At 40.4% G+C, this 72,089-nt stretch overlaps 1 protein-coding gene across 3 annotated transcripts; it reads right to left on the bottom strand.

The window, feature by feature from the left end:
- Positions 1-12,112: 12,112 nt before the first annotated feature.
- On the bottom strand, positions 12,113-66,158 carry BOD1L1 (biorientation of chromosomes in cell division 1 like 1). 3 transcript variants are annotated; one of them, XM_014851825.3, is made up of 27 exons: positions 65,785-66,158; positions 58,968-59,092; positions 54,788-54,978; positions 53,667-54,281; positions 52,905-53,054; positions 50,656-50,822; positions 49,433-49,544; positions 48,627-48,765; positions 47,320-47,392; positions 39,311-45,455; positions 37,064-37,128; positions 35,835-35,919; positions 31,764-31,807; positions 30,232-30,292; positions 28,580-28,650; positions 27,892-27,964; positions 26,585-26,664; positions 24,888-24,972; positions 24,463-24,536; positions 23,086-23,161; positions 22,967-23,001; positions 21,879-21,924; positions 19,947-19,996; positions 19,764-19,848; positions 19,204-19,357; positions 16,361-16,501; positions 12,284-13,680 (listed from the first exon to the last, which is right to left on the bottom strand). In XM_014851825.3, exons 1-27 carry the CDS (start codon positions 66,019-66,021, stop codon positions 13,563-13,565), a joined length of 9,297 nt encoding a protein of 3,098 aa, XP_014707311.3. In that variant the 5' UTR covers positions 66,022-66,158; the 3' UTR covers positions 12,284-13,562. The 3 variants fall into 3 exon arrangements, 2 of the variants coding, with proteins under 2 accessions (XP_070362320.1, XP_014707311.3); XM_070506219.1 differs by lacking the exon at positions 16,361-16,501 and having other exon boundaries at positions 12,113-13,680; XR_011502352.1 differs by lacking the exons at positions 12,284-13,680; positions 16,361-16,501; positions 19,204-19,357; ... (3 more) ...; positions 22,967-23,001; positions 26,585-26,664.
- Between the last annotated feature and the right edge of the window lie 5,931 nt (positions 66,159-72,089).

Raw genomic sequence — 72,089 nt, 5'->3', positions numbered from 1 at the left:
TAACAGAGAGGGGCAGTTGATAAAGCAGGAGAGAAGAGAAAACCGCAGAAGCAGAGTCCTTGAGAAAGTGAGAGGGGCTGATCTCTGGTAATGATATAGATGAGAGAATGATATAGATCTGAGCATGATGTAGATGCTTATAGGCTCGTTATCCAGGTGACTGACAATGGAGTGATAATAATCATGGCTGGCATCTACTGAGATATACTGTGAGCCAGATACTGTGCAAGCGCTTTATGCTTATTACTTTATTTAATTCTCTCAACTAGTATGAGGCATGCTGAGCATGGAGAGTGGGGCAAGGAGGATTGGGGGGTAGTGAGAAGGTGAGAAATATTTGGACAAAAAAGTCAGGGCAGGAAGATAGAACAGCTGAACAGTAGTGAAGGCATATTTGAGATTCACATCATGAACTTAGAGTGTGACCGGTTAACAGAAGTGTGTGCTCTTCTCTGGCAACATTCCCCTGCTCAGAGTAAAAAAAAAAAAAAAAAAAAAAAAGGCAAACAAAAGACCCAGCATAGAGTGGGGTAGACGGTTGGGGCCTTGCTGGGCTGTTCACGGAGCAACCAGGGAGCAGAGGATGTTTGCAAGTGAGAGTTTATACTCATGGAGATGTGGAATCTAAACTGGATCAGGGCGAAAATAATGATAGGAGGAGAGTTTGATAGACTTGGGATCAGTGGAGTAGGAGTCCTGGAGGAGTAAACGCTTGCTGGAGTCTCAGTACAAGTATTAGGGACATGAGTTGGAAAGAGGAGTGGGTGTAGATTTGGGTACTTAGGATTTCAGAGGTGCTCAGTTATCAGTGTCACCATGATCAAGTGTGACAGTGATGGGTGGGGGCACTGATTACTGGAGGTGCTCTGCTACTTATTTCCCCCACTTCCTAACAGCCAGTGACCGCCTGATGTCCCAAGAAAACCCTTCAAAACCTTTGCTCCTGTTTCTCCCACCGACATGCCGTCTGCCCCACTCCTCACTGTGGAGGTGCCACTGACCCACCAGGTCTGGCAAAGAACACAGAAACAGGAAAATGTACTATTTCTTAAAAAGATGCTGTTCTCCACCTGCCAGGTTCAGTTCACATATTACTTTAGTTCCAAGTCCTTCCGGGAGCCTCCCAACCTACCTGCTGTGACGTTTTCCTCCTGGAAACGAGGAAACCCAGTGTGTTAGAATGATTCGCCAGCGCACCCAATCTGAGCACTTAGTCTTTAATTAAACCAACGCCTCTCTGGGCAAAATGCTATCCAGTGATGATAAGCAAGGATACATAACTCGAAAGCCCGGTATTTGCAGAGTAGCATTTCCTACATTATAGTCTTTCACATACCCCTTTGCACATTTTTGCCAGCTGTATCCACCATAATCACTATTTACTTAACACCTTTACTTAAATGATGACTTTTTAAACTTGAGAAAAACTTATTTTCAAAAAAACCCCTTGTATAAATAACATACAAATAATATAAATAAATTTATATATGAATAAATGGAGCACTAGTAATTTTTTACCAAATAAAATCTTAAAAAAATCTATATATATATACACATATATAATGCTGATAAAACAATGTTAGTAGACTAGCTGGTTATAATAGGATGCTGAAGGCTCTGAGCCTGAGGTTGGTGCTCTGTTATAAGGACAGATTGACAAGAGCTGGAGAGATGTCAGAGCATGCTAGCACCAGCCTGAGACTTTCTGACCTAATTAGAAAGACTAAAAGGGAATTGACCCAAAGGAAATGGGTACCTAAGTTCACCAAAAGACGTATGCCAGAATGTTCATAGCCTCATTTTCCAGTTTCCAAAAACCTGGAAACTACTTAAATGCTCACTAAGAGTCAGATGGCTAAATCAAGCGTGATACATTCACCGAACAGGATACTATATAGCAATGAGGATGGCCAGTCTACAGCTACATGCAGCCATATGGCTGAATCTCATCAACACAACGTTTTAAATGACTCACTGTTGTGTCCCCAGTTCCTAGAACGGGCCTGGCACATGGTAGACTCTTAGCAAATATTTACTGCATGAATGGTCTCGTTTTATCCTCACCCAACCTTGTGAGGTCAGCGGGACGGGTATCAGAATTTCTATTTACAGGTGAGGAACCTGAGATGTAGAGAGGCCCAGTGATTTCTTCGAGGTCACGCGGAACACGGCTGCTACATTAGGATGCCTGCTCAAACGGCCGCTCGGCGAAACGGGTTAGCTCACTGTCCCCCCAGGGTTATGTAGCTGTTCCCTTAGCCTTTTAGCACAAATAACATATTTCAGTTTCTTTTGTTGTTGTTAAATCATCTTCTGAGGCCTAACTTGGAGATGTTTATTTCCATTATGGGATGTTTTGGACTGGGATTTGAAGGAGAAAAGGCCTGAAGGCTGTCCTTTCAGAGAAAGGGGCTTAGGACAGGGGGAGAAAGCTGACTGGAGAGATTTATGGCAAGGAATTATAGCAAACTCTGTCATTCTGTCTGAGTAAGTGTGGCGAGAAACAGGAAGGGGAAAACAGGATACAGTGGTAGCACACAGACTTAATGGAATGTCAGATGAACAGATGGGACCGAGCTGTCCTGGGAACTGTCACAGGAAGAAGCTTGAGGAGGCTTTGGAGAAATCCCTACACAATGCAGGTGAACTGGGGCCTAGGACATGTGCTTCCTCTAGATTCCAAAGGAGTAAGTGATATATCAAAAGGAAAAGCAAGGTGTCCCAGCCGTCGCTCTAGAATAATCCATGCTCAGGTCAGAAGGAAGTAGGGGTGCAGGGGCTGAGGGTGGACAAACTTACCGAGACATGGATTTAATTTAAAGGTCAGATTCACTTTTTAATTTTAAGAATCCGAAATGACCAACGACATCCTTTTAAATTCCTGGGGAAAGAATCTCTTTTTGAAGGACCAGAGGACCCTAAAATGACAGGCGTGAAATTAACCACAATGTTTGAAGGTAAACAGGGACAGACAAGCCAAAAATAGGACAAGGCAAGTTCTTGTTGAATACTTCTTTTCTGTGGAGAAAATGTTAGCTTGACCATTTCAAGTAAGACTTGCTGAAAACTGACAAATTGGTTTCTGCAAATGAAAAAGGCTCTGAGTTTTGATGATAAATTCATTTTGAGAAGATGACATTTTTAAAAAAGCTGGAACAGATTCTACTAGTGGACACAGGACACATTTATCAAAAGCTAATGGAGATGCTGATCCTTCAGGAGATAGAAAGCGAGCGAATGAGGACACAAACCATTTCAGCAGAGGATTTGAAAACTGTACTTGGAGTTTCCCCTTTAGAAAGCATGGCATAGGAGGTATTTGTCCAGGCCCTGCTACAGCACACCCCTGGATGCTAGATCAATGACACACTCAAACTGAATACTTAAAGCGCATTGCTGAGCTCACGAGAGAATAAGGGAAATCCACAAGCCGGAAGTTGTTCTTGTGCGGAAATTTCAGTATATGCAGAAGCGTGGGGTGTATGTGAGTGATCAGAAGGGTGCCTTGTGCCGATTACTAAGTTATTGTCTCTTAACTCCAAACCCGCTCTTCTATATTCTGCTTTGTGGTGCCAGGACGGGGACTCTGCAAACCTGATTCCTCCTTGGCCAGCTGGCTCTCCAAGTTCTGTCATTTAGGGGCACTGGAAAGAGACTAGGAGGCTGAAGCTGGAGAAGGGACTTGCTGCATTCCTTTTGGTCACTCTTTTGTTAGCATCCCCGAGTGATGGCTCTTCACCTCGGCAGTGGCAGCTGATCACAGTCGCAGTTGGTCCCCCACTCTCCTAGGACAAGCCACCTTGTCCTGTCTCAGAGGTCCCAGCGCCCACGGGCAGCACTCCCTCTGCGTCTGACTCCAGCTCTGCAGGGCTTCTCCTTCAATCTCCTGCCAACCTCAGCCTTTTCTTTTTGTTCTCCAATCGAGCAGTGGTGATGGTTGCTTTCTGAAGTTTGCTTTTTAGTCCTCTAATAGCTGTTGAAGCCAGTTTCCAATATTAAATTATTTATTCAAATAACTGATGTGGTTTCTTACAGCTGACTGGACCATGACTGAATCAGGGTTTAAAAGGATTTCCTATAATGTAGTAGGAAGAGCACGGTTAGCATCAGGCCGTCAATCCAATACTGAGAGGTGCCCCTGGGAAAGAAGAAGGTGACCTGTAATTAAAAATTCTTGTAAACTTGCCGATGACTGGCCTCCAGGCAAACAGGTACTGATGTTTGCTAGTGGGAGAGTTAGTACTTATGGAATGCTTTTGGCAGGATGTACCTGGTCTCTCCAGGATTGCTATGGCAACAACACAGCAAACAAAAAACCCCATGGAATCTTTTCATTTATAGGGTATGGCTCCCTGGAAGATGTCACGCACAAGCCATGTAACCGTCTGAGTAGAGATATTCCACGACTGAAATGGTTCCTTCCATGGAAGTAACGGAGCTGCAGGTATTTCCTAGAGACCTCGTGTGTTAATCTAGACACGTGTGTGTCCTGATGAGCAAGGGCTGGGGAAGCAGCTGAGCTGTCCCAGACTTCTCTGCTGCACTTGTTCCTAGCAACTACTTATTTTCTTGAAATTATTAGTAAAACTTGATGCGGGGTAGGATATCTGATTCACGTGAGTCTGAATGAACAATTCGTCTTTTATGTTATTGTAGAGGCCATTTCTCAGGATGCTCCTGGTGCTTCATCCAAACGTGGGAGTAAACCAGCAAGGGGAAGATGTGGGACACAAGATTTAGGGGATCCAAAAGACGAGAGAAATGAAGGGCACCCTCAGGGCAGTGGTGAGAAGAGACCCCAGGATGGATGGCAGTCAGTCCAGCCTGGATCAGTATGATTCAAGAAAAGGAGAGGTCGAGGGCCATTTTCAGCAAGAGGCCCTCTTGCCTTGGCCCATCTTTTAAAATTTAGTGGTGCCTGGGAGGGTTTAGCCTAGATTCCTTTGTGTCCCTGGCTTGCCCGGACCATGCACTAATATAGCTCTTGCTTTCCCCACCACACCCTAAACACGAGAGGCAAAACATCACAACTTTTAGGATTGTATCTATTTGATCTTGATTGTTAAGACAACAAGAGCTAATTGCAAAATGATATTTATATTCAATTCATTAAAATTAAAAACTGTTCACCAAAAAAGTCTGTAAAGAAAGTGAAAAGATAAACCAAACATTGTGTGTGTGTAGGAAGGGGTGAGTATTTGCACCTATCCCACACAAACACAAAGGTTTGTATATAAAAATATGTAAAATATATAGATATATAAAGAACTCCTACACATAAATAAGAAAAACACAAAGAACCAAATGGGAAAATGGACAAAAGACATGAACAGCCATTTCACAGAAGAAGAAATAGGATGGAAAATAAACACACGAAAAGATATCAACCTTGTTGTAACTGATGCAGATAAAGACCACAATGAGATATTTTACCCCCACTAGAGAGGCAAAAATCAAGAAGTCTTATGCTACTAAATCTCAAGGGAGAGAAATACACTGTTGGCAGGTGTACAACATGGTAAAAGAATTTGGGAAACAATTTCACATTATCTTGCAAAACTGAAAATATGCTTACCCTAGGAATTAGCAGTTGTATCCTGGAGCAGAAAGCTGGGTGCGTCTTGGTGCAGGGAGTGGGGATATATTAATCCCCTAGCCTTCAAAGTGGCTGGGTGGACTTGTCCTCTGGTTCACAGACTAATGGTCTCCTGAGGTGGCAAATAGCCTTGTCCTTCCACTTCCTCAATGTGCCTACAAGTATTATTTTCTATATGTACAATGATATTAATAAGTTTGAGAAGGTCTATCCACAAAGTATCCATAAAAAATTCATAGAAGCGTTGTTTAACCTGGGAACAACACAATGACCAGTAAACAGGCAAATAAATGGCTTAGTATATTGTGATATAGTCTTTTAATGGAATACTATACAACAATGAAAATGAACTAACTAGAGCTACATACATTACCATAGATGAATTTCAAAATACAGTGTGGAAGGAAAAAGCAAGTCTCAAATGATCCTTAAAATATGATTCTATTTATATAAAGTGAAAAAACATTCAAAACTTGGGGTCAGCCCCATGGCATAGTGGTTCAGTTCAGCATGCTCCCCTTTGGTGGCCTGGGTTCACAGGCTTGGATCCTGGGCACAGACCTACACCACTCATCAGCCATGCTGTGGCAGTGACTCACATACAAATAAATAGAGGAAGATTGGCACAGATGTTAGCTCAGGGCCAATCTTCCTCAAGGAAGAAGAGGAAGATTGGCAATGGATGTTAGCTAAGGGCCAATCTTCCTCACCAAAAAAAAAAAACACAAAAAATAATATATCTACATATTTTATTAATTCAAAGGCACCCCCCCCCCATTTCAACATCTCTGAAATTCAGAGGTATCTTAAAATTGTTACTGAGTAAGGGGAAGTTTTACTATCGTTGTCATTGTCATGTGTGAACTTGTTCATAACTATTCATATTATTGTCACAACCTAATTATGTGCATCTTTGGTTCTATGTGCTTTGATTTTAAACACTATGTAAAATGTCTTTTAAATATTGCATTATGATCTGGCATCAAGAAAGAGTTACTGTGTACTCAGATAGTTACAGAAACCTGGCAACAAGAAATACATTTTATATCGGTGAGGCAGATATTTAGTGTTGGAGAAATACCCGTGATTTTATATTTTCTTGCAAAGCAACAACCCAATGTTTGTTTGTTTGTTTTTAAGATTGGCCCTGAGCTACCATCTGTTGCCAATCTTCCTCTTTTTTTTTCTCCCCAGTACACAGTTGCATATGCTAGTTGTAAGTCCTTCCAGTTCTTCTATGTGGGATGCCGCCACAGCATGGCTTGATGAGTGGTGTGTAGGTCTGTGCCCAGGATCCAAACTGGTGAACCTCGGGCCACTGAAGTAGAGCATGTGAACTTAATCACTTGGCCACGCTGGGCCCCCCAATGCTTTCTGAGACCTAAGAACGGCAAATATCCACAAGGAGGTAATGCTGTTGCATTCTGTTCCTGAGACATGTGCAAAGGATTATTTAATATGTGCCGGGTCCCACAGCTAAAGGTGGGCAGAATCATCAAATCCCTTGGAACTGAGGAAAGACATTTCAAAGCAACAGCAAGCTGAGATGATGGATTCATGCATCTGCTAAGACTATTGCTAATTTGTGTCATAATTTTATTTTTTTTCTTAGTATATAAAGTAATGATGTATTTTATAGTTGATAGTATCTTAGATTTGGTGAAATGTAATACATGAGTTTTGCATATATTTAAGTAGAAAAACTTTTGGGGGAATTATGCATCAAAGTGGTAATATATTTGACTTGTAGGATTACACGTGATGTTTCTTCCTCTTTGCTTACCTTCTATTTTTCTAAAATCAAGATATTACTTGTAGAACAAAAATATTCTTACTTAGAAAAGTTGAGATTTTAATTAAAAAAATGAAGCATACAACTAAGAGAATATGGAGAGAGCCTGTTGTCCATTTCCATCCACAGCGCACATGGATCCTGCCACTGCGGGCACTATCAAGGCCACCCTTGTGAACTGTGGCATTGAAGTGGAAAAAACCCTCCAACAGCCTCACGGGATCTTGGTTCCAGTCCTAGTAATGCGAAATACGTGTGTTTTTAAGTCAGTTATGTCACCACTCTGAGCTTCAATTTTCCCAACAATCAAATGGGGAGTCTGAGTCTTCTCAGAGCTGTTAGGAAACTGAGTGAGTGATACGTTTTTGAAGTTTCCTGCACCATCAATTTCCATGGATGTTAGATTAAGTTTGTGTGTGTGTGCGCGTATGTGTGTGTGTGTTGTGGCGGGAGGAAGCAGGGATTCTGAGGTTTAATAACCGTGGAAAATTCTAGGTTAATCAAAGTCAACCAGATTTCTCCCAGGATTTCTTGGAAATTTAAGTGTGCTAATGTGCTCAGAGAATTTCCAAGAAGGGCTGCGGTGTGAGGAAGCATCTGTTGGAGCTAGTGAGTGTTTCGTGTGGTGTCAAGCTGTAATAAGAAGTAGTTATTATTATCTGCAGGGTCTCCTCCAGGAAGTTTCTGAAAGGTTGGCGTGGTGGTGAGCATGGCATCCGTCCTGGCCTGCAGCGCTACTGCTCCCTGATCCTAAGCTTCCAAAATGCCCTCTTGTCTAGGTTCTAACCTTGCTTGAAACTCCATTTTATATTTTTTAAACATCAAGTCTTTCTCTTGTCTGCCAGCAGTTAGTCCTTTGTCCGGCTTCTCTCAGGAAGGTAATTCTCCCCCTCTGTTGTGTCCTGAGACCGGACACCAATCTCAGTGCAACACAGCTGTTTGCTTCATGTGTCGTCACCCCTTGAGACCTGGGTTCTTACTTGCATCCCTGGTGTTGGGCATGAAGTTGTATTTTCCCATCACAGCCGTTTCAGTGGAACGTGCTGGCTGGAAAACTGTTTTCTTCCCCCGAGAACAGTGTCTCTGTCAGTGTATTATGAAAAACATCTTGTTCTTCATTTAATCACACAAAGATAGCCAAGCAGCAATTTTAGGAAATGTAAGGTGCTCTTGCACATAGGATGAACATAAGTAAAAAACAAATGAAAGTCAAAAGGAACCAAAAATAAGAAAGCAACTTTTTTTCAGCATTTCTTCGATTTTCGAATTATCTCCCCCCGATCTCAGATTGTTAGGTTTTATCAGTTGTAGAGACGTTTGGAGAAAATCTCCACTATATTATGGTCCTGAGGTCAGTGAGCCTGCCATTGAGGTGGAGTGATCAATGCCTCCCTCCATGGGGTTCAGCAGAAAGAACCCTGCCCTGGGGGTTAGAAGACAATTCAGTCTTAACCTTGCCACCAACTCACCGTGAGATCTTGTCGGGAGGAGGAGTGCCATCTGATGGCCATTCCTTAATTGGGGTGGTTATGGCAAGTCACAGTTGGTAGGTTCCAGGCTTTAAGAAGTCTAGGTGGTAGGGGTCAAGTGGCAGAACCCTGAGGAAAAAAATTTGCAGTAGGGAGGGAAGGACTGTTGTCATGGATTACCAGCTTCAACTGAAGAGGAATTCGCCACATCACTTTCTTTCAGGGGCCACTCGACCCCTTCAGCAAGTCTTGCTGGATTGTCCCAGCCTTGACTCGACTCCACAATGGGGAAAGCAGATGCGCCATGTTCAGGGCGTTCATGGAGGAGCAGTGAGGTGGTGGCAGTGGTAACTAAGCCAAGACCAGGGCAATGGTATATTTGGAGATGGTCTGCAATTGTTTCTTGGTGGGTTCAGAGAAGCTACTGGCATTTCAGGCTAGACCTTTCTGTGGAGTTGAGGGCTGCCCTGTGCATTGTAGGATGTTTAACATTCCCAAACTCCTTCCTTCTACTACATACTAGTACTACCAAACATCGTGAGGACCAAGGACTGCTCCCATGTATTTCCAGTGCCCCATAGAGTGGTTTCTCCTCCCTACCTGGGTTTCAGAACCACTGGAAGCCAAGGGGTCTAGCTGACTTCCCCCAGAAAATTCATTATGCAGTTTCAATATTCATTTCCAACTTTATTAAGAGGCAGCATTTCCTCACATCCCAACTACTTAGTCTCTATAAGATTATGCCCAGAGCAGGCATTACTAACCTGAATAACACCAATTTGACATTGACAGTACATTTTCAGGTGTGCACTTCTGTGAGCCAGTCTAAAACTGACAATGCGGATTGTTAGTCAAAGAATTTGGAGCCTTGGAACCTAGTCTGGCTTCTACCCTTGACTCATTTAAGACAGATCATTTTAGATTTTTAAGCTTTGGTTAAACTCATATATAAATGAAAGTGAGGAACTCTCATATTTCTCATCTCCAAGGTCCCTTCTAGCTCTAATGTTCAACTCTACTGAGAGCCCAGCATTGACTCAAATTTGAATATGAAAATGGAACATATCAGGCATACCTCATATTATTGCACTTCGCTTTATTGTGCTTCCTGCATATTGTGTTTTTTACAAATTGAGAGTTTGTGGCAACCCTGTGTCGAGCAAGTCTATAGGTGCCATTGTTCCAACAGCATTTGCTCACTTCATGTCTGTGTATCACATTTTGGTAATTCTCTCAATATTTCAAACTTTCTCATTATTGTTGTATTTGTTTGGGTGATCAGTGGTCTTTGATGTTCCTATTGTAATTGTTTTGGGGTGCCATGAACCATGCCCATATAAGACGGTGAACTTAATTAATAAATGTTGTGCTCAGACTGCTCCATCAACTGGCCATTCCTGTCTCACTCCCAATCCTCGGGCCTCTATATGCCGAGACACAATATTGAAATTAGGCCAATTAATAACCCTACAATGGCCTCTAAGCATTCAAGTGAAAGGAAGTCACACGTCTTTCTTTTAAATCAAAAGCTAGAAATGATTAAGCTTAGTAAGGCATTTCAAAAGCGAAGATAGGTTAAAGCTAGGCATCTTGTGCCTAACAGCCAAACTGAATGCAAAGGAGAAATTCTTGAAAGAAATTAAAAGTGCTACTCCAGTGAACACTCAAATGTAAGAAAGCAAAACAATCTTATTGCTGATACAGAGAAAGTTTTAGTAGTCTGGATAGACCAGCCACAACATTCCCTTAAGCCAAAGCCTAAGCCAGAGCAAGGCCCTAACTCTTCTCAATTCTCTGAAGGCTGAGAGAGGTGAGGAAGCTGCAAAAGAAAAGTCTGAAGCTAGCAGAGGTTGGTTCATGAGGTTTAAGGAAAGAAGTCATCTCCATAACATGAAAGTGTAAGGGGAAGCAGCAAGTGCTGATGCAGAAGCTGCAGCAAGTTACCCAGATCTAGCTAAGATAGTTAATGAAGGTGGCTGCAATAAACAAGTTTTCAGTGTAGGTGGGACAGTCTTATATTGGAAGATGACATCTAGGACTTTTACAGCTAGAGGTCACTGCCTGGCTTCAAAGCTTCAAAGGATAGGCTGATTCTCATTAGAGGCAAATGCAGCTGGGGACTGCAAAAATGCTCATTTACCATTCCAAAAATCCTAGGGTCCTTAAGAATTATGCTAAATCTACTCTGCCTACGCTTTATAAATGGAACAACAAAGCCTGGATGACAGCACATCTGTTTACAACATGCTTACTAAATATTTTAAGCCCACTGTTGAGACCTATTACTCAGAAAAAAAGATTCCTTTCAAAATATTACTGCTCACTGACAATGCTCTGGGTCACCCAATAGCTCTCATGGAGATGTACAAGATGAATGTTCTCATGCCTGCTAACACAACATCCATTCTGCAGCCCACACATCAAGGAGTAATTTTGACTTTCAAGTCTTATTAAGAAATACATTTTGTAAGTCTATAGCTGCCAGAGATAGTGATTCCTCTAATGGATCTGGGAAAAGTGAATAGAAAATCTACTAGAAAGAATTCACCACTTTAGGTGCCATTAAAAACATTCATGATTCATGGGAAGAGGTCAAAATATCAACATTAACAGGAGTTTGGAAGAAGCTGATTCCAACCCTCACGGATGACTTTCAGGAGTTCAAGACTTCAGTGGAGGAAGTAACTGCAGATGTGGTGGAAATAGCAAGAGAACTAGAATTAGAAGGGGAGCCAGAAGATTTGATTGAATTTATCTCATGATAAAACTTTTAACGGATGACGAGCTGCTTCCTAATGATGAGCAAAGAAGGTGGTTTCTTGAGATAGAATCTACTCCTGGTGAAGACTGTTGAAATGACAACACAGGATTTAGAATATTACACCAACTTAGTTGATAAAACAGTGGCAGGGTTTCAGAGGATTGATTCCGATTTTGAAAGAAGTTCTACTGTGGGTAAAATGCTGTCAAAGAGCATCGCATGCTACGGAGAAATTGTTCATGAAAGGAAGAGTCAATCAATGTAGCAAACTTCACTGTTGTCTTATTTTAAGAAATTGACACAGCCACCCCAACCTTTAGCAACCACCACCCTGATCAGTCAGCAGCCATCAACATTGAGGCAAGATGACGGTTAGCAATTTTTGGCAATATTTTTAAATTAGGGTATCTACATTTGTTTTAGACATATATTGCACACTTAATACACTATAGTGTAAACATAACTTTCATATGCACTGGAAAATCAAAAAATTCATGTGACTTGCTTTATTGTGACATTCGCTTTATTTTGGTGGTCTGGAACCAAACCCGCAATATCCCCCAGGTGTGCCTGTATATTTAAGACCAATTATTTAAAGAGAAGAAATGGTTTTCACAGAGAGAAATTTTAAAGTTCAAAAAAAAAAATTCTTACCACTCAAGTTTTGGGAAACATTTTATAATTTATATATAAAATCTCAGTAAGAAACCATGTAAAATGACAGAAATATCCACCTTACATTAAGTCCAAAAAAAAAATTCACACACACTGAATGTAAATTTTAATTACAAAACAAGAATATGAACAAAACATTTTAAAATAATCTCAATTATTTGGCAACTCATCACATCATTGCTAGAGACAAATTTGATCTTAAGAAAAGTTTAATCTTATGAAAAACTTAAGTTGGACAGTTTGCTCATATGTGAGTTAAAACATGTTTAAAAAAGAATCTGGCAGTAAAGCCAGTTTCTATCCTGAAATAATTGTGTATAAAACAACATAAAATCCTGAAGCTTGATAGATAGAAGTGACCTAATGTCAATGCATTTGTCTTCACTGAAAAGACGACATGGAAAGAACAGGGGAGACGCCTCAGAGGAGTACAGAGGAGAGGTACAAACACGGGTGGAGGGGCTGCTGCCGCAGGTAAAGGGTCAGGATGTGACTTTCCCTGAACCGGGACCTCCTACGCCAGAGGGGATGGTAGAAAAGTCACTGATGCGGGTATAATCTAAAAACAAGTACATTCTTAAAAAACAGTCACACCTGTGAACAGAAAAGCAATGGAGATCCTTTCTTGAGCTAAACACTACTTTACTTGGATACATGCGAGAAGATTTTGTATTTCCTGCCAGATCATATTCAGATAGTTACAGGGCAGGCAGAGTCCTAAAACATTTCTACTAATGACTGCATAGCATTTAAAACCCTTTTTTTATTAAAAAAAATAATAAAATAAAATAAACAGATATATAGTAAAGTTCACAGATAAGTTTTCTCTGTAAAATAAATAAAGTGTTCATTGATTAGCATCATACATAGAGTAAAATACAACCTATTTTTACATGTTTATATACTGTACACAGATCACCAGGACGCAGCCTGGTGTCTGATGGGCTGGGAGGGTTGCATTAGTGATGTGTCGCATAGGGAAATCCCAATTTCAAATGTTAAAATATACAACTACTTTGTTTTGAGTCTAGATACAAAGTAAACTTATTTTCCTTTATCTGAAATAAATGTACATAATATCTTCTATGAACAATAGTTTATAAAGCTGTTTAAAACATAACAAGAAAAAGCTTGCACCTAGGAACTTAGAGCACATGCACGTCCTTTCCCTGGTTAAAAAAAAAAAGCCTGTGGCCCCTAAGGCTCGTCCCCCTTCTCTCCACTGTGTCCCCGACAAGCCAGGAGCAGCCACGGTGAGGGTTCTCAGGATTATCGCTTTGCCTTCTTCACAGGGGCTTCCTCCACTCTCTGCTGGCCTCGCGTGCGCGCCCCAGGAGGGCTGACTTCTCTCTTGCGCTTGGTAGGAGGGGAGAGCTGTGCCTTGGATCTGTAGTAAGCAAAAGTCAAGGCAGTGGTGAGAGCTTCAAATAATTTGGGAGTTCTTTAAAAAATGGGAGGTTTTTGAACTTGAAAGGCAAGAACAAAAAAACCCTAGTAACGTTTATATAGGAGACTCCAGAAGAGCCTCTGCTAATTGGTTATTTGCTGACAGCCTCACACACAAACAGGGGGCTGGAGGGGGACTTCGGAAGCCTGTGCTCAGGTTCTGGCTCTGTTGGACTCTAGGTGTTGACCGTGATCAAATCAACTTTCTTCTCTGGGCCCTAGCTCTTCTATCTGTAAAATAATCAACATCCAGGCCCCCACACATTGTCCAAGTTGAAACAACTGGCAAGAACACAGTAGGATTGCACCCTAAGTCTGAGAAAGTGCACAATCATGTTTCATAGCACAATAGTATGGAAGAGAGCTGGCCGTGCTAGAAAAGGCACAGGAATTTTAGAAGAGCATTCTAACTAGTATCTAGATATCTATCTATATATACATATTTCTATCTCTATCGCTTGGCTCTCTGATGCTTTCAGGATAAAGTCATTTGAGCATAATATACAAAACCCTTTATAATTTGCCCTTGACTTCTGCCCCATCCTGGACTCCAGTCCTGCCATTCCCAAACACATGACGTTCTTTTACACTTTCATGCTTTGACACATGATTTTTTTGAAATCATTCCACACTCCCCATCAGACAAACCCCATTTTTAAGCCCCGGTTCAAAAGCAACTCCTTCTGGGATGCCTTTCCTCCCCCGCCACACAGCAAACTGCTCGCTGGAAATCCCACAGCACTTACCATGGTTAACTTATCTGCTGAGTTTTTTCAAACTGTAGGTTACCGTCATTATTTTAAAACAACATATTAATAAAACACAGTAGAAAATACCACTGGCATCACATCTATTAAGTCTGGGTCGTGAACCTTTTGTTTCGGTTACAGCAGCAGGAATGTGAGCACTGGTTACATGCAAACTACATTCTTATCATGGGCTGCTCTCAAAAAAATCTGAAACTCATATACTCCTATCTCCCCCATTAGACAGGATGCTGTTTCTCCAAGGCAGCTGGCGAGTTTTATTCTTTTTCCTGTCTCCAGTGCCTGGTACAAGCCTTGACACACGTAAGTAAGCAGTAAATGTTATATCGATGAAGGAAAAAACTTGGAAAACTTAAATTGCAGGAGATGGAGAAATGGGACTTTACTGATATGAAGACACATTGTGCTTATTGTTCCTTTGACAGCAAAAGTAAGTAAACTCAAACTGATCAAACATTGTTGTATATGATGTAGTTTCAGCATATTACCAAGAACGTGTTGAGAATGGCTAAAAAAGCAGAGTTTGTTAATAACTCATTTCAAACTGTGTCCAGGGAAAGCCATCAGCCAGTAAATGAACGCCTGTTGACTGAACAGTTGGTGTGTGCCAGCACTGTGCTAGATGCCACATAGCAGAGAACAGAAGCTTTGAGTCAGAGTGCTTCTTACCAGCTTGTGAGCTTGGTAGGTCACCCAGGCCCTTTCTTTCCACCCAGAGCATGGTCTGTGACCAGAGGAATGGGCATCACCCAGGAAATGCAGACTCTCAGGCCCCATCCAAGACCTGCTGAATCGGAGCCTGCACCTTAACAAGAGCCTCCAGTCGTTGGTCTGCACACTCAATATTGACAAATATGGATCAGACCTTTCTGAGATTCTTCCTTTCACATATAAAATAAAAATAAATATTTCACTTAATGAGGATTAAGTGGGAGAATCTATGCACTTTAGTTTGTTCCCCTTCTATAATACTGGGACAATGATCCATACATACATGACAGTGTGCTATGAAGATCAAAAGTGATGCGACGTCAAAACAGCTCCTGTATACTGTGAAGAGTACTTTGTTTTTTGATGCTATGATGTACAGAAAGTAAGATGAGTCCCTGATTTCAAGGAAGAAGCTTATAGCTCAGAGGGAGGAAAAAAACTAATAGACCTAAAGCAATGGCATATGCCAATCTCAACTGCACAGCCTGACGGGAAGTGCAACAGGAAGGAGAGGTGAGAATGGGCTGAAGCAGGCAGGGAGGTGTCCTGAAGAAGGTGGGTGTCACAGACGGAAGGACCTGGCTTACCACAGGGCTGGTGCTGAGGGCATGCCTCCAGAAAGAACCAGCACAAGCAGAGGCAAAGGAGCAGTGCTCAGCACCACCTGTGGGAGCAGCAGGATGAACCAGGCTGCGTGACGGGCTGAGTGTTGCGGCGAGAGGCTGCGCCTGAAGGGCGTGTCTACTCCGTTACCTCATCGCCTCTCCACGCTCTGGCTAAAACAGACAATTCTGGGCGGTTACAAGCTTGACAGTGCTGCGCTGACTGAACCAAGCATTCAGACCTATGATACTCAAGAAGAAACATGCCTCGCCTTCTGTCCTGGTGGACAGGAGTCAGCATGTCAGGCTCACAGGTGTGCGGAGGGCCATGAGGTGAGGCCAGACAGGCAAGGCCACTGAGACTCCTTTTGCAGCCTTTCCTATTCCTTTTGGGGTAGGTTTCCATTTGGGAAACCAATGATCCCCAAAGACAGTTATTTGGCAGGACAAAAATCTGAAAGGAACTTGGGCAGAAAGCGTTACCGTACCAAAAATAGTCTCAGGGGGTTAAAAATAATTTGAAGCGTAAGTAGGGACTTACCTTCCTAATGGGGGAGATTTACTAACTTTCTCGCTGGTAGATAACTTCTCTTTTGCTAATTTTTGGCGATTTCTAGGAGAAACCGTTTCTGGGTTGCCAGGTTTGGATGTTGCACGTGCAGGTGGCTCGCTATGATGCTTTCTGAAACAGATTATAAAACACTGGGCAGTGGTAGCACTGAACACTCTAGTCCCTGGGACTCTTCAGAAAGCACGAGGCTGCTCATGGGCGAGTCAGAGAATGGCGGCCAAAAGCAGGAAAAGCAGGTTGGTTCTCTGGCCCTCTGCTAAGAAGTCGATCTTGACGTCATCCACAACTAACTCTTTGCGTGACTCTAGCTTTGCTTTTAAGGTGTGGGAGATTTTATCATGCTTTGGGGAAAGATGAATCTGTGATGAACAGAAACCATATTGGCTGACGAGATAAAGACCTCAAGAGAGCTCACCAAAGGAGAACAAGCGGCCAAGACTCATGAAAGTATAATTCACAGAGCTATATGTTAAAGCTCTATAACTGGGTCCAAGAGTCAAGTGCACAAGCATCAGGTGAGGGAAGCTCTGACTCACCAGCAAGAACACTAAGAAGAAGGCCTCGCTGAAGCACAGTGTCTAGGATATGAGGCAGGACAGTCCTCTTCTGGATTCATTACCCACATTAGGTATAGAAGATTTGCTTCTTAAAGAGGAGACAGATAAACTGAGGAGAAAAAACACGGATGATGAGGGCGCTCAACACAAGAAGAGAAGACCTGGAAGCTGCCCTCGAATGTTTCAGAGAAAGTTGTATAGAGGCCCCAGGAGTAGAACTAGAACCATGAGCAGAAACTACAGGGAAGCCAGCTTCTACCAAACACAAGGAAGAGAATGACGGGAGGTGGCTTTCCCTGCCACTGGTGCAGGTGCAAAAGCAGAAAGATCATTTCAGAGGAGCCGCTGGTGCAGCGACTGAAACACTGATGGGTCAGCGGTACCAACCCACGGAGACCCCATCCAACCCTGAGAACCTGTGAAATTACGAAGATGCCAGAGCCCTGGAACCAATTAACGAATGCCAAGGAATCGAAACCAAAGAGAAAAGAATCTATTTGTCAATCCAAAATTCCTAAAGTACATTAAGGAAGAGTATTGATAATCCAGGTGATTATAGAACTATGAGTCAAATAAGATTTATTTTTGAAGAATGAATTTTAAAAGGCAAATCTGATATGGGGCTGGCCCCGTGGCCGAGTGGTTAAGTTCGCGCGCTCCGCTGCAGGAGGCCCAGTGTTTCGTTGGTTCGAATCCTGGGCGCGGACATGGAACTGCTCGTCAAGCCACGCTGAGGCGGCATCCCACATGCCACAACTAGAAGGACCCACAACGAATATACAACTATGTACTGGGGGACTTTGGGGAGAAAAAGGAAAAAAATAAAATCTTTAAAAAAAAAAAACAAAAAAAGGCAAATCTGATAGCTACTTCCAGACACTCACTCGAAGATGGCCAGAAGGCCTATGGAGCTTTCTCTGAGGAGGACCCTACTGTAGCGGATGATCTTTCCAATGACTGTCTAAGAGGGAGGCGGTGGTGCTGGGTGGGTGTTCTGTACCCGAATGCAGGGGTGCTGAGCTCCAGCACCCTCACTCTCTCCTCTCAGCAGGAATCTTGATTCTGTGACTTCTATTTATCTGAGCTGCCCCATGTAAAAAACAAATATGAGACCACCACCTTACCTTTAGCTATGTGACCTCCTAAGTCTTTTGGCTCTAAACTCTGTTTCTTTGAGAAATCAAACCATGGTGCAAATGGCTAGTAACGCACAAGTTTGAAGGAATCAGAAACAGGCTGATTTAAGTCTTTATATAAACACAAGACACTATTACTATTATACTACAGTACAAGGTGTTAGTAAGCGATACATTTGAAATAAATGTTCCTGAACTTTTTGATTAATCTTGGGTAATGAAATTATAGAAATGATATCAAGATTAATAGCTTGTGAATCACATTAAAAACGGAAAATATTCTTGCTTTAGAAAAAGTTATTAAACTGTACAGTAAGGCAACATTTCTTAAAATGTGTTGTGGGAAATACTGATGATATTAACAGGCGTAAAGACATAGGTGAGAGGGTGGGGGTGTAAAATCAGCAAATAATGTTTGTTTAGACAAAGTTAAACGTATTTCTTTCCTTTAGGACAATGCTAAGTTCTTAATATTTTAACGTACACTGTGACTTACAAAGATGAGGAGAGAATTCACTGGTGTTCCCAGAACTCATTTGACCATGGTACTCTTTTTTTCCAGAGACTTCTTGCTATACTAGGGTTTAGGAGAACATACTTTGGGAAACATATGAAATTATCAGTTATGTAAGTAAAAAATGGTCACATATGGGCAATTTCACGTGATCAATCTATGACACAGCACTGGTTAGATGCATCTGACAACAGTGATGGGTATGCCTGCTTTCTGTCTCTCACTGGAGCTGAGCATGCTGCATGTAGGGACTGTGTTACATGCATTTCTGTTTTCACCCATGGTGCTCAGCGCAGTATCTGAGACATCTACTGACGCTGACTAAATATTTGTAAAAGAATTGAATGGGTTCCATCAAACAGGTATCTAAAACCTGGCAAAGATTCTGAAGTGATCCTCAAAAATGGTTTAAGAAGGGAAATGGGTTCTCCAAGAAGAACCAAAATGTGAGAGGGCTGAGAGCATGTGCTCTCTGAAGATAAAAAGAAAGGGGACGGCTGACACTGCGGCGGGAGTGAGTCAAAGAAAAGAGAATCCTGAGAAACCGAAGCTGTTTCCTGATGGGGAAGCTGGGGAAGGGCTTCGGAAGCTCTCTGCCCCCGTTACCTCTGAGCCTCGGATCTAGTGGTGGACCTTGTGGTGGCTCCCAAGGGCTCATCCTCTTCCTCCTCTTCCTCTTCCTCATCAGACTCCTGGTCTTTCTTGTCCTCAGTTGCTTCAGAAACTGACTTCTGGCGTTTTCTTTCTGGTTCTGAGGATTCTGTTCAAACAGCAGGGTAACACCTGGATTGTACAATTCCCAAAGACACTTCTAAAGGACAGTCATGGAGTTTAGAACATAGGATATTAGGGATTTGGAGGCAGAAGAAGTGGTTTTCCACTTCCTTTTTATTTCAGCACTTGCAACTCACAACTGTTTAACTTAATCTCAAACACATTTGGGATAGTTTACTTAGGCAGTTCACAGCCAGCATTCATGAAAAATTCACATGTACTCAGAAAAGCATCTGGGATGTACCACTTCTGACATGGGATTAGAGCCATTTCACACGTATTTATGTAATATTAATACTAGCTCCACCCCATTTTTCCTCATTCAAAGGAAAACTCTTAAAAAGGTGATTTTGCAATAAGACTCTGCAATTAAGAATCTGCTAGGCACATACCAGCCTCATCTGATAAAGTGAGCGAACGCTTGGGCTTCCTTCCTCTCCGACGCACACTTGCTATTGTTTTTTCTTCACCATCATCCTAGAAATAATCAAATTAAAGTTGAAAGGGCAGTCAATCAAGCAACTTGATAAGTTTATTTCTAAAGGACATATCCTGTTAAGAAAATTAACACTTACATTGCTTATACTTCTTTCCTGTAGGTTAGGTGTTTCTTTATTGGACTCATCTTTAAGAAAAGGGAAATCTCTGCATTAATGCTTTATTAGTATAAAATTAAATTTCAACAGTCTGGCTTATTATCTATGACTGTACCAGTGGTAATTAATTGTTATACAATTTATCATTATTTTCTATCAGCTGAGCAAAGTTTGAGCTGGAATACCTAGCAGAGAGCACATCAGAGTGCAAGTCAGGACACTCAAGTTTGCATTTCGGATTCGTCGCTAATAAGCCATGTGATCTGGGCAAATTACTTAAATTTCCTGAGCCTCAGTTTCTTCATCTGTAAGGAGTTGGGTTAGACCACCTTTATGGTCCTTTTCAGCTCAAGTGCCCCGAACCCAGAAAGGGAAGAAAAAGGGGACACCTAGGGAGCCCCCCAAAATGCACCAGGATTACAGACTTTATTGAAATCTCAATGTAGCTCTATAAATATTACAACTTCATTTTATAGTTAGGAAAAACGAGGCTTGAGTAACTTAAGTAATTTGTTCAGAGTCACTAACTAACAAGTAGGGTGATAGCTGGAATTCTTTTAACCCCAAATACTTACATCATGACAATTAAAAAAGTACATATTATAAGCCTGTGTCAGGTTGTGTGTGACTATTCTTTATGTATCTGCTTTCTGCAAATGTTACAATTTTCTGAGAATGTATCTTGGTAAGAAAAATGAAGTTTGGTTCAATGCACTATTTGAAGCTAAAATTGTGGGATGCTTGTTAGACACTCAACAACCCAAAGGTACCTCTTATTAGTGATGAAGAGTGTCTAGTTGCCTTTTTCTGCAAGTTTAATATACTCATGGAGATGGAAGGGTTAAACTTCCAAGAAAAAGGCCTACAAAGAGTCCTGTCTTAAACTGGTCATCATTACCCAGATTCAGAAAACTACTGCCAAACAATAACCCTCAAACAAAATCACATAGCTTAAATTAGAGTCTTTAAAGGGCATTCAAGTTTGGATTTAAAATACTATAAAATTATGAGTAAAAACTGGTTAAAAATCAACATAAGCAGAATTTCCTCCCCTTTTAAAAAAAATAGACAAACCTTAATTTGTCAACAGACAAGGAAAAAACTCAAGTATGATCACAAGATTGTGTATAGTTAAATGTGGGAAAAAATTTAAATTACATATTTGCTTTACCTTGCTGATCAGAATACGGACTTTGCTGATCTGACCATACTATTTATTTGATCCAAAATAACTCTCACATTCATCTTTTTTGCCTATGTCAACCCTTTAAAACCCGTGAATCACTCTTCTTGCTCTTAGGTAAAAAATTTTAAATTTTATATGAAATGAACATATACACATTGTAAAAATTCTGGAAAATACAGGTAATAGTAATAAATAACATGGAATGTTCTCATCATCCCACCACCCAGAGCTAATCATTATCAACATTTTGGAATATTTCTTTCTCCTTGGCATGAGGACAAAAATACTTGAAACAATTTTATCTCTTGCATCCTGGCTCTGTAAGCTGCTACACAGGCTGCCTTCAAAATTCTTCTTCTTCTGAGAACAATGGGCTCTTGAGTTGAATTCCTGTCTTGCTGATAAGAGTGCCCAGTCCCCAGGCTGATCTATTTCTTCCTTAAACGTAGCCAGGAAATTATGGTTTGGACAGCCAGGGCCTTCCCTATTTTGCTTTTGCTTGCCTACACCCTCTTCTCTGAAGGCTTCTCAGACTTTAAAAGCAAGAATGGCTCAGATTACAGGAAAACCTAGTAGCATAGTCTCTTGTAGCTATAAGGACAACTGTTTTTAGCAAGGAGGCTACCCACTTACTGAGAAAAAATGAAACTCTAAAAGTTTCCCCGATAGTCAGTCTCCCCTGCCCCTTCCTTAGATCACGACAGAGCTATGGTCTAGGTACATACCTGTTTGCATTACTTTCAGTTTGCCGCCAGGTGGAGATTGGTCCACCTAAATTTAAACAAAGTCAAAAATTTATCATCACCACACAGAAAGTCAATCAATAATGTAAAGAAGGCTTAGGACCTCTATTATTTAGGCAGAGTATTAGGAACCTATTTTCTGCAGGTGATTAAGTATACCAGGTAAATATGGATGCCCATGTTTCCCAACACACAGTCTTTCCCTAAGGAGAATTGGGGTTTTAACCCTCCCCGGCCACCTGCTGCTACACTGGTTAACAAGCACTGGAGGGACATGGCATGGCCCCCTGGAAATATTCTCCAACCCCGGCAAACCATCTTCCACGTTGGTAATTGCATTCACATGTGGCTCTTTGGTTTTGTTGTCTTATAATAATTCTACGAAATAAGTACTGAAGGCATTGTCATACTACTTTATATCCAAGGAAACTGAGTCTCGAGAGGGTCACAGGATTGGCTGAGTGCCAGAGATCTGGGAGTAAGTGGCAGAGCTGAGGCATGAATCTCATTTGCTTTTGTTAGGTCAGTGGACATATGTTTGTCCTCCTAATAATACTGTCATTGAAACTTATGCAATGAAATCTTGATACAAAGATTTCATTGGGCATATACTTGAGGGTCAAAGATAAAGTATCAAGGAGGATTTTCCTGCCTTGTAATCAGTGTACATTTTATTACAAAAGGAATTCCATAGAAATTAGTAAGATGGTGAGACGTGCTGTAGATTTCCATAAAGAAACCACGATCTAAAATTCATATAAAACAGTTAATTTCTACATTTTAATCAAGGATGACTACAGGAAGATAAGTCCCTAGATAATTTTTATATAACCAAGCTCACAAGTAAGGATGGGATCAGACTGAAGAGCAACTTATATAATTATGTTTATATGAAGATATTAATAATCAAGAATTTAAATGGTTATTCAATGTTTTCTTTAAGAAAGTCTTTTAAAGCTTTTCAAATGCCTTTAAAAAATAAAGTAGTTCAAAATACTAGATATTGCAGTATACCCTTTCCAGGTCAAGAGCAAATATCTGAAGAGTTCTCATCTTTTGCAGTTACTTACAGTGACAATGCCAGTATCTGTTTTGCAGTCTTCTTCTAAAAAATGCAAAAATAAAGCTCACTTAGAAAATCAGCTTGAAAATTTCTCGAGCGTGAACTGAAAACATACCAAATACCTACTTGTTTTTAATGCTGTTTCTACAGGGTATTTACGAGGTCGTCCTCTTTTCCTTTTAATAATTACTGGCTGATCTTCCTAAGGGGAAAAGGGGGAGAAAAAAAGCAGTAAAAAATAATTTTATCCTCTATAATATAAATAGTTCATTTTCTTAAAATGAGATTTAGAGTTCCCTCCTAAGAGGTCTCAAATCCCAGCTTTGTCCCTTAGAAAAATACATGACTTTGGGCTTAGTGTTTCATTTCTCTCAGGGCAGTTCTCCTACCTGATAAATATTAATAATTGTAGTATGAATTCATGGAGTCGTGAGGATTATGAGATAATGAGGTAACAGAAATGAATGCTTAGTGTTAGCTTTTACTTCTGTAATAAATATGTGTGTCCATTTAAATTTGGGTTTAGTCCAAGTCACTTGTGATGAAACATTATCCCTTATAAAAAAAAGGCAGGTCACTGAATTTCTCATATAGAAGTATGAGAAAAGAAAAAGAACTATTAAAAAGTTGTATCAATGGGGCTGGCCCCGTGGCCGAGTGGTTGGGTTCGCGCGCTCCGCTGCAGGTGGCCCAGTGTTTCGTTGGTTCGAGTCCTGGGCGCGGACATGGCACTGCTCATCGGACCACGCTGGGGCAGCGTCCCACATGCCACGGCTGGAGGAACCCACAACGAAGAATACACAACTATGTACCGGGGGGCTTTGGGGAGAAAAAGGAAAAAATAAAATCTTTAAAAAAAAAAAAAAGTTGTATCAAGACTGGCCAACTTGGCAACAGTTATCTGAAGATCTGGCTGGTGTACTGGCTGTTTCCCTTGATTAATGGGCCTCTGTCTCAGGCCACTGCCATTCTGTGCCCCACTGGGCTCTCTGCAAATCCAAAGGGGCCTGGAGCGGGCAGGGCTGGAGGTCTGCCTGCTTCTGCAGCCTCCCAGGAATCCCTGGCTTTGCCTCATCAAACCAGGTCCCATGTGGCGCTCGCTGCAGGTTCTGTACACCCTGCTGCTGCTGCTCCCATCCCGTCCTGTCCAGACTCCAGGGCTCAGCAGCCCCAGTCTCTGACCTAGACTGGTGCCTGGCTGGGGCAGGCTAAGCTGTTACATCTGGAACCTGACCTGGACATGGAGGGACAATTCTGGGCTGATCCTATATGGCCATGACAGAAGTAGGTTTCATACAAATGTTTGGATAAAACGATGATGAGAACAAAATTAAACAAAATGACACTGATAAAATGCACTGTATGAAATGGTGCCCCACTGCATTTAAAAAAAATAACTACTTCAAAAATACTTAAGAAAACTGTAGGTAACAGTATTTAATGCATTTTATTTGTTCTTAGTACTTAAATAAATCTGAATAAAATCTGAAAAATATTCCTTACCTCCTGAGATTTTATGTTGTCATCGTCATTCTGCTCCGTCTTTTCACCAGCAGCTTCACTGCTGCTATATTCATCTGCAGAAGTGGCAGAGCTCAGTTCACTGCCTCATCATCACGACATCTACCAAGGTGACCCACGCAGTCCCAGTCACACACGCACACACGCTCCATTCTCAGGCCCATGCCAACCAAGTCAGTAAGCTGGAGTCTGGTTAATTGATAAGAGGCATACTTTGGGTAGAATAGGATTCAAAGTAAAAATGACTCCCAAGCTCTATTACTATTAAGCGAGAGTATACGGTGTTATAAAGGGAGGCAAACGAGCAGACTGCAGTTTCAGCGGGCAAGGCCTGGTGAGAGATGCTGACTGCTTTGAAGGACTAGTCTCCTCTCAAAACAATTCACCTAAGTAGAAGTATTACTTACCTTTTTCTTCCATGCACCTTGAAGCAGTGCTGTTTGTCTTAGAACTTGGTTTAGATAATTCTTCCAAATCCCCAGAGTTCTCTTCCTAAAGAGAAGTTGAACAAGTCAAGAAACTTCTTTCTCAAACTTAACCCTGCCTCCATTTATCCTCCTCAAAGTTTTCCCTTCTATTTCAAAAAAATTTCCTAGTGATCTTTAAGAAGTTTGTTGGAAACATTTTAAAAAGTAACTATTTTTGCTGCTAGTGAGACTATACAACAAGATTCTGCCTTTTCTGAAGGCAGAAAAGCATGAGATAAGGTTCAACTATAAAAGCAATGAAGCCATTATTTTCTTCACTGCCAAAGGGAAATCACCCTTCTCCTCCCTCATCCTGGACTTTATCTTTTTGAAAGAAACTCCAAAGAAAGAATGGATAGAAATTTACAACAGATTTTCTTCTTTGTGGGGTGGAGGAGGGGAGGGATTGGGGGGAAGGGACAGAGCTGAAGGCATCAGGGAGAATTCTGGGTATCCAGCTGGGCTGATTTACAGCAATGATCTCTCAGTGGTTACAGGATTCATCCTTAGATGCAAAAAAGTTGTGATGAAGTACCAAAATGTTTATGCTATAATACTAACATAATATATAAACAGAAATATACAAATCAAACTTAAAACTACTGTTTTATAATATTGAAAATCTGTATAAGTGATTTTTAAATGAAAATGGTTAAGTTAGAGTTTACTTAAATTTAACATTAAAGATACCCTTCAATCTGCTTCTCTCCAAATTTAGGAATACTGTCTCAGGATTCTTGTTCTGGATAGAGCAGGGGGAGGGAGGGGCTTAAAAGCCTATTTCTTTTTTGGTCATGACCAACTGAAATTCATGACAATATGTGACTTTCTCTCTTTGCTTGTTAAAATTCTTTTACTACTTTTTATTTAGTTCATCACTCATTGGGGAAACAAAGAGACTTTGAACTGGTTTTAGTGAGCTGGAAGTCAGCTGCATATACTTTTATAAACTGATTTAAATATTTTTGGAACAAGGTCGAAAAAAATAAATTAGGGAAAGAGAGAGAATGAGGAGATGGAGCTGGTTTCGAACAACGAGAAGTACTGAGTCTCAGAAGTGGAAGAACACCCAAGAAGAGTTATCTACCAAGAAATGGAGAAATCTGGGCCTAGAACAAAAGAGAGGTAGGGGCTGAAATAAAATTTTTGAGCTGCTTCCCTGAGTCATAAGATGAAAACAAGACCATAGGAAAAAAAAACAATGAGTGATGTCCATCCTTGGACTACCTATATTTTAAGGGCAGGAGGTAAGGCAGAGATATAGCAGAATAGTAAAATTTTAAAATATCTATCACTATATTGCACTGTTTTGGTGCAAGTATATCTGTAATAAAGCATATTACACTCTGGAAGAAAGCACCTAGAAACCTAAAGAAGTCAATAATATGAGTGAACAAAAACCAAAGCAATGATCATATCTAAACTGTGCTATTAATACAATCTTGTAGTTTAAGACTATAAAGTTCAACATTTATTTTTTTTGAGAAAGCCTAAAAAAAATACACCTTTTATAATAAAGTGATTATTATCAGAGATACCTAAAGTAAAAGGGATAATAGAACAAAAAAAATATAAGTATTCACAGTGATGTCATTAGGTTTCCCCTACAACTTAATATTAATATGTGGAAAAACTACCTTTGCATCTTGTAGTTCAGTTTCAGAACACTGCCTCTGTGCTGTTTCTATTTTGGAATCCAGGACATCTGGATTATCATCTGTAAATCAGTTTGGACAGAATCACAAAGGAATAAAAGCTCAACGAAAAATGAAACGCATAGTTCTATTTTAAGACAGTTTAAGCCTTCTCTCTTAGGCTTGTCATACAGCGAAGCCAAAGTTATTCTAAATATATTTATAATGTCATGTGATTTGAGCACTGAACATGGGCCTTGGCCCTGGCAAAGCCAAAAAATAGAAAATAAAATAAAGAATCCACAAATGCCACAATGCCACTAACAAAGCAGCAGGTTCCACGGAACGGGCTCAGGGCATACAGAGTTCCCAGAGACACTTTTAAGTTCCTGAACAGGTTACCACCTAAGAGGTACAGCTTAATGATGAAGACCAAGGGCTTGGGAATCAGATTTACGTGGTGGAGATAAAGCCACAATCTCTTGGAATCCTAATTTCTTTATTCATAAAATGGCCATAATACCTAACACGCATAACTATTATAAATATGTACAAAGTACCATGGATGGTACCTAGAGTATGAAGTCAATAATTACAAAATAATCACGTTCCTAAGCATAAAAGGAAAGCATTTAGCTATCCATTCTTTCTCAAATATTATTTAATAAATATTTATTAGATCTATACTTTGTGCCAGGCAGTAAAGTATAAAAGTCTCTGCACTGTCCAATATAGTAGCCACCAGCCACATGTGGCTATTGAAATTTAAATTAATTAAAATGGAATACAGTTAAAAATTCAATCTTTTATTCACACTGACCACATTCAAGTGCTCAATAGTCAGACATGGCTAGTTGCTACTGTACTAGACAAAACATTTCCATCACTGCAGCAAGTTCTATTGGATGGCAACTGTCCTAGACCATGAGAGAATCACACTATGAAGCACGGAAGGGCTAATACACGCACCTTTACTGCCGTGCTTCGCCAGCTCTGCACGGCATCTGTTCATGATATAAAATAAGGAACTGGGAGGCACCTGGCTAGGTGCCAGGCCCAGGCTACAGAGGGAACCTGGCTTTGTGTGAGTTCCAGGGTTGGGTCTTCCACAGAGAACAATCTAGTTTCTAGATCAAGTCCAGAAAAGACCCGGAAGGAGTTAAGTGAGTCCAGAAACAAACTAGACTCAAGAGTTGTACAGGAAACAAATACTACCCCCAAGAATTTTCTACGTTATTGGCCCATGTTGGATATGAAAATAATACGATTTTCAAAGATGTCTAAAACAGGAACACATATATTCTAAATACCCAGTTCATCTTCTGAAGAGGGGTAATGCTTCTTTCTTTTTCTTTTAGGCATATGCCTTTCTTCCTCTTCAACCTGGAATTAAGAATGGCTATATTAAAAGCAATAGAATTTGGATCCAAATCTACTGAAATGGGGGCACATAGCTTCTAGTCTTTGGGATAAGTTTTTATCTAAATTAGAAAAAAATATAGAATAATACTTTTGGCATCTAGATTTTGATTAGACTCATTTTGTGAGCTTGGGTCCTTTTTTTTGGGATTTGAATATAAATCCTTACAAAATATCCAAATCTGTTTCTGGTTACATACTGTACTTCAACAATTTGAAAATATATTAAAAAAATATTTGTCATTTTACCATCTCTGAAGTCAAGCTAAGTCTTATAATCGATAGCATGTCATAAATTAATTGGAGTGTTTTTCTCCTTTCTTAGTGGCCCATTAAAGGGTTGATGAAAGGCAGTATATGAAAAACATTCTTGACTGTACAAGGATACGTACAAATAATCCTGGGACCTGCCAAACTTCCTAAACATTATAAGAACACAAACAGATAAAAGTAATATGGAGAACTCTTAATACATCCATTTAATTTTTAATACATACAAAGAAGTAAAGCCTTTGCACACAGGTGAAAACACTATGTATAAAACATGAAATACGTGAGGAGTTTCTCATGAAAACCCACCTCTTTAGGATTTGCTTCAACACTATGACCCCTTACGACTTCTGTGCTATCTTTTCTACCACTGGATATCTCTGAGAAATAAATACAAAAAAAACCTTTAAGTATGCATTCATTCCAATACTTATTTTATGGGTATGTGTGGCAGGGAGAAGGAAGAGGGAAGAATACGTCACTAGTGATTGTGACAGGATCCTCACAACTATGTCAGGTAAGTTCCATGATTTCCATTTCTAGATGTGAGTAAATGGGATTCGGGAGGGAAGAGGATCACCAGACGTTACACAGCAGACTTCAAAACAATTTCCCTCAGCTTGTCTAGCAGCACAGTGTGAAGAAGTGTCCAAGAAAAACAAGCAAATGTCGTTTCACAGTCACAAGGTTAGCAAACATTCAATATCACAAGTCCAACAATATCAAATAATAGGAGAAGGCATGGAGTGATGATTGGTAGGCCACTTGGGGACAATATGGCACATTTGGTAAAGCTGAAGAGGTAGCTCTCTACCTAGCAATTCCACACCTACAGTTCCAGGTACACTACATATGCACTGGGAAATAGGTACCAGATCATGCATGGTAGCAATCTTCATAATTGGAAAAATTTGCAAAAACCCTCAATGTCCACCAACAAAAGAAGGAAAGTAACTGATATATAGTCATACAATGGAATATAAAAATATAAATAGCAATTGAAATAAAGTAACGAGTTATATACATCAACATGACAAATTTCAGAACATAATGCTGAATGCACAAATAAGGTGGAGACAGTTCTATGTGATACCCTTTTCCTAAAGCATGCAACATAGTACTACATATTGTTTATGGACACATTCATATACATAGCAAATGCAGAAGAGTGGTTCCCTTTGGAGTGGGATAAAAGGGAAAGAGAATGGGAGTGAGGAGGAGTATAATGTGGATTTACCGATATCTGTAACATTTTTAAAAAAGCGTATGAAGCAAATACACTATATTTTAAGATATGACAAAACTAGGTGATGGGTACATGGGTGTTTATAATTACTGCTGCGTTACTTTGGTTTGAAACACGGAATAACACATTATAGAAATAACCGTATAGAGGATTAAGACCTCTTTCTCCATTCTTGGAATAGGGAATCAACGAAATCAATAGAAACTAACAAAATTCTATGTTCTGTTTGAGAAGAGAATCGTCCCTCTGGAGGTGGCAGCCTCCACAGGTTGCATGGAATAAGATCTGACCTCTAGAAGAAGACCCACATAAATGTGACATCTGTGATCTGCTACCAATTTGTGACTGCCTGTCAGAAGTTAACAGAGTTAAGTACTGAGCACAGCACTTCTCCTATGGCACAAGCCACAGGGGACTATAAATTTTGTATTCGCATTGGATTGGTCTATTATTAGTTTATTGGTAAAGTTCTGGTAGCTATTTAAGGTGAAGCACTGCTTACAAGCTGCATGGCCTTGAACAAGCCACTGGACCTCTCTAAGCCTCAGTTCCTAAACTACAGATGTGATGCTGTTATTCACCTGACTGGATTATATGAATTAAATGAGCAAAAAATCTGCAAAGTAATTAGCATAGGGCCTGGCACATAGAAGGTATACAACAAATGTAATTGTAATAAATATTAAAATTACTAGTATGAAATTCATTAACTTACCTTCTTTGTTATGAGGTTTGCTATGAATTTCTTCATTTGTTCTTGAGCCTGAATTTTCGACCTAAACACACAACAGAAGAGGTTATTTATGGATAGTCAAACAAAAGTCTTGAAGGCAGAAAAAAAAAAGAAGGTAATTTACATAACCTGGTTATTTGTGAGAATGCTAAAAGGAACTGCAATACATGTTCTTTTTAATTTCACCCAGAAGCTCAAGTGCATAGAGCATCTTCCTTTTGAAGAAGTTTCGGTTTAACAGATTATCACCCCACTGTGTTTGTTCTCCTTGTCTTTAACACAGTTATGGCAAAAGAGCAAGAAATGAGAGAAGAATTTTCTGTAAATTCTCTTTCCATTCAACAATCCCTCATGATTTTCTTGTTTCTTTACTTAAAAATGCTGAAGGATTCTGTCATTAGGTCATAAGATTTCCCTTTGGCAAATCTTGTCAGTTGTATGTTTTTTTTACTGAGGGAAGTCTCAGAATATTCTACAACGTTCTAAATTCCAGATCCAAAATTTCATGCATATTTGGAAAGGATGGTATGCTCAGATGGAGAAAAGGCAGCTGCTGGGGATTTGGGGAAACAAGGCAGGATGAAGCACATGCTGGGGACCTCACAATCACCTTGGCTGGCACCGGAGGTTTCAGTCACTTTTAGAATCCTTTTAACTTCTGGAGGGTGAACCTGAACCAAACTAAGTGGGCTTTTCTCTTCCGTCTTACATCAGACTGAGTTTTTAGCTACAAAATGGATGTTTCAACAGGGTGAGGGAAGCCCTCTGATGCTAGTTGCTGGTAGTAAGCAAAGCTCTTTTGAATCCTGGAAAGAATGTGGCTGCCCGAAATTTGCAAGTATTTTACAAAACGCTCACTTCGGTATGATATTAGGTCCCCTATAAATGCACTCAGAAATACAAAAAAAAATTCTTTCAAGTACAAAAGGGATTATGAGAGCCACATGTGGAAAAAATATGTATATATGGCAGTTATAGTTTAGTATCTTCAGAAAAGCTTTCCAAAAACATAAAGTGAACTTTTTTTCAAAATAAAATGTTTTGTTTAAAGCATCACAATAAGTTAAGACATCACAATCCAACTTGCAATCGCATTATAGTAATAAAAATAGAAAGTTCATAGTTCTTTGAAGAATTTCATTAGCATAACCAGGTTAAGGTTTCTAGTCTGAAGGACCTGGGAGTTCACCTATTTCCTTAGTTCTGTTTCATGACATTGGCCTAAAGAGCCACTAGAATACAGTGCTGACGAATTCAGAGTGATACTTTTTTTCTGAGGCAAACAACTAAATTTCAAGACATCAGTGGGTATAGTTGAACGTAGAAAAGAACAAGTAAAAGCTCTGGTCAATATGTTGAACTCGAGTGGACAGCATGCTACAAATTGTCTCCTGTCACCCAAAGAAATGAAGAGACAGCTCCCCCAAACTGTCCCCCGACCAAGTGCTCTCAAAACACCAAACCAAAACAACCCCAACAACAATAACAAAATCCAAACCATTACAGCGACTTACATTCAGTGATTCATTCACCAATGAAGGCTCCCTCTGTAGTTTGGCTATTCAAAAACGAAAATGAGAAATAGGGACATTGAATATTGTTTCTGAACCACAGAGAAACAAATTTAGAAATTTTTAGGGTAGTTAAGTAGGACTATGTCGTTATGTGGCCTAGCAGCCTCTGTGAATTATAAAGTTCTGACCAATTATTTTCTACAATCCACGTTTTGTCATACTACCCGAAAAATAACAGAAACTAATGTTGCCCGCATTTTTAAAATAATGCCAGTGGTACAAGAAATCACTAAAGTAATTGAACTATGTCGGTGATCTGAAGCTTAGAAGAGAGGTGGAAGACCTTTATTTGTAACTGTCAAGCTGCAGTATAACACTGGTTCATTTAAAAATAATGCCATCAAATGAAAAGTTAGATCCTATCCCCTCAAACAGCGATGGTCTATTTATATTCTTTGGAAACTTGAAGTACAAGGTCTACTGTTTCTACTCAACAATGACAGAACACACATTTTTCTTTTAAACAACTTCCTTTTACGTAAGTAGATCTCTTACTGAGCCACACCTAAACACAGTAAAGTAATCTGAAATATAACTCTGGGAGCAAAGGACTTTAGAATCCAAAAATGTTACCTTCTTGGCAATTAACAAATGAGATGTTAATTATTTGTACTATAACACACACATACAGATTTTAACTAACATATGTGTCCAAGTTCTGGACAGATTAGTCATCATTAGGGTTAGGGTTTTAACATGTCAGCATGAATGGCTTACCAGGTCTTGGTGTGGTCTTCCAGGACTGCCTGATATTTGTGCTTATAAGGTTCATGAGGTCACATACTTCGAAGGCTGCCCTTTCAGATGGTTTTGCCTGGGAAGGTCCCTGCCTTGAATGCCCCAGATAGTACTGGGTGAGGATTTATACACACTACTCCTCATACACTGCCTTTTTCTTTGCCTTGTCCACCTAATTCACATCCTTCAATATTTGGCTACAAATTAGGAGTGATAAGTGCTTACCAAAATTCACAACTTACATATTCTTTGATCTCTCAATTCAGTTTTATGGAAATACTTGGGGAAACATATAGTTACACACATATGGGAGTTCACTGCTGCCTTATTTTTAACAGCAAAAAGTACAAAAACTGGAGACCACTGGAAGATCTAACAAATGGGAAAATGCATTATAGCTACTATTGAGCTATTAAAACAAAAACGGTTGATCTGTATACACTGACACTGAAGGAGCCTACATTATATGGCTGAGTACAAAAAAGAAATTATAGAACAAGATAAATATGATTTCACTTTTGTTTAAATACATAATTGTATTTAAGGTGGGCACTCATGAGGAGTGGGAAACTTTATCATGCACTTCTATGTATCTTACTTTCTCTAACTAAAGGAGATAGAGAAACTGGTTCAGCTTAGCCTTCCCCAAGGCCCTACCTAGCAAAGCTGACCCCAAAAGACATGAATGTATTTTTATTACAGGCAGCACTTTCCTCATTTGTACATCCATCTCGGCGAACTCCCTGAGGGAAGGAACTGCATGCTCCATCTTCATTTCCCTAGTACTCACTAGTACCTGGCTTACTAACATCTGTCAGGGGAATAACTTAAAGCTAAGCTGACTAGAGCAGACGTTGGGGCTGGTCTCCTAGCACTTTCCCCAGAGCCCAGATTGTGGTCTGGGGCACAACGTGGTTCCAGAGACACCAATTCTATTCTTGCCCAATGAACAGAGCACTTGACTTAATTTAAGTCAACCAGCAAGTTATATTCATCTGGTCACACCAATCAGTCTAAGGTGAATACAGTTACCTAAACTGAATCAGAACAAATCTCAGGATTTAGGCTGGGAATGATAGGACAAAGATATTTTTCTAGAGGCCATGAATGAGAAAGCAATTACCCCTGTCAGAGGCTAAGGGAGAAAATAAGAAACTAGGCCTTTGTAGGATGTCTCTTTGGGGACATCATCCTGCTCTTGGCTCATGCTTTGCCTAAACTTTTCAGTTTTGTGAATGCTATGGACTGGATGTTTGCGTCCCCCAAAAAGTGACTATATCGTCCCCCATATACTGAAACCCTAATCCCCAATGAGATGGTATTTGGAGGTGGGGCCTTTGAGAAGTGATCAGGTTTAGATGAGGTCATGTGGGTAGAGTTCTGGTGATGGGATTAGCGTCCTTACAAAAAGAGAAGGAGACATGAGATCTCTCTCTCTTTGCACAAGCACCAAGGAAGGCCATGGGAGGACATAACCAGGAAGAGAGCCCTCACTAAGAATCCCACAAGGCGGGCACCCTGAACTTGGACTTCCAGCCTCTAGAACCATGAAAAATAAATACTTATTGTTTGAGCCTCTCAGTCTATGGTATTCTATTAGAGCAGCCTGAACTGATAAATCAGTGACCTAATAAATTCCCTTTAAGTAAATATTTGAAGGGTTTCTCTTACTTGCAACCAAAAATCACCCTGATTGTTCCACCTGACTTTCACAGCCATTTCAACATTGCCAGAAAAACAACTGGTTGAAACTTGGTCACATACTCTGGGGTTCTTATTACCTTTTTCCTAGTTAATGTGAGAATCAGAAGAAAACTTACAGTAGTGAATGGAGTACAAACCAGAAATAATTTTGCATTGTCACAATTCTCATTTCCATTTCTCTAACCCAGTGGTTCTCAAAGTGTGGCCCAGGGACCCCCTGGGAATTCCTGAGACCTTCCATTAAGAGGTCCACAAGGTCCAAACTATTGTCATAATAATACTAAGACGTTATTCACCTTTTAAACTCATGAGTACATAATGGAGTTTTCCAGAGGTCATATGATGTACCCAAAATTAGCTGAAAAGGCTATTAAAATCTAGCCATATATGTGGGATGTTGGATTTTCTTCATATATTTCAACGAAGACAACAAACAGCAACAGACTGGACATAGAAACAGATATGAGAAACCAGCTGTTTTCTATTAAGCCAGACAAAGAGATTTACAAAAATGTGAAACAATTTCACTTACTAAATTTTGTTTCGGAAAATCTAGCTATTTTTCATGAAAAAATCTTATTTATGTTAACTCATAGTGAGTTAACAATACTGAATTAATATATATTTTATAACTTCCCCAGTTTTAATTTCTTATTTGATAAATGTCAACAGGCATAACCCATATAACAAAAGCTCTTTAAAGGATCCTCAATAATATTTTTTTTTGGTAAGGAAGACTCACTCTGCGCTAACATCTGTTGCCAATCTTGCTCTTTTTTTGCTTGAGGAAGATTAGCCTTGAGCTAATATATATGCCAGTCTTCCTCTATTTTGTATGTGGGTCACTGCCACAGCATGGCTTGACAAGTGGTATATATCCACTCCTGGGATCTGAACCTGCAAACCCGGGCCACTGAAGTGGAGTGCGCCAGACTTAACCACTATGCCACGGGGCCGGCCTCTCCTCAATGATTTTTAAGAGCATAACGTGGTCCTGAGACCAAAGAGGTAGAGAGCTGCTGCCCTAATCCTTTCTGATATTGGGGCTCTCCCTTAAAAAATCTGCAGTAGATAATGAAGACTGCTGTACAGAGACACTGAGAAAAGGCCCTACAAGCTGGGAGCAGCTTCAGTGCAGTCACTGGGGCAACAGCCAGAGTCCAACGGGTAAGAGCAGAAGAGGTTTAAAGAAGTGGGCAAATAGGCTGCAGACTAGCCTTTTGGAAATGAGCTTTGATACCACCTGGAAGGGCAGGAAGGCACACATAGACACATTTTTGGGACAGAGCAAGCAATTGCTCCAAAGTAACTTTCTTTTTGCTATAATTACTTGGAGATAACAGATTTAAATAATTACTTTACATAAAATTGATTGACACTTGATAAGAAAAAGTATACGTTAAAATGAAATAGTAACGAGTTCTCTCTAACCTATTGAAAAAGTGAGAGGCAAATTCATATAGCCTGTCAGTGTTTTATTACTAATTGGCTATTGATTTTAAGCTGCAATGAAAGGCAAAACCACATGCAAGGAAAAAATAATGTGAACAACCGTTAAAAGGAATTTACCTAGTCCACTCGACTTTTTCCCACGTGGACTTTCCGGTGGTGCTAGAATTTCAGGATTTTTCTCTTCCTCTGTTGGTACAAATGTCTAAAAAGTCCAAAGCACCAAAAAATATGTTAACTGAGGTTTTTATAAGAAGGCAAGGCTAAACTCAAATGAGTCAAACAAAAACACTCAGCATCTTGTAACAATATAAAAGCCTACTTTCAAGTCTGTGGAAAACTTAAAATTGAATACATGTCAACCTTTAAAAACAAAAAAACGAAATCAATCTAATCCCATATTTCATCCATCAGTAGCTCTCCTATTGCCTTAAAGTAAAACCCAAACTTGGTACAACACACAAGGCCCTTCCTGATCAGGTCCCACTCCCTTGCCATGCTGAAGTCTCACCACAGCTCCCCCTGAACCCCTGCAGGGCCTGGGACTCACCACTGGCCCTGCTCTCTCTGTGTCTAGAGTATGCTTCTTTGCCTGGAAGGCTCTTTCTTTTCCTTCTCTGGTAAACTTTAACTTGCAAAATTCCACTCATATGTCCTCCTTGCAAGCCCTCTGTGTGCTCACTTATGGCTCCTGCTGGTGAGTTGAGGCTCCTCTGCACTATTCATAGCCCACTTGTTTACAGCTATTTTGTTATGCAGACTTGGAGGGTGCCATGAGATCAGGCTGGAAAGGGGGCGCGGAGACTAAATTATGTAAAGCACATGGGCCATGATAAAAAAAAAAAAAAAAGACTTTATTCTAAGTATGATGGTATGCCATTGGGAATTTTACACAGAGTAATGACATGACCTAATTTATGTTTTTAAAGATAACTCTCAGACTGGAAGAGGGAGGGCCTGGAGAGGAAGGAAGTCCAATGGGGACGCTAATGAAATAGTGGCTTAGACTAGGATGGCAGCTGTAGAAACAAAAACAGATGGATTCATGTTAATTTTGGAAATTGAAACCATAAGAATTGGCGATGGATTAAATGTGGGTGACAAGGAGAAACTGAGGATGACTCAGGTTTCTGGTTTGAGTAAATGGAATCGAGGATGGCACTGCCCATTGAGATTATTGAGGTTCTTAGCTTCCCCCCAATAGGATGTGACACTAACAATACTTAAGTGTCTTAAATACAAAGAGAACAGGAGCTATATACTGCTTAAGTGTATATATGTATATATGTGGTGAAATGGTACTTAATGGTACCACTTACAGTTCAGCATAACTGAATTATCAGCCATACCTCAGTTTTCAAGTTGGCTTTCAGTTCCAATCCTCCCAAAACATTTGTTGGAGACTCTTCATTGCCTAATGAAATTCAAACCATGAGACCAATTTAAGAATGCTTGCAAAATACATCCTGAATCACAAGGTAACAGAATGTTGTTATCTAGTACACCATGCCCCCTTCCTCTGCTGTTTCATTTTGCCATCAGTAGAAAATAATAAAGAGGAATATGTACAAACAATCTGGGATGAAAGCCAGGAGTCATTTACTCATTTGGTTTTGAGTGAAGCTGTTTATTACTGTTAAGATGGCTGCCCAGAAAGAATGATAAAATATTTTTTGTGGTGACATTTCCAAGTATTTTTCTATAGTGATCTGCATCGTTTGTCCCTATAAGAAAATATTCTGGGCCACTGAGGTATATTCTCAATAAAGAAGGTGATTTACGAATAGACTCACTTCCCTTGCTTCACGCTGACACAGCAAAGGTGAACGTAAAGTTAAAGAACTGTGAGGCAGACAAAAAGAAAATGGAATTTTCTCTGGTGGAGACTCAATTCCATCCCTTGTTTTGGACCTTTCTTTCTTTCTCTCTCTTGTCCTTCTGTGACTCGTGGCTTCCAGGTTCCCTCACCTGCCCACACATAAGCCTCCAAAGAAAATCCTTCCTTCCTCCAAGAGGCTGCAGGCTTATCCTTGCTAATAGCCTTTGTATTTTTGCTCCTTCAGAAGAAAGAAATGGGGAGGAAGGAGTAACAGACTGTAGCAATGTTTAAGTCATAAAAACTTTCAGAGCATTCAATTTACTCCAGGCTGCATCCAATGAAAAAATTTAAAGTGACTTATTTCAACAACATTTCTTAGATGTCTCCTATTTAAGTCCCCATAATGAACAGGACTAAAGCTAATAGTCTCAGCTTTCTGAGGCTGCAATAGGTGCTATCTAAGGTCTGTTCCAGTTTAAAGTCCAAGATGCTACATTTTATACAGCCAGAGTGGGAAAGAAGTCAGCGTTCCTGACCCCCTTAAGCCTAGCCCATGTGCTCCCTTTGAATTCTCACAGCATCCTGTGCTTAACCCCACTCTAAGCACCTGTCACTACCTACTTATAACGCATGGCTGGATTCCCAGCTATCTTCTCATCTTGACTTTATCTTTGTATCCCCAGACTCTAGTACAGCAGTAGCTAGTACAAGTGTCCAAAATTGGAAGGTATAAGGAATGACTAAGCTCAAAGCTTATAGCTTTGAAAATTACCAACTATTTCTAACAAGACTAGCACTCTCTGAAATTGGGAGAGAACACATTTCTTTTCTCTTTAAAACATATTCTAAACCAGAAACTAACTCATTTTAACTGAACAATAAACTCAGTTAAAAAATATAATAATGTGGGGGCTGGCCCCAGGGCCTAGCTCTTAAGTTCGGCATGCTCCACTTCGGTGGCCCCGGTTTGGTTCGTGGGTGTGGACCTATACCACTCGTCAGCAGCCATGTTGTGGCCGTGACCCACATACGAAATAGAAGAAGACTGGCAGAGATGTTAGCTTGGTGAATCTTCCTCAAGTGAAAAAGGGGAAGATTGGCAACAGATATTAGCTCAGGGCAAACATTCAGATGCTTGCTGAATCATCCTTAGCAAGCAAGCAAGCAAATACATACATACATATGTACATAAATAATAATGTGCTACCTTGGTTAGAAGTAGCCAGCTGGACTGAACTGACACATACTGTAAATCTATACTAAGTCAGACAAGGGTTGGAATGATGTTTGTTTTTGTACTATTACCTCCATTTTATACAACAGAAAACTGAGCCTCAGAAGCAACTTTTTTCTAAAAAGCACCCAAGTACTATGTAAGTTATTTAAATTCTCTGAACCCATTTCCTCATTTGTAAAATGAAAATGATAAAAAAATACTCATTTCACAGGGTGGTTGTAAGGTATTCTTCAATTTGATTGACAAGAACCTGAAGGTCAAAGAGCTTTAGTAACATGCAACAGTCATGCAGATGACACGTGGCTAGCTGACTTCCTGTCCCTTGGCCTCCTGCCTCTTTTCTTATTGCACAGGAGAAACGGGTCTAAGGTCTTAAGCATTTAAACACAACTTTCTTTTAGAGAAGCTCAACCTTCAAGTTTGATGAAAGTTATTGTGTGACATTCCAGCACCAAAACCATCTTTCCTAAGATTGTCTTAAGTGTATTCCACATACAATCATTTTTGGAAATGCTAAAATTTACAATTAGAGATTCTCACCTTTGTTGCACAAATTTTCTTGAGAAGAAACAGTGACCTCCAGGTCTCCTTCCTCCTGGAGTAACTTTGTCATGCCGTTACCATCTCCAGTTTTTTCAGCAGACACTTGAACAGTCCATGTGCCACTGTGATCACTCTCTATGGTCAGGTTCTGCTCACATTTAGGAGCTGAAAGAGCTACATCGAAGGCAGCTGGAAGGACTGTTGTGTGGGAAGGAGCAACTTCTGATTCTTGGCCATTAATACATTCAGTGACGGTGGTTTTCAAGTTGCCCTCAGGCCTCTGTTGGTCAGGAGGTGATGACGGCTCCGCTGCAGCGTCTTTGACTTGTGGCATGTCACCAGCTTCTATAGCACCAGTATGTTTTGCTGTCAAACAGCGAATACTGACGGCGGAGTCTTCAGCCATCTGCCCACATGTTTGCTCAGGTCCTCTCAGATGGACAGGTGAGTCAGCACTTCTCTCCACGCCTCTCTCTGCTGAACAGCTCCCTGTGGTACTGTCCCCTGCTGTCCCTGCCTCAGGGCTTTTATCTTCCCTCTCAACAGAGCTCAACTGGACACTCTTCTCTTCTGCATTTACGAGGGGCAAGGCACTTGCATTCTGTCCTCTTCCTGTAGGAGATACTTTGCCAAGACAGTCTTTGCCAAGCCTCTCTTTCTCTTGTGTACACACAGCACCTGGCTGGCCTCCCTCTGCAGAGAGCATGCTGATTGATGTGTTGTCACGCCCTTCCTTGGAGCTCACTGCCATCACAGGGCCCACTTCTCTTCCTCCCGTGAATGGCCCAGGATGCTGACAGTTGTTCTCAGCAATTAGGCTGGGCATAGGGACCTCATACTTGCTTGCCTTTGCAGCCGACAGGTCATGTTTTCCTTCTGGGTTGTTTGCAGTCAGCCGATTCTCTTCGTGTCTGTCTAGGCCAGTGACAATCAGCACACATTCGGCTGTGCTCGTGGAGATGACGGCAGCATCACTCAAGTCCTCCATTCTTGCAACAGTGGGCTGATCTTCATCTGGTGGGACAGCACCCATCATGACTGCTTCACATCCTTCAGTGGTGCTTGTAGAAATCATGGTGGTGTCACTTATCTCTTCCACTGGTGTGACTGAGGGATGAACTTCTTCCTGAGGGACAGCACTGGACACTGGACCCTCACAGTCTTCTACTGAGCTTGTTGAGATGACAGCACTCCCATCTTTTTCTTCCATGACTGTAAGAGATTGCTCATTTTCACTTTCTACAGCTACACCAGAAATAGAGGCCTCACATTCTTCTGCTATGCTGGTGGAAATGAGAGCACATTCATCTTTCTCCTCCTTGCTGGTTGAGGCAAGAGGACTATCAACTTCTGTGGGTGCACTGGGCATGGGCCCCTCAAAGTCATCAGTGCTTGCCAACATTGGACCTTTAGCTCTTTCTTCAACTGTTGCAACTGTCTGCTGACTTTCAGCATCTTTGATGGTTGTTGCACTGGAAATACGCACTTCAAATTCTTCCCCTATGCTTGTGGAAATCATGGCACACTCATCTTTCTCTTCAGTTCTTGTAGCAGGGAGCTGGCTCTCATCTCCTGAAACTGCACTGGGCATTGGGGCCTCAAATTCTTCCACGTTTACTCTGGTTCCTTCCATATTTTCTTCAGTTCTCAGAGCACTTGAATGACCTTCCACGTCTGCAATCATGCTTAACTGAGTGGTGCAATCATTTGTTGTACTGGTGGAAATCATCAAGCCTTTGTCTTGACTTTTGCCCCCACCTAAACAAGTTTGGTTGGTAATACTGTCACTGGCTGTAGTAGCCATGAGGCCATCACATTCTTCATTTTCCACAGAGGTGATGATACCTTCATCTTCTTTCTCACTTGGCAATGTGTGACGAACTTCATATTCTGGGACTGCACCAGATACAAGTACCTCATAACTGCCCCCCACAAGGCCAGTGGAAATAGTGGTATCTTCAACTTTTTCTTTTCTGGTGAGCTGACTGGCACTTTGATCTGAAGCCACACTAGTCATGGGACCCTCGCAACCTTCAGGCACTGGTGCCCCTTCACCCTTTCCTGAAACTGCACTGGTCACACTGCTTTCTACCATGCCTTTTGCACTGGAGCAGATCTCTGTATCTTTAATTTCCTTCTCTGCACCAGTCATGCTATCAACATTACTTTCATTTGCATTGGTGATGGCTGCTCCAGCCTCAGCTTCCACATGCCCTACTGCAGTACCAATCTGACTGTCCCCTTCTTCTGCACTTTCACAAATTGATATCCCTTCACTCTCTTCTTCTATCCCCGTGCAAGTTGACGCGTGCCCAACTTCATTTCCTCTTCCGGTACTAGTCACGACACCCTCGCCTTCATCATCTTCCTCTTTTGCACCTGTGCTGGTTACAATGCCTTCATCATCACATGGACCAGCAGCGACTAATGGTACATTAGTGACTTCTTTGGTTACCGTGCTGTCCATCGCACTCTCTCCATTTTCTTCTGACTCAGAACTTATAGCAAAGCCTTCGCTGCTCTCTTCTGAACCTGTGCAACTTGCTGGCCCCTCTCCATCTTCTTCCATTATCCCTGTGCTGGTGACTGCACTTTCACCTTCTGTACCATCATTCACGGAACCATCTCCTTCTTGGGTGGCACTTGTTCCTGGTGGCGTGTTGTTATCTACCAGGATTACAGCTGCACCTGTAACCATGCGCTCCTCCTGTGGCCCTGCACCAGTTACTGAGCACATAACAAAGTTATCACTTCTCCTTTCTGCTCCTGTACACGTCACAGTCCCTTCAGTTTCTTTTGTGCAGCCCATTCTCATTGTATTTCTCTGGAATCCGTCTACCTCTTCACTGCCTAAGGATCCCTCTCTTATTTCTGTCCCAGCACTTGTTACCGCTCCATCGCTTTCAACTTCACTAATAAAAGTAACAGTTCCTTCAACTATTTCTGAGTCTCTACTTGAAGAACCATCGTCACATTTTTCTTCAGAGCCTGCACTGGTTACGGCATCATCTTTCTCTTCTGTCACAATGCTATTGACATTGTCTTCAATTTTAACAGTGTGAGCAGTCACTGGGTCTGCTGCAGCTTCTTCAGATTCAGCCATAGTACACTCTCTAATTTCTCCTTCCTTGGTGCTTGTAAGGAAAGTTTCACTTTCAGCAAATCCTTCTGTGACAATGCCGCCACCTTCTTCAGCTGCAGCAAAAACAGTGCATTCACTGGCTTCTGCCCCAATGTGAAGAGGATTGTTTCTGGAGCAGGTACCTGTTATGAAGCCTTCATCTGCCTCAATGCTTGTGCAAGGCACAGCCACCTCACCCTCTCCTGTTTCTGAGGAAGTGGTTGTAGCATCCCCTGCTTTTACCGGAATTGAGTTAACATTGTCGTCCTTCCCTTCAGTGCTAGTGGCAACAGAAGTCTTTTCTGCTCTACCAGACCCAGTCGTCACATTCTCAGTTTTTCCATTCCTTTGTTCTAAAACAGACGATGCGGTGTTACTTCCAGCACTGGTGTCTACCTCACTGTTTTCATTCCGTCTTTCAACATCAATTGACATGTTTTCTACTTCACCTGGGCCTCGACTATGCCTCAGTTCAATAGTTTCAGTATCTTTTCCTGTACTCATGCCTACCACATGGTCAACAGCAATGCCATTCTTTGTACCATTTTCTACTGCAGCTCTAAATGTCTGCTTTGAACTGGGCTCTGTAATTAAGTCATCTTTCTGGGCCATGTCCATCAAGCCACGTACTTTGTTAACATTCTCATTTTCCATAATCACGTCTGTGAACTCACTGCCAAGAGGCATATTTACTTTCCGTTGTTTATTCTCCAGTACAGTGGCCTGGTAACCTTCTGGAATGTGTCTTTTGCTATCTATGCTTGCTTTTGCTGGTGTATCTACTGTGGAAACTGTACCTCCTTCTTTGCTGTCACTTGTCCCAGGGGCTTCTGATTCCCTAACAGCCAAACTTTGACTAGGAATATGAGGGTGGTCCACAGGTGAGGTGCTAGCTGTGCCACCTTCTAAAATAGTTCTTTTGTCCACTAAAGGAATTGCATCTGAATCATGAGATTGTTTCTGAGGCACAACAGTCACCGAACTTAAGGATGGTGAGGGGTCTAAATTTGTGGAATGTTCAACAGCAGCATCTCCTTGAGCATTATGTTCTTCAGTGTGTTTAGTTGTGTTTTTCAAATTCTTTTGTGCCTTGTCATTTTCTGAAAGGGCATGAGGCAATATTCTGTGACTAGTTTCAGAGTCTACATTCACTTCATGAGTTGCTTGAGTGGGTTCTTTCTCCCCGGGATTTGGTTTGGACACAGCACTTTCGATATGCACTTTCTTGGACAGAGTGCTTTTATGGTCAGTGTGCTTTTCAGAATTACTAACAACTCCTGTCGCACGTCCCAATTTACAGGCTGGAAGTGCTGTTTTTGAATCTACTGTGGAAGTTCGTAATTCATCCTTTAGAACAGTGGCAGTAGTTTTTTGTTTCATACCATTTTCAGAGTCAACGTCTTGCTGAGAACTATTACTGCTGCTGTCTTGGATTTTAGATACTTCAAACAAATTTTCAACAGCTGCCTCAGAATCAATTTCCATTGGCTCTTGTTCAGGGATCAATGTGGTATCACCACTTCTTTTTGGTCTCTGAAGGGAGGAACTACTGGGAGTGCCCAAGGTGTTCACTGCTAATTTTTCTTCTCCTTTGGTCATTTCTTGGGATAAGCTTCCTCTTCGATTTTCACACAACCTTCTACTTAATTTCTTTTCCAGAACTGAACTATTCCCTCTGGTCTTTTCATGATTACTATCAACTTCTTTACCCTCCTTGTCATCTGATTTATTTTCTTCCTTCTTTTTCACGTCTTTACTACTATGCTTTAAGCTTCTGCTTTTGTGCCCATCTGATAACTTTCTCTCAAGTCTGGAAGAGACTGAATCTTTATCTCCCTTACATTTCTCCTTTGCTAATAGTAACTTAGCTCTGTGACTAGAATCCTTCTGGGTACCATGTGCTGAAGCAGCATTCTCTAATACAGGTTCAAGACCAGTTTCCTCAGGTTTGTCCTCAACTTTAGACTTTCGCTGTCTATCTGAGTCACTTTCTTCTGTGTTCTTCTCCTTATCTGGTTTTGGAGTGGTGGCCTGTTTGGTGATGCTTTCTTGTAATTCTGTTTCAACTACTTTTAACTGTTTGCCTTGACTTTTTGATTTAGCCTTTAACATAAGTTTGTCTTCTAACAAGCTCTTTGTTCTTCGCTTCTCCTTGTGAAGGATCTCTTCTGGTTTTGAATTACTATCTAAATTAGTTGAGTCCGTATCACACTTATCCTCTGAATAACTTTCACTTCTTCTCTGTAATGTGATACCATGTTGCTTGGAACTCAGAGAATCTTTCTGAATTTTAGAATCACTTGATCTTCTTGATTTGTGCTCTGCCTTAGTTTTTTCAGTTGACAAGTGTCTCTCTTTTTTGTTGTTTTCTTTACGAACATTCTCATCTGTTTTTATAATATATTCAGAAACTGGCTTTCCATCTTTGCCCAAAACTGATAATTTCCTTTCATTCCTATGTTTACTTTTTCGTTCAGCTTTATCATCTGAAGAAAGCTTTGTTTGTTGACTTTGCTTCTGAATACTTTCGTCTACCCTTAACCCTTTCTCTGAAGAGTGAAGCTCGGTCTCGTCACCTGTTTTATGCATACTGTCACCTTTATATTTATGTTTCATAGACAATTTATCCTCTGACACAGTTTTCTCTTTTTCAAGCTTCTCCTTGGAGGATTTCGCCTCTTTCTTAGGTAGGTTTTTCACATGTGGTGTTTCAGAATCATCTTTCTTTAGATGCTTTTCATTTTTAACTGTGCTTTTCTGTTTCTGGGGCTCTTCTGTGCCACTTTCTGAGCGTTCCATTTGTCTTTTTCCATCTCGCGTGTCACTCTCTTCCTGTGTCCCTTCCACCACAACAGGGGTAGAGGTCCGTCTTTTATGTTCTCTTTCTATTTTGGGCTCATTTTTATTTTCATCAGCTGCATGCAAAGACTCTGAAAGTCTCCGTGCAGGTTTACTTGGTTCATTTTTTGCATGCACATGCTTCAAATCTTTTGAAGAAGATGCCTTTTCCTTTTCACAATGCTGTTAAGAAGATAAAGGTTAAAATGTAAGAAATCAATTTTTATATTCAAATTTAACATTTGGGTGCATTTAATACATCGAGTGCTGTCATTTATCTTACATCATAGTTAATCTTTGCCACCAGCCTTAGGTAGGTATTTTTGCACCAGGAAACTGAAGCTCAGCATGACTCAATAACTTGACACCCAGACAATGAGTTCAGATGATCTCACTTTGAGCTTAGTCCTCTTCCTACTACAGCACAGGCATCTTTATAGAGACTAGTTATTTCTCCCAAGATTTGTCCATGCATTTAGGTGGCCCTCTTTAACTCTAAATTTCTAAAACCCACCAATGTTCAGTACTCGTTAATGAATATAAACTCGATGAACAACAATCCAATGTTCTTTTCAGTCCAAAAGTGTAATACCTACTGATGAAGACAATTTAAAAATTGTATATTGAAATAAAGGTTTCCTATATTTTAATTTGGAAAACCAAATTATTTATAGGAACCTCACGAATTTAGGTTACTTGTAGGACATTCTACTTAAGCAGTTTCAAACGTACACAACAACTCACAGTAACAGTAACCATATCACATATAATGTATGTATATATATGTGCATCCAAAGGAAGATACTGACAGACCAAAGCATCTACACTTTCCTCCCTACCCCACAGTATGGCACTGAGTAGGTTACTAATGTTAATGAGTGGATGCTGACTAAACACATTTCAGCGAAGACTCACTGACTACTAGCTATAATTACTACTCTTCAAATACTGGGAGAAGTTCTCAGAAAGAATCTTAAGTCTCTGGTCAGCTTACCACTTCACCTCCTTACAATTTAACACACAGATTAACATACTTCTACTAATACAGCAACCAGGCTATGGCAAAATCTTAAAAACTACTTTAAAACTAAATTCCTCAAAGAAAGAAAAGAGATTTCGTCAACCTAATTTTACAGTAAGTTCTAACCAATTAGTGTGAATAAAAGTTTGTGAGATAATTTTTCAAAGAAATTTATCACAAAATAAAGTTAAATATTTAAAAATATGCCATTAAAATATCTGGGTATACTTATAAATATGCCTCTAATTTCTGAATAAAGAAATAGGAATATTTACTGGCTATGAACAAATAATCAATAAATTATTAGTTTTCCCTTGGAAGTTTCAGCTATAGGATTACAAATGTGGCAGTATAAATAAGGATTTAAACCCAGTGAAAGCAAAAGTTTATCCCAAGAAAATAATTCAAAAAGGGGGAAAAATGTACTAATTGCACATATTTTTACTATCTAAATTGATCAAACCTGGGAAACAATCTAAGTGTTCAACTATAAGGGAATGCTTGAATTACAGTATATCCACGCAATGTAACACTAGACAATTGTCAAATATAATAATTAGAAAGCTTACAAAGTAACATGAAACAAGTAAGAGGGAATATTAAAAACATTTTGGAAGATTACATCCACTCTACAAAATTATGTACATATATGGATGAGAAAAGAAAGAAAATGAAACAGACGATTTGTTACAGCAAAGCGATTTCAGGTTTTCTCTCTCTTTTCTTTTTCATTATTATTACTGGCAATTTTGTTATTGCCAATATAAGAAATGGGAGGCTAGGGGGTTGGGAAGAGAGGAAAAGTAGAACAGTAGGCATTTTCTAGAGAAAAAGATCACATGAATCAACTTGCCAAAATGAGGAATTCAGGCCATAATAGGATGGGAGTTCCAGAGTGTAAGGTAAAGGATTTTTTATTTAACTTGGAAAAGATCGAACTGCATTCCGAGTTTTACTCCAAAGGACTGAATGGCTAAAATCTAACAAAAGAGCATTTAAAATGGGATTTTATTAATTAGGACATACCTCATTTGTTTTAAGGGTTTCTTTGGCATCTTCTTCAGATTGCTGTTTCTTTTTAGAATTCTCTTCAACATTCCTAAGTGGGAGAAAAAGTGAAATATGAACGTTGTTTGAATCCAATAGAAGAACTTCTCAGGAAGGTTAAAAAACAAAGCTTAGCTTTCCTTTACTATAAACACTTGATCCATAAACGGAGAATTGTTATATTTCAATTTAAATCCTATTCTGAGTCAACAGAAGAGAACATAATTCCAAACGCGAGATGGACTACTCTTGGTGCTAAAGGAAAGTATACTTGAAACAAAACTTCCGGATTTGTTGCTTAAAGATAAATATTTAATGGACTATAATTACATTTTGAAAGTCTTAACATCTTTTGAGTAAACAGGGTAGTCTTATTTATTCAGATCAATAGAAATGAAGTAAAATAAGTAAACTGAGTGCTGATTCCCACTAAGTTCTGCAAATTATTGATTTAGCTATCCTGAAGTCTGTGCTAAATGTACATAATTGTATTTTGATGGAACAGCAAAACTGTAGCCCATGGCTCATATAACTTCATAGATACTCTCGGTCTCTTCAGTTTTCTAATTCTTATAGTTAACAATGAGGGGTTAAAAAAGAATTTGGTCCACACCCCTGGTTTAAGGGGCGAAGTGTGGGATACTGGTGAAGAGAATTGCCTGGAAAGACTGGAAAATGGATGCAATCACTGTAAATAAGTGGTTCTGAATGTCCAGAATGGGGATACTTCCTGACTACTTCTAGAGGGTCCATAAACTCTCTGAAACTCAAGGGACAACTATGTGCTTATGTGCGTGCATTTTTCTGGGGAGAAAGTCCAAAGCTTCCATCAGATTATCAAAAAGGTCTGGAACCCCCCCTCCCCCCCCACAAAAGATTAAGATATACTACTTTGAAATAATATAGATATTAACACAATGAATCATGATACTAAAAATGAAACTCTAAGGTCTTTCATAAACATGCAATAACATACATATTCAAGGTATGTCTCTTTACTGTCATTTTCTTTTCTTTTTCTTTTTTGTTGAGGAAGATTCACCTGAGCTAACATCCACTGCCAATCTTCCTCTTTTTGTACGTGAGCTGCCACGACAACATGGCCATTGACAGACAAGTGGTGTAGGTCTGTGCCCAGGAACCAAACCCAGGCTGCTAGTGGAGTAAGCCAAACTTAACCACTTTGCCACTGGAGGCTGGCCCTTTACCATCATTTTCAATGCCTGTCTTTCAAAAGCATGACCAGAGAATGTTACGATGGGAATGTGGCCAGGTAAAATATGTACCTTGAATCTTTTTTTCTTTTTTTGCTTAAAGCTACTTTTTTCTCTAAAACCTTCCGTTCTTTAAGGACTTCTTTAATTCTGGGGGCTTTAGGTTCCGAACTCTTTGTTGATGATTCTTCTAAGTCCATATTATTTTTGCCTAGAAAGGAAACAATCAATAAACTATATTACAGAACAGAGTTTTATAAACAATGTAATATTTCTTTTTCATTAAGATTTTCTAATCACTATAAAAATGCAAAATAGCTTTAATATCCTTAAGTTGTGCTGGAATAAAAAAATATTCTAGATGAAGAGATCTCATCTTGCTTTATTTCAAATACTTATATATGTGTATGTGTTTGTATATTACATACACAGGACCAGAGGAAGTTCAATTTTGTTTAATGAAATATTCTAGATAAATGTTTGACATTTTAGTTAACATAAAGCATAGATTAATTCCATTAATATCACTGGCAAGGCTTGATTACTCACATGTTAGCAATCCAATTTCCAGTGATAATTCATTCCACAATTACTAGGAAATAAATTACTAACATGTGAGATGTGTAAGCTGGCACCCAATAGAATATTTAATTTAGATACAGCAATATAATAAAAAAAAGTGACTAAACACATCAGATTGAAAAGTAAGGAAATGTTCTACACCTGAAGATAAATAATTTTTTTTAATATAACAGCTTTGCCAAGATGTAACTTGGATCACTTTATTTTGTAATCACATCTCATAAATAATATGAATATCTAGAAAATAATGGAGTATATAAGATCGTTTAAAAGATTAAAGTTAACATCTCCTATACCTTGAGTCTTAGCTTTTGACGATTTTGTCTTTTCTGCTTTCTGTTTTCGTTTTTCTTCAAGTTTCTCTCTATTAATTTGTCTTCTTAAAAGCCTCTCTTCTTTTTCTTTAGCCTAAAACCACACAATACTCACAATTATCCTGACAGATTATCAGGCAAAAGCACACACACTCTGAAAAAAAAATATGTTTGCCATTCAAATGTTCTTACAAAGTAATAGGCTCTGCAAAAGTGCATATACACTACGTGATTTGTAAGCTACTAGAATAATAAGAGATAGACGTGAAAATTTTCCATTTCTCTTTCAGAATGCTATTAATTTAAAGAATGGGAAAGGTGTCATTTTGGGATAGAGTGGCATAATAAATTGGTTACTTCAATTAAAAGGATAGCTATGAAAATATTTGTGAGCATCAAGTGCACACAGGTAGGTGTCCATAAGTTTTTGATTATTCTTTTAGAAGGAAGCTGAAAAGCAGATTCAAGTGACAGGCTAGCCCTATAATAAATGTGACTTGCTGGTTACACTCTTAGGACCAACGTTTTGGACATGGGACTTTCTGCTCCCCTATTTTAAAGCCAGGGAGAATCTAGTCATTGTGTGCTACTCCCCCACCCCTTTCCAGCCCAGAACTCCAAGTCTCAAAGTGCCAAAAATCCTAAACATAGGCGTAACTCACGATCAAGTAAACTTTTCAAGAGAGAAGCCACTATTATCACTGGTGTACTTACTTAAATCATTTTTCTACGTAATAATATTTCCTCATTCCAAGATGTGCAACTTTTCATATTTCACATGTTTCTGAAATTGCAAGTCATCTGAAAACCGATGTACACATATAATGAGGTAGCAATTTTTTTCCTCTAAAAAGCTATTAAAATTTCAATGACACATCTTATAATTAGAAATATTTTCAAATCCAGGAAATACATGGACTACATTTCCATCTTAATATTATGTTAATGGCTGCACATCCTATCTTTCTATGGCTTGATCCATACTTGACTCAAAGATTTCCATACTGTGAAACACTTAAGTTGTTACCCATTTTTCACTGTTAACCATGATGACATGAACACCACCGTCACACGTTTATGTCTATGCTGCCTAGAGAAAGGACAAAGTTCCTGAAGGCAGAAGCTGTCCGTCACTGTTTCATACGCTCCCTGGTACCTTGAACACAGAATAGTCAGGTTCGTCAACCTTGTCAAATGTGACTTACAATAGACTGACGCCGTTGTTCCACAGTAAGTTCGTCATCAGAATCACTGTAATACTTTGAGTAGAGATATGGCTTGTGAACGTAAGAATGCCGTACGCTTTTTGCTTTTCCTTCACCGGGATCACTGGCCGGAGTTTTCGTTTTGTTCTGCTTGTTCTTCTCTTCATCTGGAAGAAAGTCAATAGAGGAGTACTTCTGTGAATTAGCAATAACATCAACACTATGCTTAATAAACGTCAAGCAGCAAAAGCAGTATCAATATAGTGAGGTATACCTGCAGGTTCAACAGGGGAAATACTAGTATGTGACATCTGTAAAGGCTATAATCTGTATCTGGGTTTATTTCTTAATAATTAGCTTCTCACACATAAAGAAGGCAAAGAAAAATTAGACCGTAGAGTTCTATTTCTTGACAAATAGCTGATTCTCATTTGTATGTCAGTGGGCTTGGCACAAATGCTTTACCACTGTTGAATTGAACAAATTCACTTGAAGCTGTACTTTAAAGTAAACTTGAGATTTTTATGACCACCTGTGAGTATCTCATTTACGGGAGAGGCAAGAATCACTAACTGGCCCTACACCAAGTATACACCAAAGCCTCTCTACCTTAGGAAGGCAGCTATGTTTCCCCATGACACAGCAAGAAGAAAACTTTGTAAGCAAGGTTTTCATTTCCTACCACTTAGTACTCTCAAAATAGCCATTTCTTACTTTTTGGATCCCATACATATAAAATCTAGCCTTGTCCAGGAAAAAACTTGAAAAGACCCCCACAAGCATCTAGAATTAGAATTTCAGTTAGGCGAGACAAAGTGGAGTGTTCATAGGATGAGCAGCATTCTTCCTATAGAACACAGAACTGACCTCACGAGGATAGATATAAAAAGTGGCAAGTGCTGCTGTTACTTTTTTGGGTTGGTAGTTTAGTTTTTTAATGCATACTAAGAAAAGGATGAAAAATATGCTTGTGGTATTAAAAGCTTCTACTTTTTCTCCTCTATGGTTTTCTTTCCAGGTATTCTATCCAAAAGTCACCGGCAAATTTACAAGATGCTACCTACAGGCAATGCAAACAATATTATTTTTAATTTTTTAAAAAAGTCATAAACAGAATTTAATAATGTGGTAAAGAGCAGTATAAGGCATTGGCTAGAAACCGAGTCTCACATCTGAAATTGACACCGGCACTCTGACATGTGACTAAGGACAAGACACCTTTCCTTAGTGACTTTGTCTCATCACCTGGACCTACTTCTCAGGGATGTTGTGAGGATTACAGAAGTTATTACACAGGATAGTGCACGAATTGAGCACAGAGCCTGGAACACAGTAAGTGCTTAATAAGGGTTAGCTGGAAAACAAACTGTATAGTAAAGAGAGGGCTAGTCCTTGCTCTTGGCTTCTGGGAGGGAATCTCTACGCCTTTGGAAGGCTACGTCTTATAGGAGGGTTTTTGTTTGCCTAAGGGTCTTGGGTCAGCCAAGTTGCCTGTGATTTAGACTCGGGGCTTAGGGTCTTGGGGGTATCAACTTCACCTTCAGAGGAGCTGGGGACTGAGACCGAATACATGGGCAATCAGCTATGTCTATACGATGGAACTCTAGTACAAATTGGACATCAAGGGTCCAGTGAGCTTTCCTGGTGGGCAATAACCCATATGTGTTGTCAGACATTGACGATGGGAACGTAATGCTGTCCATGACTCCACAAGGAAAGGACAACTGGAAGCTTCATGTTTGGAACTTTCCTGGAATCTAGCTTGTGTGCCTCTTCCCTTGGTTGATTTTCATCTGTGTACCTTAGTTGTAATAAACTATAACCATGAGTTACCAGCTTTCAGTGAGTTCTCTGAGTCCTTCTAGCTAATTACCAAACCCAAGGGTAAGGCTGGGGACCCCGAACTCTCAATTGGTATCAGAAGTGAAGGCAGTCTTGTGGACTGTGCTCCCCCAAATGCTACCCACACACATCGACACCATCTTCATATGCATTATTTCATCTAAATCTTATAATCCAAGGGGATGGAGTTAAGAGACAGAGAACCAAGCCTTGCTGAAGTTTAGTAACTTACCAAGCTTGCCCAGATAGACAACCTCGGAGCTGGGACTCAGATACAAATCTTCCAACTACAAAGTCCCATGCTCTTGCCACTATACCACACTGTCTTTCACGACATAGCCATCTGAATATAGAAATAATGCTCGACGAGAAGCTTCACAGAGGCATTATTAAGTAAAATGCTTTACCATCTGATGTAATCTCTCCTTCTTCCATGCTATCAGACATTACAACTTCTTCCTCGGTGTCTTCTTCAAAAGAAGAAAGGTCACTGGTATGGACAGAGCTAACTGTGATGTCTGTTAGTCCATCCACATCAGAATCTATCAACGAGCAATCTTCAAGAAGAAAATGAAAGAAAGAAGAAAAGAAGATAAATTATTATTTGTTACAAGAACAAACTCAGCGCCCAATTCTAAATTACATTTAAAATTTTCTGCTTTAAATATGTCAAAGAACTTCAATTTAGAAAGAAAAATCTCTCATTATTAGCAACCAATATCAAATAAGGTAGAGCTATTTGCCGAAAACATAAAGGCAAACTAGTATCCTGTAAAAAATAACTAAATGATTAATTTACAATGCAAATGATACAAACAAAAGCAGATTTTAAGCAAGTAACTGAAATATTTACTATCTAATATTTTATTTGAGATTAAGATATACAACTATGAATTAAGTTGTTGAATAATTTATGTAAATAAATTACAAAATTTAAATGTAAGGTTTAGAGTTTCTTTCCTTTTTGTGAATTGGTATATTAACATAGAAAACAAACATACAAATGTTTATTCCTCATTTTTCAGCCAAGGGCAAATGAGGTTTCAGGCTTTTGAAACACAGGTATCAAATTTACTAAAATTTGAAGGAAAATTTGATACCCTTCTCCCCTGCCAATAGATACTTTTTGTTCTTTAAATTGTTGGAGATTTTTGCAAGTTTTTACATACCTTCTTTAGTCCCTTCAATGGTTTTAGCTTTATTGCTGTTCTTTTCTGAAGGGAGTTTTGAACACTCTACTTCTTTATCCTTTGGTTGTTTTTCATCTTTTACTTTTTGTGTATCTTCACTCCTTTTTGAGTGATCAAATTTCTTTTCAGTCTTTTCCTTCTTTTCTTTCTTTCTTTCTCCTTTTTCATTGCTGTCTGGTTTCTTCTCACCTTTGTCAGTTGATTTATTTTTTTGGTCACCACTTTCCTGTTGAATATCCTTATTTAGTAGAATTGAACTATTACTCTCTTTTGTGTGATTTTTAATTTCTTCAACTGGACAAGGGAGATCATTAAATTCTTCAGATTTAGGGGATATTTCCATTCCTTCCCCTGCAGAATCAGGTGTAGATTTTTCTTTATCAATCATGTCCTCTGAAGCTCTCTCTTTCTCAGTACTAGTGTCAGTGCTTGGCTGAGATGGGAGTTTTTTGGATACTCTCTCACTGGCCTTGGCATTGGACACTTCTGTCGAAGCCCTGGCAGCACTAGCTTCTTGGTTAAGAGAAGTTATGGTTTCTAAGATTGACATAGCATCATTGGCTACATTAGCACTGGGCCCAGGAGCAGGGACACCTTCAAGGGAAAGACAGATTTTAGAAGAAATTCATGCAGAAGGTAAACCCCTCAGATGAATCAATGTTACATGCCACTGCCATCTTTATATGACACATATGCTGTGCAGACCATTTATACGCCTTCAGACTTTCAGGTACCAGTGCTCGTACCTAGCAAATTCTAAATTCTCTACCTCTCTAACATAGTATCTTAGGAAGGGCACCATACAAACATGAGAATACTCTAGTTCCCAGGAAAAGAAAATATTCTCTAATTATTTTAATTGTTTCCTCTCTTAACACACAGCCACAAACCTAAAACATTACTAAAATGTCTATTATTTTGCATTATTGTAAAAAAAGAGGAATGTTATGCCAGGTGAGGAATTAGGTGATATTTAAAATAAATATAATTTCAGCAGAGTAGCCAAATAGAGAAATATTTTAAAGAATCAAATACCCCTAACTTGGTACTCAGTTCAAGAAGAAAAGCAATGGAACTGACCAAGAGTAAAAGCAAAGCACCTTGTGTAATGATGGAAGAATCTGGTTTCTCATCATCAGGAGCTGTGCTGCCACTTGCTTCCTCTTTGTGATTTAGTGTGGCCAAAAACTCATGCACAGCTTTCTCCACCTGAGGTCTGAATGTGTGGTTGATCTTAGGATCCACAACCTGAGAAATAATTCGGTCAATACCAGACTCCAACATTCCTGACCTGAAACACAGGATAATTTACAGAAAGGTAAAAAAACAATTTCACATTATTTGCATTAATTACTTTTAAGTACAACTGTATCTGTTACATATCTGTTCAACCTTAAATTGCCCAATCCATTCATCTGGATATATAGAAAGAATAGGTAATGGAAAATAAGTTTCACACTATTGTGGCTTTTAGATACACCGCACTGTAAAAAAGTTTATAAGCTTCCCCCCACTGTGCCCCTACTGGAAATACTAAAGCAGGAAAACCAAAACCAAAATGAAACACCCTCAGAACTAGACAGAGTCCATTAGCTAGAGCCCAGGATTATAGGAGAAATTTATCTTAGCCCACGCTTGCTCATGGCTGAGAGGAATAAGTGATCACTAGAGCTGAGTTCTGGGTATCAAATAAATCTAAGGACTCTGCAAGTTTTTTTTTTAACAGAAAAATGTAAGCCTTTTATAAGTATTTGAGTCTCCAGCAAAACTGAAGAACATACACAAAGTGTAATTTCATCAAACTTACACACAAAAAGAAAGAAAGAAAGAAAACTTTAGGAAAATAAAAATAAAACAAGACTTCTGGTTTTCTTTTTATTATCTTCCTGCTATAAAAAGTAGATAATTTATTCATTCAACAATTACATTACGAGTGTCTTCTACATAACGGGCACCATGCTGGCCACTGGGCAGCTACAATCAGACCTGGTCCCGGTGTGGGGAGACAGACACAAACAATAGAAACACAGATGACGGGCACCAGTACACACTGGATACTGTAGGAAGAGTAGCATAGGAATTATTAGACGTGTCCAAGGTAACCTGGAAATGCTTCACAAAGAAGACACTTGAGCTAAGTCTTGACTTCCATAGAAGAGAAGGGGAAGAAAGAGAGCTTACAGAAATATACGTGAGACAGAGAAGCAAAGAGGGCAGTAAAGTCAGAAATGTGCAGAAAATCACAAAAGTGTCTGAGAAAAACAAGAGGATGTGCATTTATTTTAAGAAATGCACTTAAACCTTGTTTCTTCCTAAGAATGAACTTGAGGGCTTAAAGTTCCCTAAACAGTGTTGGAAGAGCAGGTGCTGGTCCTTTCCAGCTTCTAGCTTCAGGATCTTTCTGCAGAATGGGAGAAGGGTTTCTCCTTACACTTGGCAAGGCTATTTTTGAGTGAAGCTCTGCCCGGAGTGGAGGACAAACTCAATTTTCATTTCCTGAGGCACCTTGCAGCCTTGTGATACTACAACTCTACTTATGTGGGCCATACAGAAAAATGAGTCAACAGTGCATAAAGTAGGTAACCTGCTTTTAAAAGTTCTAAGATAAAAAAAAAATACAAATTCTGAAAACATTGTTACATCTTAGAGGTGTCTTTAAAATATAGCAGGTGGAAAAGAAACAAGGACAAACAAACTGAAAATGTTTTGATTTAAAGCACAAGCACAAAGGCATAAAATAAAAAATAAAGGCCATCTACCCCAAATTATGGCTTCAGTCTCTCTCTGTTTGCCTATATTCTGGCCCCTTGTCTATTTCAGTCCACTTTCACACAGAGGTCAGCTGTGATCTTAAATAAAAATGGAGGCCAGTGCTAATGACCACACTGTCCTCAGAGGGTGCAATCTAGGGAGGTACGGTCACAGGTCCCTCACCAGAGAGAGAAGCCATTGCTCTAGGTTGAAGGGCAAAGCCAAAATGCCAGCAGCTGGCACTGTCCTGGTTAAAGCTACTTCCTTGTCTTCTTTTTAAATCCTGTTCAGTTAAGATCATTATTTCTGAGCTATCTAGCATTTTTAAATTCTGTTGTACAAATGAGCATAAATAGAACAAGACTTTTTCCCCCTATTGAGATGGCAAATTAGCTATTAAGTTGAACCATCCAAAACTGCTGACAAGACTGTTTTTGTACTACAAAAATGGCAATTATAGGTGGTTCAACCTAACAGAGTCAGTTCAGTATTTCTCAAAGTATATGTATGAAAAACTTTGCAATTCCATTTATAAAGGCTAGTCCATCCCTGTACCATCAGACATAACTAAATAGTGTCTTTCTTTAAGGAAGCTTTAAAATGTTATCAGTAACATATAACTTTACTAATGGACTTTAAGTAAGAAAATAGTTTACTTCAAAATAAATAACAGAACTAGAAGAAAATTTACAAATGTCCCAGGAAGAGCAACGACTAAATTATCCACGAGACAGCTGTTTCCCCTGTTCTACGTCGTCTCCAGAGAGTCCTCATCACCCCCAGACAGACTGCTCCGGCATTAATCGCCGACAGTCACAAGAACCCCTCACTGATGTGTACAGCAACCCCTCACCAAACACGATTCTGTGAAAACAATGCCTTATGTAGGTACAACAAGAATTTGAAGTACCTGATTTAACATGCGCAAGATTGAGTTTAGCTCCTTTCAAAGAACAGAATAAGTGACTGCTTCTTTACTTTGTACATTTTATATATTAAGGAATACATGCAATTCCAGGAAATATGCCTTCCATTTTTTCTCTCAATATAATGAAGAAAAAGAATGCAAGACCACCCTCCCATACATGCTTTTAAAGCACTGTAATCATTTGTGAAAAGGGAAGCAGCTATGCAAATTGTTGAATGAAACGCACTCTTTAAGGAGCAGAGCTCTGTGTAAGTGTGCTGGGAGGCCCACTCGGTGATCCTGTCAGTAAGCTTGCCTCCCACACCCCATCCCCTCAACCCCCTACTATTTTGCTTATTGTTCTCCGGAAGGCCTGGAAATGAGAAAACGTCCAGGCCTGTCACCCAACAGACCTCTTCAGTCTCTTCTTCAGGAAAGGCTTTGACTTTCTCCTACAGGTATTATTATGCAGTCCATTAACGGCATCTTTTGATCTCACCTGGACTCTTTACAAGTTCCTCAAACATCCTTTAAAATGTAGACAACAAAGCTATTGTTAAATTTCCCTCTTCTTATTCACAAGGAGACACAGCCTGACCCCCAGGCTCCTGGTTTCCACTATTACCCGTGGTTGAATGGGTCTTTGAGTCAGGGAGTGAAGTTTTATTTGTGGGGCTTCCTGTGGGTCAGACTATCAATGGAGTAGCACACTAAGAAGGCTAGCTCAAGGTTCCCATGAGACAAGAGGGAACTCAGAGGGAGCAGGTATAAAATAGATCTGTTTAACTGTTTAAAAGCCACATTTCATTCTAATAGATGTGCTTGAATGTAAACATTTGTCAAGGCAGGAAGACTAAGCGCTCTTTAAATAACTTAGTCACTTTTTTGGGGGGGTAACCAGGGAGAGAAAGTCTGAGTCTTCTTGTCTTGGCAAATATTTATGTTCAGGAACAAGATAATATTGTAAATCTCCTTTTCTTGCAATAAATATGATTTTTTTAGGTCCCTCTAAACGTTCTAGCTCTTCTGATTCTCTTTATTTTATGTTCACCCAAAAATGGCTCTGACAGGTCCAAACAGACTTCTTTTCTTCTTCTTTTTGGCTATATCATCACTGAAGCAGAGTTCAAATCACAGTGAAATGCAAAAAAAAAAAAAAGACAAGGGCGGGGGGCTGTATTAGAGGACAGAAGACAAACTCAAATCAGGGTAAAATATTTTAATTTCAGTAATCTTTAATGTCTTTATTTGTAAAATAGGAATAATAAAGCCTTCTTTTTTAGGGCTAAGAAAACAGTTACGAATGTAACTGTATGGGTTATTCTGGTATTTACCATCTATTAATATTTTATCTAGGGTTTTCTTTTTAAAGTCACATTGTCATTTCCTTCCTTCAATATTTCCAAAAGTCTACAGGAGAAATCAAATTGATAAAATTTACGAGGGAAATGTGACGTGATTAGAAGCTACTCTAAAATTACACTGCATCCTAACGTGAAGTAGCCATACCAAACTTGACAAAATTATCACCAGGTGAATGAATGTCTGCATAACATCTCTGCTTTCAGGAAAAGCTGTGACATCTTCAAGCCCACCTCGGAACCCTGTAACCTGAGACTTACTTGAGCACTTGCTGTCTAATGTTGTTTCTCAGCTGGTTCTTATTGAGGTGCGGACTCCATGTATGGGTTGCTAAGTGGTTTGCAACAAAGTTGTCAACACGTTGTCTCAAATTCTGATAGGCAGGCTAGAAAGAAAAAGAAAGATATAAATGCGAAAAATCTTCAATGTTACACAGTATCGATATTGATAGTCTCTGGAATTTGAGTATTTTTAATAGTGTTAATACTTCTTACATTACAGTATCAATGTGGCAACAATGTTTCACAGTTTATGACAATCCTGCTTCTCAATAATTTAGAGTCATTCAAACACTGCTTATTTTGTCTAAGACAGCATGTTTGGAGAATATGAGGAATACAAAGAGGAGAGATACACCTCTCCTTTGTAGACAAGTGACTAAAACAGTAAGACACCAATAAATGTTAGTATTAGATGATTTGGAGCAAGGAGAGGGAAAGGAGCAGAGGAAGTAACCATCACTGAGGATGTGGCATTTGAGTTGGACCTTCAAGATTTCATAATGCAGCTGGGAATCGGAAAGGCAGGCCTTGAAGGTATAGCCAACAATATAAGCAAAGAGCAAGTGGATGAGAAAACGTGGGGTCAGGAGTATTTTGGAGGCCCCAAATTGTTAAGTTCAATTTGGTTGGAGAAGAGAATACAAAAAAGCAGAGAAATGAGGTTAGAGATACAGCTTGGAGCCAGGGTCTGGAAAGATCTGGGTACCTGTATAAGAAGTCTGGAATTATGGGGTAGAGAATGGGAACCCACCACACATATGAGCAGAGTGATATGTGATAGCTGAGCTTTCTGATGACTAATCTTCCTATAGTGAAAAAGTAAAGAGACACAAAACATATTTAGGAAAGTATGCAGAAACTAGCGTGATGAAGCTCTGTCTCGGGTGGCAGAAATGGGCTGAAAGGCATGGATTTAAGAGAAATTATGAAGGGACAACCACTGGAATACAGCATTAAGTTTGATGTAAGGCAGTGGTTCTCAACTGGGAACGTTTTGCCCAACCCAGGGGACATTTGGCACAGTTGGAGACATTTTGGGTTGTCACAACTGAAAGGAGTTGCTACTGGCATCTAGTGGGTGGAGGGCAGGGATGCTGCTGAAAATCCTACAATGCACAGGGCAGCCCCCAACAACAAAGAACTATCCAACCCAAAATGTCAACTGTGCTAAAGTTGAGAACCCCTGAGGTAAGGGAAGAGCAGAGACGACACGTACGTTCATCTCTACTTAAAAGGACACCGCCTAGAAGGAATGTTTGACCACTCAATCAGGACTGCACACTCCTTTCCTAGAGGTTTCCCCCAACCATTCACGTTCTTTGTATCTTTCTTTTACGTGGCTTTTAACATAGATGAGTTGAGTGTCCCTGGATGACTTTAAGCAAAACTGTACAGCTCATCTTCTGCCATTTGCTCCCTTTACCCTTCAAAGTTTATACTCCAGCGATAAGTTCTCATGCCTTCATCTTCTGCGCCTACCATTCCCTCTACTTGTCCATTTGGCAAACTTCTCATTTCAGAGCTCATTCTCATCTGTGACGTCATCCTGACACCACAGGTAGGTTTATGTGGCCCTTCTCACACGTGCCTCCCATCTTCTACACATACTATCATTCGAGCAATTCTTAGATTGTCTTGCATTTTGGGGAGGAAGGAATATTTATCTTCCCACTGAAGCGTAAACCTGCTCCTCTCACTCCCTTAATCTTTCTTTTCACAAAGCTTATCACACTGCTTGGCATATAAGCAATTAAAAAGCAGTTGTTAGACGAGATGACTGGATAATTATCTTCAGCACAGCCTCTTCATCTCTTCTAATGTCCAGCCTTTGCTGATTCCTATTTTCTACTCTGTAAGAACCAGTCTCATGATTTCTCATGTTCCTCTCCATTTATCCAAAATCAATGTGAACAAAAACTAAGTCTTTCTCCCCAAAGATTCTAAAACATAATCCTTCTTTCCAGTATTCCCAAATCTCAGAAACATTAGGCTCCAACATTACAATGCATTTATCACTCTAGTCTCCCCATAACAAACTCCAATTTGAACCACAACACGTGATTTTCCTTGTTTCCAAGTTCTCCTTTCAGTAAAAAACCTAAAGACTAGAGAAATATTTTGGATTCCATTATTCTTCTGGGAATAGCTATCTATATATCTCTTTTTCCTTTTCCAGTGATCTGGTCAAAAACCTTGGACTCATCCTTGACTCTCCCTTTCTCTTCCACCCCATACCCAAACCATTAGCAAATTCTGTCAGCACTAGCATCAAAATACATGCAGAATCCGACCACCTCCCAGCACCTTTACTGCTACTGCTCAGGTCCAAGGCATTCTCCTCTCTCGTTTAGATTCAGTAAAGGATCTCCATGCTCCTACCCTTGCCCACTTGAAGTCTACTTTCCATAGAACAGCTAGTGTAACTCTTTTAAAATTAGGGTAATCATATAATTTTATTGTCTATATCAGATCATGACTAACTATGAAGGGGACACTATTAATAATTACACATGGTCAACCCATCTAACATGGAAGCCAGATCATGTCCTTCTTATGCTCAACACCTGCCAATGGCTTCTCAGCTCAAGTATAAGACAAACTCTTACAATGGTTTCCAAAGCCTGCAAGATTTGTGAAGGTAGAGAGGGAGGGGCACTCCTACCTCAGCGTCTATCACCTTCTCCCTTAGCTGGCTCTGCCTTAGGCCTTCTGCACTTGCTGTAGTCTCTACTTGGAATGCTCAGCCCCAGAGAGCTGCCCGGCTCCTGCAGTTCCTTCAGTGATGGCTCAAATATCACCTTATAGAAATCTTTCTTGAACAACTTACTCAAAACAAGTCAGCAATCCTTTCCACCCTCATCCTGCTTTATTTCTTCCATAGGTTGTAGCACACATGATTTATTGTCTCTTTTTCTCTGCTGGGATGGAAGCTCCATAACAGCAGGGACTTTCTGCTCACTGCTGTATCCCTGGCACCTAAAACAGTGCCTGGTACATAATATATTATTTGTTGGGTGAATACATTTATATACTTCTGTCTTTGATAGTTCTTTCGAATCTAAAATGAAAAAAAAGGGACAATAATCACAGTGACCAGGAGCCATTTTTAACTGAGAAAGTATTCAAAAGTTGGCCTTTATTACCTGGGGAGAGAGGTGCCATATTTACTTGGAAGGTGAGTTCCCTGCCTGGGACAGAATGGTGGGCCTCTCTTGATCTTCTCTCCTCACACTCTCCAGTTGCTAATCATTGGAAGGGGTCAGAATGGCTTTGTAACCTCTTGGTTTGCTCCAGGAATCTGGGAACTGGTAGCGTATATTAGAGGAGCCTCGGCATTAGGGGGATCTTGGGGTTGCCCAAGGTTCCAACTCTCTGGGTAGGAAGGCTGATTTGGTCTGCTATCATCTGATCTCTCTTGGTTGGTTAAGGACCATCAATGACCCCAGAACAGTTTGGGGGGGTTCTACGCTCTTCTGGAATGGCAGCAGACTTTGGTGCTTCTCATCTTGCTTTAAACACATTAGGGTGGATGACAGTTTTGTTCTTGGAAACCACCTGATAGGTATTAAATGTCTTTTTTTTTCTGAAGACAAGCCCTGAGCTAACATTCGGGCCCATCTTCCTCTATTTTATGTTGGACACCTACCACAGCATGGCTTGATAAGCGGTGCATAGGTCTGCACCCAGGATCCAAACTGGCGAACCCCGGGCTGCTGAAATGGAATGTGTGAACTTAACTACCATGCCACCAGGCCGACCCCAAAATGTCTTGATTCTTAAATATGCACGTGACTGACATACAACCGTGTATACTACATCCTACAGGTCAGAGTTTGATATAAAGGAGGTCAGTCTTCAGGGTTCAATTATCAAAAGCACCATACCACAGAGGTCTAAATTGTAAGGTGTTCTTATGAGTTGAGACCCAAGGATTGCATTAAAGTGACACTCCTTTGCATGAATAAGGAATCTTATTTCTACTCTGGCCCACTCAGTGCATTGATAGGAACGTTAAGCTCACATGAAAGAAAACTTTAGCTTTTGTACGTTTCTTGAGACTCTCAAACTTACTCTTTTTTTAGATAAGAAAAAGCAGTATATAACACTACTCAATAAGAACAAATATTTTAAGTTAAATTAAAATCTACATGGGGCCAGCCCCGTGGCCGAGTGATTAAGTTTGCGCTCCACTTCAGTGGCCCAGGGTTTCACTGGTTCAGATCCTGGGCGTGGACATGGCACTGCTCATCAGGCCATGCTGAGGCGGTGTCCCACGTAGCACAACCAGAAGGACACACAACTGGAATATACAACTATGTGCTGGGGGCTTTGGGGAGAAGAAGGGAAAAGAAGAAGATTGGCAACAGATGTTAGCTCAGGTGACAATCTTTAAAAGAAAAAAAGAAAGCTTTAAAATAAAATAAAATGAAATCTACATAATTGCTAGCTAAAAAGAGGAAGAAAAGCAGAAGGAGAAAGGAGACAGTCATGGGTGAAAGAAGCAATAAAATCAGAAACGACAGGTGCAGAGGTACAAAGACACTCATGTGAGCGTGAGTGAGAGGCGACACTAGTGAGGAAAGCATACCAAGACACGCCCTTCTGCTGGGGTATCCTTTCAGTTCTACTCTTCTCTAGCCTAGACATTAAAACAAGGAACCTTTATTCTGTGGTCCCTAACTCCCAGAAACTATAAGGTTGAGTCACATGAAATTGCCTATAGTTGACCATTTTTTAATTATAAAAACAGCATTTTAATATGTATATGTGCATTTTTTTTGGGAGAAGGTCCCAGCATTCATTAGACTGTCAAAGCCATTGTGGTTCCCTCCTTCCCCACAAGAAAGATTTAAAGGTTCCACTTTGCGAGTATCTGGCAGGGATATTATTGACACAGAGTAACATTTAGTGAGGATGAAGATGAAGAAAAAGTTAAGCCTTTGGGGCTGGCCCCGTGGCCGAGTGGTTAAGTTCACATGCTCCACTGCAGGCGGCCCAATGTTTCGTTGGTTCTAATCCTGGGCGCGGACATGGCACTGCTCATCAAACCACACTGAGGCAGCATCCCACATGCCACAACTAGAAGGACCCACAACGAAGAATATACAACTATGTACTGGGGGGGCTTTGGGGAGAAAAAGGAAAAAAATAAAATCTTTAAAAAAAAAAGTTAAGCCTTAAAAATTGCAGCTCCCCCATCAGTACATGTAAATTTTCAATTTACATATACAGTGATAACACAGATTTGTAGGTTTCTGAGAACAGCAAAGTAAAATCTCTACTTGCTGGATACAAATAACCAGCTTAATTTGAGTAATATTTACCTGGTCATGTCTACTCTAATCTTCTCCCATAAAAAGAAAAGGGGGGGGGGAGAAAGGAGGGAGGGAGAGAATAAGAATTATTTTCCTAAAACAAAGTGAGATGAATTCTCCGTGGTGCAAAAACTCCAATGCTCTGAAAAAACACCTTGTACTTCTGGTCTACATGGTGGGCCAGAGTCCTTAAAAGGGAAGATGTCTCCAGATTGTCAGGAGGGCTTCCCCAGAGGAGACAGCAGAGTTACGTGCAGTTCACTTCAAAGCCTGGTGAACGCTCAGTCACAGAGAAGAATCGTGTATGCTGCAAACACCCCTTTCCCAAAGAATCAAGGCTCCTCGGAACAGCTGAACCTGCTATGAGGAAATCCTCAACCCACCAAAACTCCACCCGATGGATCCAACCAGATCCAAACCAAAAAACCCCCAACTTTCCAATTGTTTCCACCTGAAGCTTCCTGCTTCACTTGCTTCCAGAATTCCAGACCCTACTGGTTTTCCATCCATCTCACTGATTGCTCCCTCCGGATGTCCTCTGCTCATTCTTTGCCAAACCAGCTAAGTTTACTTGTTCCTACTAACACCCCTCTCACTCTGACATTTGTTTCAAAGTCCCTTCCCCTTCCCAGTCCCTAACTCCTACAGGGAACCACTTCACTGACCTTTCCCCACTCTCCCTTAATCTCTCCAACTAATTCTTCTTCCATTTCACTTCCTGTCCTTCTTCCACTTCAATATCTGCTGTCACCTCTCCTCCATCCTTTCCCCCACTGAATGGCTCAGTTCTCTCGACTCCTCACCCCCCGACCCACCTTCCCCTCCCTTCTCCCTTTCAAGGAGTGACTTAGCCTAAATTACCTAAATCAGGCAGTTATTGGTAGAAACAAAAGTCCCAAACTCCCCAACCCACCTTTCCACCGTCCAGCTCTGCCTCCTTACCTTTGCACCCCCCACAATGTCCAGCAATGCACACTGCAAATTCGATTCAATTATCACTTAAAAATTCCTCCAAAGAACAAAGACATGACCCTTACCGCCCAGAAATCTTCAAGAGAGGAGGCAAAAACAACTTGGATACAAAGTAAACCCGGGAAAAAAAATGAATCAGAGATTAAAGCACCGTTAGCGTTACTGTTTCCAAACGAGTCTCCGTGGGAACAACGACTTAGTCTTGCTCACCGGTTTAGCCCCAGCGCCTAGGCAGCGTAGTAGGTGCTCTACACCAGCCGGTTAAACGAACGAGCGTACGGGTGAATGAATGAACGCACCGTGCCGGGCACCGTGCCTGGCACACAGCAGCAGCTCAAGCAGGAAGCGGCTGCACAGAGAACTCGGGGAGAGGCGCGGCCAGGAGGGGCCCCGGCTGGGGAAGTCGAGGCGCGGCCGGCCCACCGACCGACAAGGGAGACTGCCCGAGAAGGCGGCCCTCGGGGTCCTCCCCTGCCCCCGCACACCCGCAGCCCCCGCGCGCCCCGAACCTTGGTGTCCACGTCGGCCAGGCAGTCCCTGCGGAACTGGTCGAAGAGGCCCTGGCTCTTGAGGTGGTTCACGATCATGGCCACGAGCTGCGGGTCCCCGGCGCCGGCCCCCGCGCCGCCTGCCCCGCCCGCGCCGGGACCAGCCCCGGGGCCCGGAGGTGGCGGCGGCGGCTGCGGCTGTGGCGGGGGAGGCGGCGGCGCCGGAGGCGGCGGCTGCGGCTGCGGGTTGGTGGCCATGGCGGCCTGGGCCGGGGAGGGCGCGGGCCCGGGCGGGCGGGCGCTCCCGGGAGGCGGCGGCTGCACAGGTCCCGCCGCCTGAGGGAAGCCAACGGGATGTTGTTACGGAACCAGCGGACCCAGAGCCACCCCGGAAGTGAAAGGGAACCGGGGGAAGGGAGGAAAAGGAGGTGACAATAGCAACGGAGGTCTGGCGACGGGAGCCGCGAGGGGTCATTTCCGGCCGCCGCCGGGCGCGGGCTCCCTCGCGTGGCCAGGCTGCTCGGAAGCGGCGGCGAGCAGGCGGAGCGGGCCGCGGGCACCGGGTTTGGGCCAGGGGCCAGGGTCTGGAGTCCAGGGTGGTTGGGCGTCCGACGAGCGCGACTCCCCTGACCTGAGGGCCGACTGGGTGCCTGGTCGGACCAGGCCCGGGTCGGGGAGCGAGGCGCTGGCCTGGTTCCATCCACGGTGGCATTTAGGCTTGACACTCTCTCCTTTCACGGAGCAGTCGAGATCCCTAGACTGTACAATGCGAACGGTGCGTGGAACTGCTGATTCTAAACTCTCCCAACCCTCTTCGTTCTCAGCCTGCAATCCTGCCCAGATTTCCCCCAAGCCGGTAGCTCCAGGAGTCTCCTGCATCTCTTCTTCCAACCCCATTCTATTTTTCTTTGAGCATTCCTTTTTAGTCTCCGAGCGTGGCTGAGGACTAGAACCCGATCCCTCCAGCACCTTCTTCCTGCCGGTGAAGGCAAACCCACAGGCTTTTAGTTTCAAGTGTTTTTCTGTTTGATAATAACAGTTCACACATTTAGCACACAGTATGTGCCAGGCGTGGCGTTAAGAGCTTTTACATGCATTAACTCATTCAATCTTTGGAACCACACTCCGCTAGGTCCTACTACCATCCGCAATTTGCAAAGCAGGAAACAGACCCAGAGAGATTAAGGAGATTGCTGAAGGTTACATAGCAAATCGCCTGATTCTGGACTGTTATCTTTAAAATATTATTAGTGCACTGTCAAAGCAAAATAAATAATTACAAATTTTCATAATTATTCAACAGAATGTAAAACATTGGAAAAACGCATCTTTCGGTGAAATGGATATTATTGCTTTTTAAAATTAATATGTCTGTGGATGAATATGTCTTATTACTAGAAGAAGAAGGGTTAAGCATCAATTCTATTCCTATTTCTAGTTTTTGCAACTGTATGCCCTGAGAAACCATGTTCATATGAAGTGCTGTACTTGGGAACAGAGTTTTATTGTAGCAATGTCCCTGAATTTTTGATCTCAAAAAATTAGATTTGATGATCTCTAAGCTGACTATTCAATTAAGCCCTCCTCCAGTTTCGTGGAAAGCAAAGAATTGAAAACCACCTGACTTGTCAAAGGGTTTGTCTACCTGGTTCTTATATTTTCATTTTCTGGGAAATATACCAAACAGGCATTATGGAGACATCAAGTGACTATGAATAAAACCTGTTTTTTTTTAAATGAGATCTATCTTGTTTAACCTGTCATACTCAAATTTGGTAAAAATCTAAACATTGTTCATTTTGATAAATGGTTGGATAAAATGCATTTTTGTTGTTAGTAGGTAGTTCAGTTTTGTTTTTGTCAAAACTTTGCAGCTAATGGTACAGCTCATTCAGGTTAAAATTGTTTGTCAAGTATGGAAAATGTTTGTCATATAACCTAATTAACAGAGTCCATTTTCATCATCAAACTAGCCAAATGGGATTTACTTTCCATATGAAACAGTTTGACTTCATTGTTTCAATTCAAATAAAGAGTCATGCATTTTGAGGAGTATAATGAAGACTGCAGAGAGAGAGAGACATGGAATGAATCTTAAAAGATTTATTACTAAGTGCAATCAAGATTAAAATGGTGTAAGATATAATTGTTTTATCCATTTTCAAAATAAGCTATGAAAACAAGATGAGACTATGACATGTTTCTGTTTACCTGATTACTGACAATGCAATACAATATGTTACTAAATGTATAAGTTATTTATTGTGTAGCATGATGAAAGGCATAGTATTTCTTTGGTGTATACAGATGTATCAAATTTATTTTGCTTTTGGGGAATAAATAAATAGGAATCATCCATAAAAATTCAACAAAACTCCACGAATTTAATTAAGCATAATGATCAAACTTAAAAAAAAATAGTGAAACAATAAAGTATTTGTTGCTAAAAATGAATTGGTTCAGTGACTAGAAAATAATTTTGTTTTGTGGACAGCATATAGAAAATCCTGAATATTTTCTAAAATAAAGTGAGAATTGCTTATAACTTAAATAGAGCATTCACAATTGATTTTATAAAATGTATGTTAACTGCCTTATTGAATAACACAGACTGAATCGAAAAGAAATAACATGATATTTGTATCCATGGGTTCAAATTACTCTGGATACACTGGATACAGTGTAAGTTGAACAATTTTGTAGCCTGGAAAACATTCTAGTTACATTGCAAAGAATCAGAGTCACTGATCTGTACTGCTTTGGCTTTTCAAAGGTGCTTTTCTTTCCACTTGAAGACCAGTCCTAGGGATTAGTATTGTGAATACCTGGGGGGGGGGGGGGGCGGGAAATGGCATACATTTAAATCTTTTTTTAAAAAGAATAGCTGTTTTGCACAATCATCATTTCCTGCCAGTGACCTCTTTGCTTTGTTCTCTGCTTTGTTTCTTTAGAGAGAGTAATATAATATTTGATAATAGTGAGGGTTGGGAAGAGGTGAGCTCTTCAAAAAAAATTGCCATTGCTTCCCTACCACTGTGTGTATGTCTGAATTCAGAATCTCCCAACAAGGATCAAATTCTTTCTCCCTGAACGTGATTCAACTCTCATTGTTCCCAAGTCTGGTGCTAAGGTGACAGTTAAATAAACTTTACAAACCTTTTAGGAATGAGTGGAACAATGGTGGGTTATTATGGCAGTCATTACTGGCAACCATTTGTATCCTCGGGCACCAGACTCCTGCCGGTGATTTCCTCTCTTTCTGCAGTCCAGCCTGCCCCCTACCCAATGCAGATCCTGTTCCTGGGGGCTAATCCAGTGAAAGTCAAACATCCGTTTAGATATGTTGATCTCCTAACCCCAGGGAGCCCATGTGCTTTTTAAGCAGAGTTGTTTGTTTCTTTTCTCTCCCATCCCCAGGGCATCTCCACTCCAGGGCATCTCCATTCCAAACCAGGCCCTAGGCCTTGCCTTTCATAATCAAAAGGCTAATGAATATCATTTCCTAAATGGCTTTCTTTCAACCCAAAGCCCAGTAGAAACCTTGAAATTTCACCTTTTCAGTGATAACAGAATATATGCTTAGGGGAGCTTCAAAGCACCCCATTAACAATTTCTGTAAGAGGAGGGGGAGAAGAGATGTATTATTTGCCTTTTCAAAGCAAACTCCATGGTCACAGCTATCCTATTTCTATTGCAGTATAAAATAGCTGATGAAGGTGGAGATGGTGGTTGGGCAGAGCATTACAAAATGTTAACGTGAGAAGGGGGATTGCTTTTTCTGTTGAAGGTACTTGGGAGAACTGTCACTTGCTCTGGGGTCAGGACGTGGAGATGAAGGCGGCACAGGGGCATGACAAGGTGGAGAGGAAGAGGGGTGGTTCCAGGACAACATTTGGCAGAGAATGGCAACCTCATTCCCTTCCACTCTGGGAGTGCCCAAGAGTAGAGGTGCTTTGGAAATTGTGGCTGTGTGAGCATGTGTTACCTGGAGGAGCTAAAGAATTCAAGAGGGTGCCTGAGTCCCAGCAGGTGGGAAAATGGAAGATGAGTCTGGGACAGCAAGATAGCAGTAATGGCAACAGAGAAGTAGGATTGTGTTGCATAAGCCACTGGGATATTCCTGGCAGGAACTCCAGAGGAGGAGAAAAGTCATGATGGGCAACTTTCTGGTGAAGTGGAACATATCAATCACTTTAGCTATTCATGATATGATAGGAGAGTTGTGTGTGGGCAATCAGGAAGATTCGCAGTGGTTCTCAAATCTTAGCATGTTTCAGAATCTCCTGGAGGGCTTGTTAAAACACAGTGCTGGCCCCATCCTCAGAATCCCTGATTCCGTTAAATCTAGGGCAGGGTCTGAGACTTTGAATTTTTACAAATGCTGGATGGATTACCATTTCAGGAACACTGGATCAGCCCCACAGTCCTAATCCTGTTTTCCTGTTTTGTATAAATAAAGTTTTATTGGAAAATAGCCACACCTATTGGATTTGCTTTGTTTCCATTGTCTACAGCTGATTTTGCTGCAAGGCCAGAGTTATGGGAAAGACTGTACGGCTTGGAAAGCTGTGAATATTTACCATCTGGCCCTTTATAAAAAAAGTTTGCCAACTCCTGGACTAAAAGGAGGCAGCAAAGTGTGGTTGTGTGACTTTGAAGTTAGGAAGCCTGTATTAGAGAACTTCTGCCTTTCACGAGATAACAGTTGCTTCTCCAGTGGAGATAACATCTGATTCACAAGGTTGTGGGAATGACTAAGCCAGGTCATATAAATGGCAATGGTTTATAATATGCTGCCCAGATGAAATGAATTTTTAAGAATGGGTGGAGTTTGGACAAAGAGTGATTGGGGAAGCTCTGCATGTTGAGGAAAGAGCAAATTAAAGGAAAAGTGTCTGTTTACCTTTGTCATCTTCTCTCGTCGTGCCATGAACAAGAATAGAATCAAAGGGGAAAACCAGGTTTCTAGTATGGTACTGGGTGCACACGGTATGTTCAATAAATGCTCATTTAGTGTCATTCATTTATTTCATTTCTGTTAGAAATGTTCTGTGATGTGGCCCATCAATTAATATCAACCTGTCTGTTAACACAGGCAGATTCGCTACTTTGTGAAGAAATTACTTTTGGCTTTGGGAGAGGTTGTGGGTATGCTGAGACAGAATTCTAAAATATGAATTTTCTCATCAATGTTTAGGGAACTCTGATTGTTCCCTTAAGTGATTGATTGCCTTTTTGTCATATATATATATATATATATATATTTATATATATATGTATATATTTATATATATATATAAAAATATATATTTATATATTTTTTTTGGTGTGGAAGATTGTCCCTGAGCTCAGATCTGTGCCAGTCTTCCTCTATTTTGCATGTGGGACGCTGCCACAGCATGGCTTGATGACTGGTGTGTATGTCCACACCTGGGATCCGAACCTGTGAACCCTGTACTGCTGAAGTGGAGCATATGAACTTAACCACTACACCGCCCGGCCAGCCCCTGTTTGTCATTTTCTTATTCCATGCTTTCTAGTTTGAACAATATTTTTTTCCAGAAGAGGATACTCTTTTATGCAGGTTACACTACTTTTCCGTATTTCTTTGCTTTTAAGATTTAAACTTCTGTGAAATAAGTCAGACAGAGAAGGACAAATACTGTATGATCTCACTAATATGTGGAATCTAAAAAAAACAAAACTCATAAAAGAAGAGATCATACTTGTGGTTACCAGAGGCAGAGGGGGAGTTGGAGGAAGGTTCTCAAAAGGTACAAACTTCCAGTTATAGGATAAATAAGTTCTAGGGTTGTAATGTACCATATGATGGCTATAGTTAACACTGCTGTGTGATTTTTAGGAAAGTTGCTAAGAGTAAATCCTAAGTTTTTATCACAAGGGGAAATTTTTTCATTTTTTTCCTTCTTTTCTTTTTATTGTAGCTATATGAGAAGATGGATGGTACCTGAACCTATTGTGGTAATCATTTCATAATACATGTAAATCAAACCATAATGTTGTATGCCTTAAACTTATACAATGATGTATGGCAATTATTTCTCAATAAAACTGAAAAAAAGTTGGGAAAGAATTATTATGTTATACACTTTAATACAATGTTATGTCAAGAATATCTCAATGAAACTGGGGGAAAAGTTTTAAAAATTTAAAAGGAGATTTAAACTGGTAGTGATAGCAATCAGATGTACAAAAGCAAGATTTATTATGAGTTTAAGTAGCCAGTGGCTATTAATGTTACTGAGTTGCTGGCTATTTGGACAATTGGGATGGTACCATAGCAGATGGCTTGAAATAAAAGATAT

The sequence above is a fragment of the Equus asinus genome, chromosome 3 (assembly GCF_041296235.1).
Source record: "Equus asinus isolate D_3611 breed Donkey chromosome 3, EquAss-T2T_v2, whole genome shotgun sequence".
In the NCBI taxonomy this organism is placed as follows: Eukaryota; Metazoa; Chordata; class Mammalia; order Perissodactyla; family Equidae; genus Equus; species Equus asinus.
The sequence above is the reverse complement of the archived record's forward strand: the minus strand, read 5'-3'. Positions and strand labels throughout refer to the sequence as shown.

Coding starts and splice junctions, on each gene's coding strand:
- BOD1L1 (XM_014851825.3), bottom strand. CDS start 66,021: ATGGCCACCAACCCGCAGCCGCAGCCGCCGCCTCCGGCGCCGCCGCCT. Junction 31,808..35,834: donor GAAAAAGTCGAGTGGACTAG/GTAAATTCCTTT, acceptor GTTTTTGAATAG/CCAAACTACAGAGGGAGCCT. Junction 21,925..22,966: donor CAGATACTGGCATTGTCACT/GTAAGTAACTGC, acceptor GTTTAAATTTAG/GTGGACCAATCTCCACCTGG.